We start from the raw sequence: 72,089 nt of genomic DNA on the forward strand, positions 1-72,089 counted from the left end.
TTTCTCTTCATTTATCTGAGTGATCAGACATATATCAGGAAAAGCCAGGAGTAGATTTGCCACACAGCAGCTCGTGACTACACTATCAAATCAGCCCTCTACACATCCACATTAAGACACAAAACACAGGCATAGGACGGCTACCTAAAAGTCATTTATTAATATCCAGACAGTCTGAATGGCTAAGACAGGTAATGATTGATAACTTAGGCCACAAAGGGTCTTCGGAGACAGAATTTAGAGTATATTCTTATTTTGTTTGAATGTCTAACGAAAAGACCAAAGTTGCCTTGTCAACCCTCTCATGACAGCCAGGAGCTACTTCAGGCAGGCCTTCTGACTCAGCCGGGGACCTTAGCTGCCATTTTGCTTGCTTAACTTTTCCTAAATCCCAGGCAACTGCACAGTTCACCAAGATTGTTTCCCACAAGTGAGACCCCTCTGAGGAGGTCATGAAGAAAGAATTCTCCCCGGGCCGGGCCTGTCAAACATTTCACTATTTCACTGCAGATAGGGGAAGGAAGAAGAGCGAGTGTTTGGGACACAGAACTGTCACCACAGTCATGTCAGCATGTACTTGAGCCCAGCTGCTAATGCTGCCAGTAGCATGTGAGAGGCACGAGGTGATGGAATTTGCCTTTAGCCGGTGCTCTTTTATCTTTGTTGGCATGGAAATAAATTGGTTTCACTTTTTTATTTCCTTCTTTGAAAGCTCTTTAAATTCTAACAAGCTAATGGAGTCAACCTCTTTTGCCACCCCAATCCAAGTTCATTAACACCCACTCTACATTTTCTCATAACCTCATGCCCCTTTTTAAGCTATGCAATCGTCTAGGTTTAGTTTGTTCTATAGGAGAACCTACCCAAAGGTGTCTGGTAATTCCCAGTGGAGAGAAAGATTCAGTGAGTGATGTCAGCGAGTTCAGAGCCCTCCAGAGTTGGTCCGCTTGTTAACCTCGGCCTTGCTGCTCTCTGGGCCGACAACCAGGAAGACAGGCCTTCAGTAGAAAGACTCCTTTGGCCATCACTACTAGTGGGAGCTGCAGAAGTGGTGGAGTGGCAGGAGAGCTGGTAAACCCCATCCTTACAAACAAATGCTGAAGCTCCTTCACAGAGAAAAACAAACAGCTGAAGCTTTCAGCTTTGATCTCACTCAAGGGTCAGGCATTATATAAGAAAAGACTTGAAGGACCTGGAAGCTTTCTCTCAGTGTTGTATTTTCCCCACATTTTCTCATGATATTAATAGGAAAGCTCAATATAGCAGGTGTCTGTGGCCCTGAATGAAGGAAATGGAGGAAGGCAGAGCAGAAGGGCTGAGTCTTGTCCACTACCAGTTTCAGAAGCAACAGAAACCAAGGAATCGTGTCAGTGGTGGCAGCTATAAGGAGAGAGCAAGTTAAACTGAAACTCTGGGGGTGCTTGTGGGAAGAAAAGTCAAATGCAGGAAGATGTTCTTGGACTCGGAAGGTCTATGGAAGTAAGACCAAAGCTGTAACTCTAGGAGGCATTGTGTGCCAAGGAGCTGCATTAGTTTTTAACTCTAGACCTGAGCAGTCTAATATGGTACCCATTCACCGCATGTGGCTGTTGAGCACTTGCAATGTGGCTTATTAGAACTGTAATACATACCACATTTTAAAGACTTCATACCAAAAAAAGGATATTAGATGCTCATGAGTTATTTTTATATTACATGTTGAAATAATAATTTCAATATATTGGGTTAAATAAAATATGTTATTAAAATTAATCTCACCTGTTTCTTTCTACCAATTTTTAAGGTGGCTCACATTACCTATCTATGGACACCATGAGTCCAGACAAAGAGATGCAGAATTTCAAAACTCTGGGTTTTGATAGGTTTGCCGTACTGAAATTGTGTCCTCCTCCGGACCCCTGAGCTTCATGCTTCCTTGAGAATCACTGAAATGGGCCTCAGCAGAGCAGTGAGGTAGGAGAATTTTGTGACAATAAGCCTAGAAAACAAACATGGCTTTCAATTAATGTGTTAACTCTTCCTCTTGCTTTCAAAAAGAGCCAACTTTGGGAGATGCTGAGGCACAGGAAATAGGAAGCTGGAAAGAGGCGTCAGTTCCCTCCTCTGCCCCAAGTAGTTTTGCTCTGTTTTAGCTCCACTTTGTCATGAAAATTTGCATCTTCTGCCTGCTGACCCTGACACAGACCAGCAGCCTATTTAAATAATCATGCCACAGGATGGTGCCCTGTATCCTCCCTTCTGCATCGAGGCACCAAGCACAGAATCATTTTATTACTCACTGTCAGGAGGCAATTTAGACATTCTGGAAACAAACTTTGTTCTATTTGCTCAAGTACTGAAGCTTTCCCTTGTCTTATTGACTTATTACTGGAATTTGCAGAACATTTTGTGAATTCTAGTTGAATAGTAGGTTTCGGTTTTTAAAAGCCCGTTTATTTTTTTTTATTTTTAAAAGTTCTGTATTTTTCTTTTTTGAGAAAACCCATTCATCTAGTTAACAAAAATTAATGATTCATGCAATGTACAGGGACATTATCAGATACCTTGTTCTCAATGAATTCCCAGACTAATTGAGTGAGACAAATTTGTTTTTAAGAAAGATTTACTGATACCATGACAGAAATCTGTACAGAATACAGAGGCAGGTAAAAGAAGGAGTGATCAATTTTCCTGCAGACCGGTCAGGAAAGACTCCAAGGGCTTTGAATTCAGATTCCCTAACCCCCACCACATGCGCACTTCTGCCCTAAGTCTGAGCTCCAAACCAGCGTATCTAGATGCCCCCGGATGTCTCCACTTGGGTGCCCCAGACACATCTCAAACTTGACACATACAAAATGTTTCTCATTTTTTAAAAAATCACTCTTCGTATATCTCAAAGTGCCTTCAGTTCCACATCTCAGTAAATGGCACCATTACCTACTCAGTTCTAAACTATAAGCTGAAGATTACCCTTCATTCCCTCCTTTTCCCCCACCTCAATGCAGCCAACCCATCTGTGAACCCTGTCAATCCTGAGCCATCATCTCATCATCTCTCACTTGGGCTGATGCAATTGACCCCTGCACGGAATTCCTTTATTCTCATATCTAAGTAGCAGCATACATGAACTTTTACAAACATAAGGTGATCATGTCACTTTCCTGCTGTGCCTTCCTCATTGGGCGTGAAATAAAATTCCACTTCTCTTGGAATCTGAAAAGCTTTTTTACACAGGGCACAGAAAGTACTAACCAAGAAGGGGAAAACAATAAATTGAATTATTTTGAAGTTAATAACTTCTGTTCAACAAAGAGATGTGAAAAAGCAACCCATAGAGTGAGAGAAGGTATTTGCAAAACATATATCTGATAGAGGAGTCATATCTAGAATACAAAAGAATTCAAGCAAATCACTAAGAAAAACACGGACTACTCAATTGAAAATGAGCTAAATACTTGAACAAATGCTTGACCAAAAGAATATCCAAATGACCAACATACATACAAAAAGTCACTCAGCCTCATTAGTTGTCAGGAATTAATTAAAGCCACACTGTAATAGTGCTGCCCCCTTCAGGAAGGCTAGGATGAAAAAGGCAGATGGACTAATACCAAGGGTGGAGCAATTAGAATGCTCGCACACTGCTAACAAGAGTGTAAATTGGAACAAACTGGCTGGAAAACTATTTGGCAGTATCTATTAAAGCTGAACATATACATATCCTATGTCCCAGCCATCTTAGCCTTAGGTATATACATTCCCTTGCCCCAAAACACATATATATACATACACCAAAAGACAGGTACAATATTATTCTTAACAGCACCATTCATAAATATGCCCAAGTTGGAAATTAACCAAATGCCCATCAATGTAGATGAATAAATAAATTTTGGTATAGTCACACAATGACATATCCAACAGCAGTAAAAATAAGTTGAATCACAGAAAAAAAATGATTGAATCAATATCATACTGTTTAGCAGAAGACAGAAGAATGCCTACTGTATGATTTGTTAACTTACATTCAAAAACAGGCAAAACTAACCAATGCTGAGGCCAGGAGCTGGAGAGTGAGACTCCGTTTCTACAAAAAATTAAAAATTTTTAAATTTTGTAATTAAAAGCATGGTGGTGGGGCACACCTGTAGTCCCATCTACTCAGGAGGCTGAGGCGGAAGGATTACTTGAGCCCAGGAGGTCTAGGCTATGGTGGACCATGATCATGCCACTGTTCTCCAGCTCAATAGCAACTCTTTGGCAAACAAAGTCATCTCTGACCAGTATTGATCATCTACTCTGTGTCAAGTCCCGAGCACATAGAGATGAATACAACACAGCCTCTCAGCCTGGAAGAGCTTATATTTTGGGCAGGACACAGATAAAACATCATTTTATCATAACACAATAAGTGATAAGTTTATAAAATGCACTGTACTATGGTGAGAGGTGATAATCCCATTGTCCAGGAGAGACCATTTTCAAGGTTACAAGACCATGCTTGAGAAGACGGAGAGCCCACCAATGAAGCAGCAATGCAGGCAGGAAACCATTATCTGGCATTGAATGGGTACATCTATGACAAGTGTAGTGCCATGATATAAGATATCCAGCCCCTTCAGTCCTGAACAGTTGCTAAATGGCATTTCAGGCAATTGCTACAATAGAAAGTGATTGTCTCCTGACACTGGGAATCCACTTTCCTTCAGTTTGAAGGCAAAAGAAGAGATGGTTTATAGGGCCAACTTGTACAATTTCAAACGGAAAAAACCTATGGCTTCTGTCTGGCATAATTCTCTTGCTTTCTCAACATATATATTTGAGGTACACTTTATTTACCATACATTTCAGCTGTTTTAAGTGTACAATTTAATGATATTTGGTAATGATTTTAATGATTTTACAGTTATGCAACCATCACCTGAATTCAGTATCGGAACATTTTCATCATGCCAATAAAGATTTCTTCTATCCATTTGCAGTCATGCCTTGTTCTCATCCCCAGCCATAGGCAATCATTAATCTACTTTCTCTCTATAAATTGCCCTTTTTTGATATTTCATGTAAATAGAATCATATAATATGTCGTCTTTTGTATCTGGCTTCTTCCACTTCCATGTCTCTGAGGGTCATCCATATTGTAGCATTTATCAATCCATTTTGTTTTTGAAGAAAATTATTTTTCCTTACCAGCTCCATTTCTGCCCAATAAAAATAACAGTAACAAACAATTACTCATAATTCATAGCTTTAGCTTCTCAAGCAGCCAGGCTTAAGGAGGCTTGTGCCTATAAGAAATGGAGATAATATTGATTAGAGTAAGAACAGGGTTTATTTTCCATCTCTCATATCCTCTTTACTACACTGGCCAGCAAAGAAACCCCTAAGTCCTTGGCTATCACAGACAGCATCACAGATCATCATTATTCCTTAGAAAAAAAAAGTGTCTCCTACATATTTCCCTGACCATGCCATGGACAAAGTGTTTCTTAGACTACTTTGATCTTGATTCTATCTCTCTCTCTGTCTCTCTCTCTTTGTTGTGTGTGTATGTCCTATTGAATCTCCAACTTGTTTATTAAGAACTCTTGAACTTTTACAACAGTACAGAATCAGAACATTGCAGGCCAAGACCAGAGAAATTATCTAACTCTATCAAAGACAAAGACTATAAAATTCTTCCACTCATGTCACAGCATCTAAATAGATACCAATAGAAAAGGCGCCATTAATCTCAATATGTTGTTGTTGTTGTTTGGGAAAGACTTTAAGCATTTCAGTTGAGCCATTCAGGAAAGAGAACAATGTTTTTATACAGTTCCTTATTATTTCCATCAGTGAAACTGTATCACCAAATCAGTTCACAATTTAAGGGAATTTCAATGCATCTCCTTTTGTAAAATCACGGAAAAAAACAACTTAAGCACTACCTAGAATAGAACTTTGAGTACATAATTAGCCATGAGAATTGTCCAACCTAACTGGGAATCATGAACAATGATTAGACCATCTGTGCTCCCAAGCTAGGACCTGTATTCAATACTACCATCTCTAGCCTCATACCCAACATACACATTCGGATTTGCATGGCTGTTTCAGATTCCATGTTAAGAACACTATCCATCTTGCAGTAGCACATTGAGACCACCTATGACAGCTGAGAAACAATACCATACTCAACACCTCTACACAAAGTGACTGTGATGGTGCGAAGCCTAATTTTGTAAGCCATGCCAAGGCGAGGTGATCTGCCAGTGCATTGATATCAAGTTTGAATCCGAAACAATCTGGAGAAAGAGAAAGCAAGGTTTAAATTAAACAAAATCAAATTGAACAAAGAGAAGGGGAAGATAGAACCTTGTAACTATAATAAATCTTGCCAATTCAAAGCTGAGAAATAGTGGATGGGAGAAAAGAATGTGAACATAAAACCTCCAAATCTATCAGAATCAACCATGCTCATCTGGTAGAAAACAGGGTTGCAAGCAACACAAAGAAGATTCAACTTAAGGGTCACTTATCTGTCTACTCCCATAGTGTGAGGCTTTTAGGAAAAGCAAGGGCCACAAGAATTGGCCTACATCTTTTTCAATGTGCATGTGTCATGGGAAGGATTGAGTTAATCATATTCCTTGGTCCATGGGACATTATCAATTTACACAAGGCCCTGCCCTACTTTTATTTCCTCATTTACTTATTCTTTTTTAAAAGATGAATTGTGGTTAAAAACATACAAACCATAAAATTACCATCTTAACCATTTACAAATACAGTTCAGTAGTGTTAAATATAGTCACATAATTGTGCAATCAATCCCCAGAACTCTTTATCTTGAAAACTTGCAATTCCCATCAACCCACCCTGACCCCTCAACCCCTGGCAGCCACCCTTCTACTTTTTCTGTCTATGAATTTGACTACTCTGGGTACATCATATAGTTGAAATTATATGGTATTTGTTTTTTTGCGACTCTCTTATTTCACTTAGCATGATGTCTTCAAGTTTTATCCATGTGGTAGTATGTGTTAGAATTTCCTTCTTTTTAAAAATAATTTCAACATTTATTTTAGATTCGGGGGATACATGTACAAGTTTGTTACATGGATATACTGGATGATGCTGAGGTTTGGGATGGGAATGATCCCATCACCCATGTAATGAGCATAATACCTAACAATTAGTTCTTCAAGTCTTGTCCTCTCCCTCCCCATTCTATTTCTCCCGAGTGTCTGTTGTTGCCATCTTCATGTCTATGAGTATCCAATATTTAATTCCTACTTATAAATGAGAACATGTAGCATTTTGTTTTCTGTTTCTGCGTTAATTCACTTAGGACAATGGCCTCTAGCTGCATCCATGTTGCTGCAAGGGACATGATTTTGTTCTTTTTTATGGCTGCACAGTAGTCCACGGTGTATATGTACCACGTTTTACCACCGTTGATAGGCACCTAGGCTGAGTCCACGTCTGCTACTGTGAATAGTGCTGCAATGAACAAATGAATACATGTCTTTTTTTAGAAAGATTTATTTTCTTTTGCATATATACCCCGTAATTGGATTGTTGGGTTGAGTGGCACTTCCATTTTAAGTTCTTTGAGGAATCGCCAAAGCAATCGCCACTGGTTTCCACAGTGCCTGAAATAATGTATATTCCCACCAACAGTGTATAAGCATTCCCTTTCTTCCACAGTCTAATAGCATCTACTGTTTTCTTGACTTTTTAATAAAGCCATTTGACTGGTATAAGATGGTATCTCCTGATAGTTTCGATTTGCATTTCTCCAATGATTAGTGATGTTGACCATTTTTCCATATGTTTGTTGATTGCTTGTATGTCTTATTTTGAGAAGTGCCTTTTGCTCACTTGTGAATGGGGTTAGTTGTTTTTTGCTTGTGGAGTTGTTTATGTTCCTTATAGATTCTGGTTATTATACCTTTGTCAGATGCATAGTTTGTGAATATTTTCTCCCGTTCTGTAGGTTGTCTGTTTACTCTGTGAATAGTTTCTTCTGCTGTGCAGAAGCTCTTTAATTAGGTCCCACTTGTCAATATTTGTTTTTGTTGCAATTGCTTTTGAGGACTTAGTCATAATTTTTTTCCTAAGGCTGATGTCCAGACCGGTATTTCCTAGGTTTTATTCTATAATTCTTATAGTTTGAAGTCTCACATTTGAATCTTTAATCCATCTTGAGTTAATTTTTATATATGGTGAAAGGTAGGGGTCCAGTTTCATTCTTCTGCATATAGTTAGCCAACTATCCCAGCTCCACTTATTGAAGAGGGAATCCTTTCCTCTTTGCTTATTTTTGTTGACTTTGTCAAGGATGAGATGTCTGTAGGTGTGCAGCTTTATTTCTGGGTTCTGTATTCTGTTTTATTAGCCTATGTGCCTGTTTTGTGCCAGTATCATGCTGTTTTGATTACTGCAGCCTTATAGTATAGTTTGAAGTTGGGTAATGTGACACCTCCAGCTTTGTTCATTTGGCTTAGGATTGCTTTGGCTGTTCAGGCTCTTTTTTGGTTCCACATGAAATTTACAATAGTTTTTTCTAAGTCTTTGAGAAATGACATTAGTGGCTTGATAGGAAGAGTGTTAAATCCATAAATTGCTTTGGGCAGTATGGCTATTTTTTTTTCTTCTTACAAACAGAGGTTTTATTGTGTTTGGTCCATGGTCGTATTTCACATTATCTCGTGTAGTAGGGCCCCTGGGTGGGGATCCCTGTGCAGTACTTGGCAGAGTGTGTGCCCGGGGGAGATGGAGCAGTACAGCTGGTCAGGCCCAGAATGGGAGAAGAAGGGCTGGGGGCTCCTTAAAACCTACTGAGGGGCTGGGCATGGTGGCTCACACCTACAATCCCAGCACTTGGGGAGGCCAAGGCGGGAGGATTACCTGAAGCCAGGAGTTCCAGACCAACCTGGCCAACATGGTGAAACCCAGTATCTACTAAAAATACAAAAATTAGCCAGGCATGGTGGACCACCTCCAGTCCCAGCTACTTGGGAGGCTGAGGCAGAAGAATCCTTTGAGCCCAGGAGGTGGAGGTACAGTGAGCCAAGATCGCACCACTGCACTCCAGCCTGGGCGACAACAACAACAAAACCCTACTGAGGCCACAGTGTGGGGGTTAGCATGGAGAGGGGGTCAGGTTTAGCCCCAACAACTCAGAATTCCACTTCCTTGTATGGGCCTCACTTTCCCCACAGGGCCACGGTGCAGGTCTGAAGGTCTGAGGTCTGTTGGTCTGAGGGTCCTAGGGAAAGCCAGCCACTTGGGAACCTGAGATATTTAGCATGGTGGCCGGGCCCCCTTTCCCAGAGACTAATTTCCCAGCACCCTCACCACTGTCCCTGCCCCATTCCTTGGGGGGAAAAAAAATGTATTTTTCTTTTGTTAATACTTCCTGAAACTTTTGAGGGTACAGAAACCAGAAACTGATCGGCTGACAAAAGGGGCAAGAGGTGAGGCAACTGGAAACCTTCGGGAACAAGTTCCCTCCAAGCCCAGGTCTCTTCTCCCAGGCACAGCTCAGCCCACAGCTTGGATGTGCCAGGAAGGACCCTCACCCTGCACATATCGGAATACAGCCTTGACCCTTCCCCCTACAGCCCAGTGCTCAGTCCTGTGAAGGACCAAGGCAAGGGGGAAAAAGCCCTGCTGCCTGATCCTACGCCGCCACTCACAGACCCTCGGTTGATTGGCAGCACTGAACAGGTTAAGGAAAAAAAAAAGACGAAAATACAGAAAAACCCCAAAACCCAGACGGGGAGACAAGCTGGGGAGAGAGTGTGCTGGGAGCCCCAGTAGCCGGCCTCCTCCTGGTAGTAAGGGGGATGTTCAGGGGCCTTCCCCAAGCCGGGACAGTCCCCGGCGCCCGAGGGAGCCCCGTCAGCCACTGTGCCTTGCGGGCAGTGCTTGGGGTCGTATATCTGCCGGCCCAGGCCGAAGACCTGGCTGCTCTGGTTGGCGCCCTGAGTGTAGCCCGTCTGCAGGGACATGGAGGAGTTGTCACACTTGTTGGTTCCCAGTTTGGTGTCATAGATGTGCCGCCAGGTCCCGGGAACCATCATGCCCACCTGGCTGGCACACTTCTTTGTACCCATCTGGAGGCTGATGCTCGAGTGGTCCATAGTGGGGCAGGATGTGGTTCTTGGGGTCATAGAGATGCCTCCTCGTGCGGACGTGGTCATGCCCGACTGCTTGGCACATTTGTTGGCGCCCATCTGCAGCCCGATGATGCACTGGCCAGCCTTCATGGGGGCATCGTCAAAGTTCCACTCCTGCTTCTCCCAGTACTTGATGCCGATGTCCACCCCATTCTGCAGCCCCTTAGTCTTGGTCTTCCCCGCCAGGGTGAGAAGAGACACCTGCACCTGCATCATGTTCCCACTCTCAAACAGGTTGTTGGCCTCGAACAGGTCCACGGGGTTCATGCCATAGCTGACCACGGCCTTGATGAAGTTGGAGAGGTTTTCTAGCTGGTGCCAGTTCTCATGGAGCGGTTGATCTTGGGGACTGAGCCCGGCTGCAGCTTGTTCATGAGTGTGCATAAGATAATTCCGTCCTTCAGGCCCTTCTGGAAGTTGGGGCCGATGGAGAAGCTGATGAGTCCCTCGATCCAGCTGTGGAGCCCTGCCTCCCTCTGGGGGTCATATTTGGACAGGAGCAGGTTCTTGACCTCGGCTGACAGCCCATAGGAGAGCAAGACCCACTGCTGGTACAAGAATCAGAGCTGAAGTCCAGGTGACCCCTGGTTTCAGCAGAGAGAACAAGGCAAAAAATTGCTGTCAAGTGTTTTGACAAATTTCACACAAATCTCATATCCATTCATTTGCCAACTTTTATGGCTCTCTGAAATCTTTATATGGTATCGACACACCCTGATTCTCTTTTTCTGAGAGCTGCCAGGAAATCAGTGTGATTTTGAAGCCCTGCCTCTACTGACCTGACCCAACTTTCCAGCCATTATTAACTGGAGAGTTGGACCTGTCAATCCCTATCCCAGGATCTTGGAATTGGGATGCATAGTTGCCAGTGACTCTTCTGAACTGAGGACTTGGAAACTCAGGAGATGTGGGACAACTCTGTAGCTATATGCATGGGAAAGTGAAGAAAGCAAGTCTGGAGAGATGGGTGAGGCAGATGCAAAGAAAAATGGAAATGAGAGAAAATGAGAGTGAGAACAGAAATATTTAAATTTATAAATTAAAATTTTAAAATAGGGACTAAAAGAAGATATTGGAAAGTTAGGTGTTACCTATTTAGACACTTGTATTAATAAATAACAGCACACATATCAAACTAACATTAGCAAAAGGCAAGCAGGTAGCATTTATTATGACTCTCTATGACTCTCTTTCTTGCTTGCTGTTGCTCTCATTTTCTCCCACATAATAGTTGCAATCCTCACAGTGACCCTATGAGGAGTTTTTATCATCCCAATTTTTAATTGAGGGGCCTGAGAGGTAAATGATCAAGTAATTTGCCTAGAGTTTGAAAGTAATGGGCATAGAGCTCAGATCCAAATATATCTCATGTCCAACATTTGTTTGTCATCACAAGACAATGTTTTATCCTTACATATATGTGTGTGTGCATATTCATGCTTTTTATTCACTGGCCCACTGCTGTTATTATCCATTTTGGAATATGACAGCTCAAAAGGTGGTAACTACTTTCTATTTGCTTTACGTTGTGTCTCACATCTCAGTTTAGATGTATTCCTATAAAAGAATGGTAAATCTAGTAGGTATATAATTCCCAAGAGCATATAATGCCTAATTTGAACACTAAAGAAAATCCTTTAGACACAAATCCAACACATGAGGAGGTTTAAATAAAATGGGAAAATGTGAAAGGACAGAATTCTCGATGAACCTATTCAGATAGAAGAGGCTTTTAGAGTCTATGTGCCTACAGCCTCTTCTGAAAAAAAAAAAGTACAGAACAAGAGGAGAATCCCACGCTCCAGGAATAAAGGCCCAGTGGCTGTGGCTATTGCAAACAGTCACTTGATTCCTGATTGTAGGGACTTCTCCCAGATTGGCTGTGGGAGTTATTGCAGCAGTGTAGGAAAGGGACAGGTTCTGAATCCAGAAAGCCCTGTGATGGACCCCTGCTTTTGCTGAGCATTTGCTATTTGGCCTTGGAAAATTTACCTCCCAGTGCTTCCATTTCCCATCTGCAAAATAATCTTTCCCTTGGAGTGCTGTTGCAAGTACTAGAAAGGATGAGAAATCCTTATGGATGGCACAAGGGAGGCATTCGATAGATACCATCATTGTTATCACCATTATTGTGCAAGGGGGAGAGAGAATATTAGGAACTTTACTGTACCCAAGTAATAATATTCTGGGGCTATGCACACATGGCTGGGGCTTCTGGGTTCTTAGGAGTTGGCTGAAGCCTACAAATGGCCAATAAATCTCTGTCTCCACTCAAAGAGAAAGAAAGGATCTGCCAATCCCATGACTCTGGAAATCCTTCAGATAAAAGTTCCCTTCTTACTGACAAAGGGAACTTTGTTGGCTCACTTAACTGGACAGACCACAAAAGTGCTGATTTCAGGACCAGCTGTATTTGAAGCTTAACCTCAAACTTCAGGGGTCTCTCTCCTTCCCTTAATTCTGCTTCCCACCTTCCAGGTTGGCTCTACAGTGTGGCAAAACTTTAAAGGTAAAAAGGGCTGCCAGTAGCTGTATCTTCACACACTCTGCTTTCAGCAACTCCATGAAAATATTCCTTTCTAGTTGCTCCTGGAAAAGCCAGAGAGTCACACTGCTTGGACCAATTTAGCTCATACGTGCATCATTGAACCAATTCCTGGGACCAAGGCAAGGAAATTATACTGGTGGGTTTAGACCTGGTTCCCACTCACAGTCCTGGGGCTAGTACTGAATTCAGCCCCGCCTAAACCATATAAACTGAGAGTGAGGTAAAGGAAGTTCTCCAAGAAAAACAGAGGCGCTATTAGCAGCAACAGAAGAAAATGGATGTTGGCAAGCTAAAACAACAAATATGCAGCATAGGCTCTAAATAACATCAGTGGAAACTATAATCACCAATATTTACTAAATGTTTATTGTGCTCTGGGATAAGCACTTTTCATTAATTTCCTCACTTAATCCTCACACAAATGATCAATGCATATATTATTATAATTATCCCCACTTAAGGGATAATGAAACTGAGACACAGAAAGGCTAAGTATTAATCATTTGTCTGAGGTCATGTTGCTAGTGAACGGCAGGGTTGGGATGTGAACTTGAGCCATGGGACTTAAGAGTCCACATGTACTTTTGTGAGCTGAATAATTCCCCCACCTCCACACCCCACCCCTACCCCCACTAAGATATCCAGGTCCAAATCCCTGGAACCTGTAAATGTTAACTCGCAGGGACTTTGCAGGTGTGATTAAGTTAAGGATCTTAAGGTGGGGGTGCTATCCTGAATTAGCCCAATGGGCCCCAAATATAATCACAAGTACATTTGTAAGAGGGAGCCAGAGGGAAATTTGTCAACATAGGAGAAAAGGAAGTGTGATGACAGAAGCAAAGACTGGAGTGACATACTTTGAAGATGAAGGAAGAGGCCAAGACTGGAGGAATTTAGATGGCTTGTAAAAGCTGAAAAAGGCAAGGAAGGAAACATTCTCATTTGGAGCCTCCATAAGGAAATTTCTCTTCTGTTATCTCCTCCTCTACCCTCCCCTCCTCCTTTCTCTCCACTTCTCTCCTCTCCTCTTCCTCTCTTCTCCCCTCCAGATCTCCCAGCACTGCTTGCATATGGCTCCCCAAATGGCAACCCCATCTGTGTTAGGCAGAATTCTAAAGTGACACCCAAAACTCCCAGCTCCTGGTGCACGGGCCTTGCATAATCCCCAGGACTATGAATACCATGGATTTCCCTGCCATGATTCAGTTATATTGTATGGTACTTTCTCCTTAAGAAAAGGGGTTTAGGCAGATGGTTCACCTAATCTGGTGAACCTTAAAAGAGTCTGGGCTCTCCCTGAGAAAAAAGGCGAAAAGCATGAAAAGAATTCAACGGAGGAAGATTCTCCATTACTGTCTTCAGAGAGGAAGGACAAGGATTGCAAGTGGCCTCTAGGAACTAAGAACAGCACCAGTCAACAACCAGCAAGAAAATGAGAATGTCAGCCCTACAACTACAAACACACAAAATTGAATTCGGCTAACAACCTGAGAGAGCTTAAAAAAGAATTCTTCCCCAGAGCCCTGATAAAGGCACACAGATCAGCCAATGCCCTCATTTCAGCTTTCTGAGACGCTGGGCAGAGAATCCAGCCACACAGGGCCAGATATTAGCTAATACGTGGGTACTGTTTTAATCTGCCAAATTTGTGGTAATTTGTTACACAATAATAGAAGACTAGTATATTATTCCTGGTCTATGCAATCTCTCAATTCAAACACCCACCAACTATAGTCTTTATGTCCTTAAAGAATAGAGAGAGCTGGTGTGGTGGGGCATTTCTGCAGTCTCAGCTACTTATGAGGCTGAGATGGAAGGATCACTTGAGCCCAGGAGTTGAGGTCCAGACTGGGCAACAGAGTGAGACTCTGTCTCAATAAATAAATAAATAAGTAATAAATAATTTAAAAAAATTTAAGCAAAATAAAGAGAATCATCTTGTCTCTAGTTGGGTCAAGGGTCCACCACTAATCTAGACAGCACTGGCTGTCAAGGGTCCACCACTGATCTAGACAGCACAGGTTTTCCACCACCTACACAGTAGTGGTTGTGGATATACAACCTCAGGGAAGGGGAATAGGCAAAGCAGCCAAGCTGGCTGGTGTGTTCTGCTACTCCCCTTCCAACTTGCATGTGACAGCTTCCTATTAGTGTATCTCCTGCCTTGAATTATGCACATTTTCTCTCACCTAACTAGCTCGTGAGTTCATCAAAGGCAAAAAGGTGGTATAGTGCAGTAAGACAAACATTATCTTAGGGGACACAAAGAGCTGGGTGCAAATCGACCTATTTCCTGTGTGAGCTTAGACAAGTCACTTAACATCTCAGGATTCCTTTCCCTATTTGTGAAACAAGAGTAATATGCCTACCTCACAGGGCTGCTGTGAGAATTAAATGAGATTAAATAGGTTGTGTCCTTTGTGAGTCTTTGATAAATATCAATCCCCTTCTACCATTTTTAATCCATTTTCTATGTCCACCATAGCAGCTGGCACAACAGTATAAGCTTATTCCTGCATCAAATCAAACAAATAAAAGCAATCCACATGCTGATGGAAAGAAGTAGGGCAACAAAAAGCATGGAAGTAGCCCAATTATTACATGAGCAAGGTGTCAACAGAGGATAGGAGTCCCCTGGATTCGAGTTGGCCAAGAAAGTAATAATGAATAACAAAATGATAGCATCAGGCATTAATTGGAAGCATTCTGTAATGTATGTCAGGCACTGTGCTGAGGGCTCCCTTGACGTAACTCATTTAATGGGGCAACAAGGGCCACTCATCAGTATTATCATTACTCCACTTTACACATGAGGGATAGAGATCCAGAGAGGTGAAATGATTTACCCGGGCTAGGAAAAGGCAGGGTCAAAATTCACCCCTGAGTCTATATGACTCCAAAGTCCAAAGCTTTTAACTACTACTCTTCTTTAAATCTCCATGAACATGACATTCCTTTTTTGGAACTAAGCTTCAAGTTGTTGCAAACACCTGTACCCATGGAGACTAAAACTGAATGATAACATATAGTTCCTTTAATTGACTTCTAAACTCTTTTCAAATATTTAAATTTCCAGGAATTTTTTTTTTAATTACAGGGAGAGAAGAATATCCAAGAAAAGGATAATGGGCTTATGTCTGCCAAGTCAAAAGTAGCTATTCAAAAAACTCCAGAGCAACTCCATTTCCTTGCCTAGAGGAACACTCCATTGAGGAAGTCTTCCAAACAATTTCTGCTCGATTTTTAGTTGTTTCGAAAATTAAGACAAAATGAGAAGACTGTTTTCTGTCTGCAGAAGCCAATAGTCTCTGATTTTTTTTTTTTTTTTTTTTTTTTTTGGTCAGGACTGAAATCTCTCCAGGGGCTAAAAATTCTGTACACTGCTTGAGGTATCAGAGAAATTCTGTGTCACCCTTGAAAAACAGCATTTCCCCCAGGAACCTGGCATCCTTATTTTTATTCCTCACCCAGACCTGGCATGGGGTCCTCACCTCTCCACTACATAGTTTCACAGCTCGCTCTGGCTGCTACAAATGCCCCAAGGTGCACTCTGATAGTTTTAATAACCTTGTCCATTCCCCATTTAAGAGTCAGCCATTATTGCTCAAGCTTTTTCAAGCCAGCTGGAAATTCACCTTGGCAAGAATTCTATCCTTGTTGGACACTTCCCCCTGGCTTTTCAAACTTAGTAAAAGGAATTGAGACCTAGTGGGAAAAGCCCGCCTGTCGTTGCTTTCCTTCTAGATTATGTATGAAATCTCCCACAGGGCTGCCCTGGCTCTAGGCTAATTAGACTGTTTTATTATACAACAGTATCAGGAAAAACTAAGGGCAGTTCTTTACGCCAGCCTCCAGGCCCTTGTCTCTGAGAGTCTGGAGGATCTGTAGAAATCAGAGAGCAACACATGGAGGCCTGCAATACGATTTGCTTACATGGATGTCCAGTGTGTGGTTTTGGAGCCTGGGCCCCGTTTAAATAAAATGTTAAATAAAACCAAAACATTGGATTATTAGAGTTTGTTAAGTGGTCAGCGATCCCCAGTGACTATGTCTGTGAGCCAGGGTTGGAGCAGAAAAGCCCTGTTATCTAGGAAAGTGCTATTCAAGGTGTGGTCCACCAATTATCAGAGATCAGCCCACCAGGAGGGAGGTGCAGACATGAAGATCAGCATTTAGAAATCTCTGTAGTTATTTGACAGTACTGGGACATTTTACAAAAGCACCAGTCCACAACAGACTAGAAATATAAAAATTAAAAATGAGGTTTTTATTGGTTTAATGCTTGTTTTTTAATCAGAGTTTGAGAAGCACTGATATAAAAGACAAACTGAAAAGAAGAAAGGAAGAGGGGTAGAAGAAAGGAGGGAGAGAAGAAAGATAATGAAGGTAAGAGAAGTAAAAATAATAATCTTTGAATTATATAATTATTTACAACATGCAAAGTATTTATGCATATATTATGCCACTGGGTCTGTCATCCAAGATCTTCCTTCTGTTTTTCAAGCACTCCAAGCATCTGTCCATCTTTTTCCTTTGTTCTCTTCTTTCCTTGGGATGTGTTCCTCTCCCCTGGCTTCCTCTGTAATTATGATCCCAGTTCACATGTTACCCCTCAGGAAGCCTTTTCTAGCCACCCAACCTAGAGTGGTCTCCCTCATCCATGCCACCCATCTTCATCATAGGGCCATGTTTATTTTGTTTTCTTCTGTGAAACTTAAAGCAATCCCAAACTGTTGTGTTAATGTATTTTCTTATTGTTTCCAATGAATCTCCCCACTAGAATATGAGTTTCTTCAGAATAGGCATGCTGTTTATTTTGTTCACTTTGTAACTCTCATGACTAGATAGTGCCTGGCATGGGGACAAGTACATGAATGAATGAATGAATGATGAATGGCTGAATATCATAGGTATCAGTGTTTCCATTTAAAATGTAAGGAAAATAAGAGTTTTAAGATTTTACCCAAAAGAATTTAGAGTCTTTCCCAAGGATGCATAGCTCCTCAGTAGAACCAGGGCTCCAAGTGAGCCTCCTGACTCCGAAAATACTGCTACTTCTACCTTATGACATTATCTGAGGTAGAAGTTTCTGGAAAAAGATCTATAGAGCCTTGTAATACGCAATAAGAAAAGTCACATAGGTTGCATGTAGCTACAGTCAGCTTCTACTGTTGTAAATAAAAATCACTCTGAAATTAAGGTGAAAACAGCAAAGGCCCAGGAGATTGAGTAGGGGATCTGTTTCCTACTGAGGTGACATCTAACCCTCGCCTACCCTCCTCTCTGCCAGCCCCCGCAAAATCCCTTAAGTGCTCTCTATAATTGTAAGACTGGTAAAAGCTAGAACTCTGGGGCCAGACAAACTGGAGTCCAAATCCTTAATTTTTTTCTTACTTGGGCAATAAGTAAATTCCTACATGTCTCTCCTACTTTGCAGGGTATGTGTACAATTAAATGGGGTGACATAGGCAGGTGCCTCCAGGGATATTCAACCAAGATGAATTCCCTTTTCTTCTTCCAATTGACATCTCTTTAACATCAGCTAATTATACTGGTGCCAAGTGGATGGAAGAATGAGTACAAAATGAATAAGGATTTACAACCCACACAGCATTTCAAGGTAGTTAAGGGCTTACCAGTTAGCTTTACCTTGTAAATGTGCTATTTACATTTACCCCCCACCCCCCAACTAAAAAAAAATTAGCCAGTCTATAACCTTACATGCAGTCTCACTGCTAGGAAAATGACCTGCTAAGAAATTGATCCTTATTTATACAAAGGAGTAAATGGCTGCTTCCAGTGCCAAAATACAATTATGTGAGGAAATACCGTTCTTGAAAACTCAGTCTCCACTTTATTTCTGCTTTTCTTCTCTGGCAGCTTAACAAGTAGAAAGATTACGAGCTTTGAAAACAGATAGGCAAGGGTTCAGATCCCAGTCCTGCTATTTGTCTTCATATGTCTAATCTCAGTTTCTGGATCTATAAAATGGGCATAATACTTCTTACCTTGATGTATTCTTGGTGGGCCTGGAGATCACATAGCACAGGCTATAAAAGGTGCTCAGTAAACAAGAGCTTTAATCCCTCCTCCAAATATTTGGTCCTAATCACGGGAGAAAATGTCTGACCACAGAAGCCTAAAGTGAGGGCACCATTACAATAGACCATGCCTAGAACATAGTAGGTATTCAATAAATATTTGGTGAATGAATAAAATGGAAGTGTGATTTGTTTGCAACTGTCAGAGGAAAAACTTTCATCTGAAAACTGGCATGGTGTCCCAGAATTTTAATTGATGACATTAGCACTTATTCACAAGGATCTACCAAGAACTAGAGCAGTTTTGTCTAAAATCTTTCTTTCGTTCGTCTTTCAGCTCCTCCCCAACTTGGTTGAAGACCCCATGATCTAAGGTCAATTGTGAGTGATGACATGGTCTATTAGGAGTTAGGTTGAAAGTACCAAAAGTAATATGTCCATGTTCACCAAAGTGACTCTGTTCTCCGTGGGGGAGGAGCAGATCCCCATGGAAGGAAGATTCCAGGCTGCCAGCCTCAAAGCCATCCGGCCTTGATTTAGAAACACACAGTTCCTTCCAAGCAAGACCCCTTACTGCATTTGAATTTTCAACTGGGTTCAACCCTTCCTGTCAAGAAAATGATGCCTGAAATGCCATCGTGAAATTTGATAAGAGAGGGAAGAGAGTCGGGCAAAAATTGAAGGTCCTGCGAGGAACCTCCATGGTGGGGTTTGCAAAGCTATGCAGAAATTCAGATCCAGCACTTAGCAGCACAGATGTAGTTGTCTGTCAGACATCAAGCCTGGTTTGTGAAGCTGTCAGTCACTGCTGTGAACTACAAAGTCACAGCGTGAACTGGCCAGGACCCAGGAGGATTTCCACAAAATGAAAATCCAGATAAAGCAATGCCAGCGAGCCCAGGGAACACGGGAATTCTCAATAATCCTGGTGTTCCAGGCCTCCAAAGCCATGTCAGGGCTCCTCTCTCTTTGTCTCTCCCCAGTCCCATGTCCTCTTTCCCCCATCCTCTGGCTCTCCCCCACCCCCCACCCACCCCACTCCCCTCTTTTATTTACCAAATTTTGCATGATTCAATACATTCTTCCTAAGTGTCAAACACAGACTGTGCCTTTCTCTCCTCCTTTCTGCCCTAGATTAGCTTCATTACAAAGTTGTGGCCTTCAGCCTCCACTGGGCCTTACATGCTCCTTGGAGTCTTTCTGCATTTCTCTGGTCAGCACTCTCCCCTCCTCCACACAGGCAACTTCATGCTCAGCAAAGCTTCTACCTGGGCATCACCCTCTTTACTGACAAAAGCTCCTCACCTCCTCCTTCACAGTGAAAATAGAAGCCATAAGGCAAGACCTCCCTTACCCATCTACTGCCCGGTTCCCCAATGTGGGATCCCCACTATTGTGATCGCTATGGTGAGAACATTAGTGCATGCTCAGGACCCCATTCCATCCTGTGCTACCTCCTCAGGAAACCTATCCTGTGGGTCAGTCCTTCCTTCTCTCTCCAGATCTTTTCTACCAGTTCTTCTCCATCAATATTTAATATACTTCAGGTTATCCCATCTTGAAAACAAACAAGCAGACAGACAAAACCCCTCTTCTTCCTGGGCTAGACCCTCTGGTTCTCTCTTGCCTTCCCTCAAACCTCAGACCCTCACTGTTGAAAGCAGGTGGACACTCATTGTCCCTCTCTTCTCTCTAATAAAATTAGGAATTATGGATTAAAGTAGACTTGAGTCAGAGTCATTCTTCCCCCATCTGATTTGTGTGATTGGGGGCCATAGTATTTAATTTCTCTACATCTCAGTTTTCTCAAGTAAAGTGAAATGAATATTAGTTCTACTTATTGGATTGCTGTGAATATAAAATATGACAATATTGATAAAGAGCTTAGCACAGTGTCTGGCCCAAAATAAGCTCTCAAAAATGTAGCTATTGTTATTATTATTTGATTTTTTTAAACTTTGCAATCTGCCTTCTTCCCTTGCCATTCCACCACCATTGCTCTCCTCAAAAATGTCATTATTGCTAAATTTAATCAAAGATGATTTTTCAGGCTTGGCATGGTGGCTCATGCCTATAATCCTAGCACTCTGGGAGGCCAAGGTGGGAGGATCACCTGAGCTCAGGAGTTCGAGACCAGCCTGAGCAATATGGTGAAACCCCATCTCTACTAAAAATACAAAAAAAATTAGCCAGGCATGGTGGCACACCATGCTACTTGGAAGTTGAGGCATGAGAATTGTTTGAATCTGGGAGGTGGAGGTTGCAGTGAGCCAAGATGGGGCTACTCCAGCCTAGGCTGGAGACTCAGTCTCAAAAAAAGAAAAAAAAAAGATTTTTCAGAATTATCTCACTTGACCTTTTTGCCACAATTGGAGACATTTTTCCTTGTAAAACAAGTTCTTCATCCACTTGTTAGTCTCCTTCTTCTAACATCCTGATACCTATATATGTCTCTCAGAGTTTCATGCCTCAAACTTCCTATTTTTACTCTTTTATATTCTCTCAGTAATCTCACCTATTCCTATGGCTTCTACAAACTGACAAGGCCTAAATCTAAATCTGCACTCCCAAACTTTCTCCCAAGCTCTAGATTAAAACATCTAACTCCCTGTAGGGCACCTCTACTAGGATGACTCTCAGGCACTTCCAACTGTCCCAAGCAGACATAATCATCTTCCCCGTGTGTCCCTGTGTGGACCATTATCACTCTCCCAGTTGACCTTCCAGAAACCCAATGACACTCACTTCCTTCGCTCCCCTTCATGTCCAGTTCCAGCTCTACCTCCGACATGTGCCTCAATCCATTTGTGTATTTCCATTCCTACTGAGGCACTGCCTTGATTAACACATAATTGTCCCCTGTCTAAATTACTGTCACAAATTTCCAGCTGACGTATGTGTCACATCTCTTCTAATCTGTTCTCAACTCTGTAGCCAAGAAGAGCTGTATTTGTTTAGTTCCATTTGAGTCAGACTTTTGAAAATGCAGAAAGGTACAAAGAATGGCAAAATGAACACTCATATTCCCACTACCCAGAATTAACAGTAATGTTTCTGAAACTAAAATCTTACCATATGGCTAGTCTGTAAAATGCTCATTGGCACCTCCTTGTCCTTAGGATCAAGTTCAAATTCAGTTGCAAAGTTGACATGACTCTCCACGATTTCCAATCTCTTCTCACTCATACCTCTCAACTCAACAATGTGAAATCCAGATCACAGCCAATTATTGTGTTCCTCCCAAAATGACATGCTCCGTCTCCCCTCCAGGCCTTTCCACTTTTGAGGAGGAGGGCATAAAAGGGATGAGAAACTGCCTGAGTAAGGAACAGTGCAGAAATAAACATAAGAATGTAGTTGGCAGTCAGCCCATAGAAGTGATGTTCAGAGCAATAACTTAGATCATGCAAGTGACATCACAGAATCTTAGAATTGCTCAGAAATATATTTAAATCCAGCCCTCCTGCATCCACCGCTGAACCTACCCATCATGCCTTCAAAGAACCTATATATGAAAAGTAGTAAAGAACATGCAATGTATGTTTTGCATGTTATGGCTTTTTAACGTACTCAAAGGAGAGTATATTATACATGGAGACGGATGATCATAATTCTCTAAGGCTCCTGGAAGGCAGAAATCTTTCCCCTGACATCTCTCCAAGGGGGTAGAGGTGATCTTTGGATGCAAAAGGAAAGAAGGTCGGTAACTTCAATTAAGTAGTCCTTTTCGTGAAGACAGAGGAAGCATCCAAAGGTTTCTGGCAATTCCTTTGTTTTATAGAGATAGTTAAAAGGAAACCAAGAAGGAAGAGAAATCTTTTCACTTCTTGTGACAGGCCTTGCCAATTGTCTTATTTTAAGGAAACACTGGTTTTTTGTTTTGCTACCCAGTTCCAGTAAATGATGCCTAGAAAATGGCACAGCCATTGTAATCCAGAATTCTCTTATTTTAGTCTGTACTGAAGTCAGTTTCCAAAAATGCCTACATCATTCAATGCCTGATGCTATTTGGATTAACAGAAAAATTGGTGAAATATCAGTATATTGCACAACCACACAGACAGAATTATTTATGAAATGAGTAGACAACATGAAGGAAAATGGATTGTACAAATAAGCTGCCTAATCCACAAGGTTGTAATGGAAATTGCTTCCATTTCTGTGGATGCTTTAAGATGGAAGCTTTGTTGTTTTTTTCAGAAGTCAACAGTTGTTAACTGATCACACCTCTGCTTCTACAATGATTTTTGTAAAATATGAGAAGAAAACCAAAGGAACTTATTGCTGATTTTTAAAAGTATTAATGAAAGAGAAAGAAAAGGAAATCCGTGGGTGAGTTCTTTATACGTGATGCGGGGTTTTTGTTTGGTGATTGATGGTCTTCATTACGTATGAGAACTACCCACCCCGCCCGCCATGGAAAACATTTATTCTGGAACATAACTGACTTTCCAGTAAAGTGTAATATTTTCAAAGTGTTGCCATTTCCATTATGTAAAAAGTACATTGACTTTTAGAACAGGTGTTTTGGAAAAATTAAACTTGTGTCAAAATGGATATTCTAATTTGTAATGGGAAGTTAACACAGATGGCTATAATGAGGGCTCTAAACTATCTTTTAATTTATTATTTAGAACCTTATATCATTATGCACACACCCTCAAAATGTGCAACCCCTCCAAGCACAGTTCTCAGCAGATGTGCTCAAAGGTGTCAGTAATAGCTAAGTGATGATCTGAACTGCATGGCAAAGTCAATAGAAGGTTGATGGAAATGTAGATTATAATGGAACAGGCTTTTGGAAAACAATCTCCGTGTGATGTATAGGCCATGCTATTCGGTGAGGGCGTGGGTGTGAGCACATAAACACACACACAGAGGAATCATTCAGAAGCACAGTAAGGAAGTCAGAGCATTGTGGGCTCATGCTTATTTCTAGAAGCATCACCCATTGGAAGGGGCTGAGTCAGTCCTTTAGATTAATATAGTGGTCACGATTTAGTACCAACTATACAGCAGGTACCATCAGTAGTCCTTTAAAAGAATGATCTCATTTTATTCTCTCAACAGCCATATTTGGTAAATTGTAATATACCTATTTTACAGATAATAAAAGAGAGGTGTGCTTCATCACCAAACTACCACATGACCTTGGAAAAGGCAGCAAGGTCATTTATTTATCCAAGTCATATTTGTTTCAGAAACACATTTTCCAAGTTCAATAGGAAGCAAATTTGGTTTTGTGTCAGATTTATTCATTTATTTCAAGAAATTTGTAATTGAGATACAGAGAATAGCTTGTTTATATTTAGTTATATTCTTTCTTTGACAACAGTAGGCTTTATTTGAAAAGCTGAGGATAAACATTGGGAAGAATGACATGGTACCAGGTATTAGAGACGGATAAGGATGGCAAGAAAATAAGGCTGGAAACATTATCAGGGCCAAATCATGAAAATTCCATACACGATCTTAAGAAGGTTGGGCTTTATCCAGAGGATGATGAAGAACATTTGAAGGACTTTCATCAGTGGCTACTTGATTTAACTCCACTTCTGTCTCCAGGATTGAGTATAGCTCCATCTCAATCTCTTGTAGCTAAAACCTTCCAGAATTTTCAACCTCATGGCATGTTAAAATTCCTAAAGCTTTTCTTCTGCAGTGAACTTCACCATAGGAAAGGAAATTCCCAATGTCTGTAGACTTTCCCAACCAGCCAGCATGCTCAGCCCTTCCCACCTGTTCTTTGATAGGGTAATAATTCCTATCACCCAACTCAATGAGTAGAATCCTCCTAATCCATTCAGAGCAAGAAGAAAAGATAACAATGGCTCAGCACTTGTAGCATGAACCTGCATAACTGCCTCTGTAATATGTTTCTCCCTTTAGCCACCCCATTTACCTTTAGCTGTTTTTTCCTTGAAGCTGGAGCATTTATTTCACTCAAAGCTATTAAATGGAAGTATTCCTTGGTGACATCACTAACACTAGGCTAAATTCAAAACTGTTCCCTCTTTAAAAGCTTAAAATTACAAATCTGTTATGCCATAATACAACCTTTAAAGTATAAACAGGCCATTTTGTAAAAAAAAACTTAGTGTGTTCTCTACAAGTTTTTTTTTCTTTTTCTCCTTTTGGACAAAGAGAAAGTTCCTAATAAGAAAATGGAAAATGCTTTTGGTATGAAATAATCCAAAACAAAAACACACACACACACACACACACACACACACACACACACACACACACTTTGGCTTTCAAAGATTGAATGGAGAAAGAGTTGTTTAAAAGGAGTAGTAGAATGTCTAACCAGATAATATCCCAAATATTTCAAGCACCACCCAAGAGGGAGTTTCCACTAGCACATGCCGTAATTTGCCACAGGCAGATGAGAGCGTCTAATTCAGAACATAAGCTGAGCCTCTATCTATAAAAAATTCTGCAAGCAACAGCATGACCTGGCTAGAACAATGATGTATGACTTGTGGCTGAGAACATTCCACAGCTCAACAGATGGCTCTCCTCTGGGGTTTGAGACAGGCAGGCATCAGGCAATATCCTGACAAGAGTGAAATACTGACCCGAGGAGAAGAAAATCAGAGCCCAGGGAGATGGCATATCTTTTGTGAAGCACACCATTTTCTAGGTGTGCCCTGCAGGAAGCGCCCCCTGAAAACAGCAACAAAGCAATTGCTTTCTTACAGAAGCATGTCAAGGAATTTGTAAAACAAAACCATTGGTGCAAGTGAAATTCTGTGATTTTTTTTTTTTTACACTGAGATATTTCGATTTGTGTTTGTTTGTCTCTGCATTCAGAAGCTAAATCTTGTTACCACACGTCTTGATTCTAACTCAAGGTTTACTTCTCTGGCATATTCCAGCCCAAATTCCTTGCATCCTCAGTCCAGATCCTCTTCTATTACCAGGGAGAAAAATAAGCCACGGCTGTTAACTGATAACGAGCCTGTGCTTGGTGCTATAAACAGCCTCTCCCACCCACCCAGACAAGCACTGGATTAGTGCAAAAGCAGGGCATCCCCCTGCCACCCCCAACCCTCAGACATATCCAAAATTGAGTTCATTGTCCTCCCTCCACAACCCAATTCTCCTCTTAGTTCCACAAACAGACAAATAACTATACCATCCGCCTCGTTATCCAATCCAGAAACGTAGAACTCGTTTTGGCTTCCTCCATCTTCCTCAAGTCTCTGGCCAATAATCAAGCCCCGTCATTTTGACAACCAAATCTCTCTCCCATCTGTTTTTCAACAGCCACCTTTCAGGCCAGTTCATTCTGGTCTCAGCCCTAAATCATGCAACCTGTAGCCTGAGTGAGCTTTCCCAGCACAGCTCAAATTGAGTTTCTCTTGCTAAAAGCCCTTCTAGTAGCTCTCCATGGCTATTAGAATAAAGTCCAAAGTCCTTACCATGACTTACGAGGCCCATCAAGTTATGGCCCTTGCTTTTATTGAAACCTTCATGCCTTGCCATGCCCCACCTATCACTGTATGTCCCAACCAGTCTGATGCCATATGGCTTCCCCAAAGTACTGTTGGCATGCTTGCCACCTGGCCTTTGCCCCAAATGAGCGTCCTCTACTTAACTGCTACTTGTCCCTAAACCTCAACTCAGCTTTCTCTGCCAATAGGAAGGCTTCTCTTTTCTCCTTTGGTGCCCTTCCCATACGTTCTCATAATGCTCTTTCAAGTCATAGAACTACCACACCATGTTGGTGTCTGGGTCCTGGTAGTATTGCATACCAATATTTAGGCTCAGAACTTAGAACATTTTAGAAACTTGAATATTTGTTGAATGAATGAAAGAAGACTCCTTGAAAAACTGAATGATATATTGAATAAATAAATTCCTGATTATTTTGGCAATTGATAGCATATCTCTCTGCCTCCCCACACCATCATACTACTCACTTCCTTCCTTGTCTCTTACTGACTTTGGCACTGATCTGGTTCCTAATCTAGTCATTTCTCAGGCCCTCTTCACTTGGTGTACTTGTGTGATATCCCTGCTGTCAGACCCTTGGCATTCCTATGGTGTCTCTGATTTGGCCTGCCTTCTTGTTTCGCTATTCTTTTTTGGGTAGGGCTAGTCTCATAGAATCAATTGTTGGTCCCAGTCATTCACTTGTCCTATGCCTGGGCCAGTCACCACTCCTGCCCCACCCTATTCGTGAAATGAGGAGTCAAGCATATTAATAAACACCCATAGTTCCCAGAGTCCCTCCTCAAGACTCAGACAAAATTATGCCATTTTTGTTCCCTTAAATTGTGATGTTGAAGCAGGACACACACAACTTTGTGAGCAGAAGTTTCCTCTGCTCTGCCAAGGAATAAAGGTCAAAGCAGAGATATGCACATGCCCTTTGACCACAGAGGCCTCCAGTGACCACCACCGTGGCATCATCGGCCAATTTCTCGTCTTTCTGTAGAAGAGTCATATGGCTTTATGTCAGAGCTGTAGGTATTCATGCATACCCAGGACTTAAAATCTTGGGGAATTTTTTCTTACAAACCAACTGCTGTGGGGCAGTGTGAGGAAAAGTCATCTTATCCTTGCATGGAAGACCCCTATCAATGTCTTGGCTACTCTGCAGGGCATTCTCAACAGCTGCATCCGCCATCCTGTTTGCTGCCAGGAGTCAGAGGCCCACATGGCTAGGACACTGCAGCTGAGCACCGCTCATCTATAATGTTCTCTCACAACACTTACACTTGGAGTCCTCTCCTATTCTACCTCTTCAGGCACCATCCTCTGCCACTTCCACATATTTTTTCCACTTACTTTAGTCTTGATTTCTGCCACTCTAACCTTGGTGCTAAGATCCTGGTCTTGACCTTGCCTCTGACACTCTCAACTTGATGTCTACACATGGACTTCCAAGTGTGTGACATATGGCTTCCCTTTATGACTTTGACTGGCTCATCCTCCAGCTTAAGATTCCAACTCCATAGCATCAGCCTATCCGAAGGCCCCTTGGAAGAAGAAGGAGAGCATGGTATAGTCAAACAAATAACCACCTTGCTTTGCCAAGTGGGCAGCATGCTTCCTATGGATGCTCTTTACAGAGACCACTTTATCCTAGACTTGTGTACACTGAAACCTAAGGCTAGTGTTGGAAGATAACTATATTGCAATTGACTGACAGAATAAATCAGGTGGATTTTGAAGAGCATTCATCTCTATTTACGCCACCTCCAGATGCCCTGCTGTCCTTCCTTAAGGCATTTTTAATTTTAAAAGTGCAATTCTTAAAACACAAAAGGTGGAACTGAAAACATCACCAGACAACACAGAAGTGTGGACTAGCCTTTAAGGAGGAAGATGGAATCTTGATATCAAAAGCTATTAAAAGCCCTTTTTTTCGTATCTCTTCACCTGCGCACCTGATTGCTTTTAAGTGAAGATGTAAGATCACAAGGAGAAGAGGGGGCAAAAAATAGAATGCCATTTTTTCTTCTCCATTCTCTCACAGATAACGACATGGGAGCGTTGGCCAGTATAGACAACCAGCGTAAATTAAGAGCTTAACTGGAAGCCTATTAAAGGCCAACTCCACTCACTCTTGCCTATTCCTATTCTTACACAGTACACAACACAACTTGAGGGAAGGCCAAAAAAAAAAAAAAAACCTCTAGAAAACTCAATTGCTATAACCAATCGTTCAGTGAAATGTCCTTTATTAAGCCTCTTTAAATTAAAGAGACTCCTCCTTCTCCCACTTAAAACTGACCTGCATAAAATACTGTCTTTGCTTATCATGGTGCTACAAAGTGTTTACAGGCCAAAAGGGGTATTAAAATTCTGAGACAAAACATTTTAAACATGATCTTAGAGACAATACTTTCACCCCAATACTGTCCATGGTATAATTAACTTCATGGGAAATTTAAACCACAAAACCCATAATACAAGGTCAAATGTTCTGAAGGATTTACTCAATGAATTTAGAACTTGAGAAAGAATGCAAAAGTTCATAAAAATCAGGACACAAATCATCCTCTTATTCTAGTTAGGAGCAATTAAAGGAAAATATGTCACTTGATTTAGCTGCTCTGTCTAATTATCTGCCCAAATCCATGCCCAGAGTCCTGTTAAAGACATCGGGAGCCATGGGACCCTTCCCCCATCCTACTGATGAACACCTGATGAACGGTAGGCACTCAAGGGTCTCCTTCACAGGAAGTTGAATTCAGACACCAACACTGTAGTTATTTAGCCACAGGCGCAAGACTTGGAAAGCCATGTAAACTAAGGTGCTTACTACATTTTGGAATAGGTGAAGATTATACCCAATACTATGGGAGATTGGTGAGGGAGAGAGACAGAGAGAGGCAGAGAGAGAGAGAGAGGCAGAGACAGAGAGAGAGAGAGATAAGTATCTCAAAGCTTTCCAGTTCCAGGAGTTATACCTTCTTCAAAATACCATCAGAGTCCCCTGAAATAAATTGCTTTCCACTCGCGCTTTCTTAAGGGATTTCTGTTGCTTGCCACCAAGTGATGCCTGCCCATGCCTGTATCTTCCATGTGACCTTTTATTATGGTTTGTGTTTTCCTGGGTTGAGCCATACCTTTGTGCAATCATGTATTTTAACGACAGCCCAATCGTTACAAATGTCCCAGATTCCCAGTGGTTTTTATGACTGACATTTTATTACACAAATTACAAGGCTAGAAATCATATCCCCAGTTTTCAAGAGTCTATAACAAGATAGAGTTTGAGTGAAGTATCTTTGTAGTAAAGGAAGCAGAAAAGAAACACTTTAAGCCCACTGAGAGAATAAAATTGATGTCAAAGGGCCCTTACAACTATACTTTAATCACTACCTTCCACACCTTTCCCAATCTTCTGGAATCTTTGATGATGTTATTTTATTTTGTTTATGCTTTCGAAAGCAGTTGGGGAGGTAAGTAGGGTTTGCCAGATTTTGGAGATAGAAAGGGATAATCAACTGGAATCTTTGACACCAAAATAATAAAATTGTGAAGAAGACACTTTTCTTGTCTTTCCTCTGTAAATAAACACAGAACACAATCAAGTACATCAATTGCAGAGGATGAATGACATTTAGGAACAATGACTAGAATAAGCAAATGCATTGCAAAATACAATATGCCCAGTCAAATTAAATTTCACATAAACAGTGAATGTTGCACAGTATGTATTTATACTATAAGAAATTTTTCTTGCAATTTTAGAAACCTTAACTTACCTTCTTGTCTCAAAAGTTCGATTGAAGCTCCAAAGCTGAAAACACTGGGGAAAAAGAAGCCAAACAAATCAATGTCCCTAAAATGAGCTGCTAGACACACTTTGCCTTCAGTTTGGATTCTGCCTCAACTTTTGTGCTTAGGGTTTCTTAACTTTCCATCTCTTCTATATACTCTGTCAAACTAGTCTTTTTAAGAGTCCACTTTCCCACTTATCATTGGCTATAACCTGCAAACTCCTTCAGGGCAGGGCCGTATCCAACTCATCTCTGTTTCTTCAGAATCCTGGGAACACATAGAAAGTGTTCAATAAACGTTCACTGAGATTTGCCAATGGCCTTTTGCCTCAATTCCAGACTTCCCTTCCTGGCTTTGTGAAAGCTTTCTTTCTCTCTCTAATCAAGCCTCAGCTGGATAACTTTATTTTTTATTTCTTCTCAACAAAAGTATCCATGTTTATTAAGATTTAGTTTCTCCTATTTCTTAAACAAGCTCTGCCTCTCTGCTTGTACTAAAGTAGATGCCCTTTCTGTAACACCTTACCTCTGCTCCCGGAAAGTTACATAAACATACTGAAGATCCAGTTTGGCTGGGCACAGCGGCACATTCCCTGTAGTCCCAATGACTTGGGAAGCTAAGATGGGAGGATAGCTTGATCCCAGGGAGGTTGAGGTTGTATTGAGCTGTGATCATGTCACTGCAATCCAGGCTGGGCAACAGAGTGAGACTGTCTCAAAAAAAAAAAAAAAAAAAAACAGTTCAAGTATCACATTCTTTAATTATTCCATCCAATGCTATCTCTGTTTCATGAAACATCCATATTAGAAGTTAAAGGAAAGTTTCACCTTCAATGGTTTTTCCTGCTCTAAGATCCTTAAAATAGAGGACTCATAAATCTCTCCTGTCTGCCCCTTTAGCACAATGCTTTTCCAGTGGACATGGCCCACAAACAGGAATTGGATGTTATTTCCATTGCTTCCAGCACAATTCATGGATTAAAACCTCCCACAGCAACTAAGGAACAAGATATTGGAGGCTTTTCTTGTTTGCCTTGTCAAGTCTTACCCACCCAATATCCAGATGCTCTGATTTACAGCAGGCTACTGGGGGCTGGAATTTGAATTGCCTTAGTTAATAGCTTTCCAGAGGCCAAACCGTATGTGCTAAAGATAATTTTTTAAAACTTCACTGTAGGGACCAGCCATGGTGGCTCACGCCTGTAATCCCTGCATTTTGGGAGGCTGAAGTGGGAGGATAACTTGAGCCCAGGAGTTTAATAACGGCCCGGACAACACAGCGAGACCCCTAGCTCTACAAAAAAATAAAATAAATGAGAAATATTAGCTGGGAGTGGTGGTGCACACCTGTAGTCCCAGCTACATCAGGAGGCTGAGGTGGAAGGATCACTTGAACCTAGGAATTCAAGGTTACAGCAAGCTATGATCACGCCACTGCACTCCAGCCCGGGTGACAGAGCAAGACCCTTCCAACAATAAATAAAATAAATAAATAAATAAACCTCTACATAAAAAGCAAAGCTCAGAAAATTGTTTAGGGAAGAGGTTAATAGCATGCGGGTTTAATCTTGGCCCTTCTACAAATTTTAATCAATCCAACAAATGTTTTTACATCACATCTCATTTTGATGTACATTTTTCAGACCATGAGAAATTGGCATCTTCACGTTTATCAGACGTTTCATTTCTTCTTTCAATGATAGTTATTTGGGTTCAGTTTGAAATCTGAGCTTGAGATGTAGTTTGGGGAGTAAATCGGGGTAGTCATTCAGATATTGGTGTTGGAAAAGACAGACCAGGGAATGTGGTAGGTGTGACTACCCAACTGAGTTTGTCAAAAAAAAAAATGGATTTTCATAGTTGGTTATTCAGAAGTATTCATTTAGCAATAGCCAAGTAAACCAGAAATGAGCAATTTAAAGCCTAATCTTAAGCCCTCTGCTCACATTTGATGTTATGGGATTTTTGTTGGGATAAACTAAATCATGTTTCCAAGAATCAAACATATTGGTAAGTGGGAAATTTCCAGAAGGCAATATCAATAAAGCTGTGTCTGCCACTCCAATTTGACACTGTGAGATAGAGACAAATCTGGCAAGGGGTAGCGGCTGCACTGGGTTCTGTGTAGAACTGATAGTGGTCCAAAATGATGAAATCATAGCATCTGCTCTGACTGGGTATAAATTGTTTACAGCAATTTCTATGGCTACTGGGCCAAAGTCAGCACAATCAACTGCAGATTGGAGAGTCAGAAATGTTGACATAGAGTTCAACATTAAGCAAACAAGGCATGTTGCTATAAGTCAAACCGCTATCATATTAGCTTTACAAGGAAATAATTTTCAAAGATGCCAAAGAGTCAGTATATCCCATACACCACTTTACTATGGCAGAATATACTAAGGACACAAGGGGTTATAATACTGTAACCAAGAACTGCTAAATATATAGGACTCTGCAAGGAGGAGTCATAATGTTTTATTGGCCCCTGATTTAGAGATTATGAAAGTTATGCTCATTCCTCCACATATCAAGAGAGAAGCTCAAGGGGTAAAACTCCACCATTGTGAGGTCTCATTTTAGTTCTGACATCCTAGAACAAGAATAACGGGGGTCAATGAGGTTATCTAATGATGGTTTTCTCACTCTTAAATTTTAATCATTGAAATAGTAATAATGATAAAACAGTAGCAAGAGTTAACAATTAACAAGTACTTCTCTATACCAAGGACTGTACTTTATTTAATATTTAACCCAGCCAGGCATGGTGGCTCATGCTTGTAATCCCAGCACTTTGGGAGGCCAAGGCGGACAGATCACTTGAGGACAGGAGTTCAAGACCAACCTGGCCAACATGGTGAAACCCGCTCTCTACTAAAAATACAAAACAATTAGCCAGGCATGGTGGTGGGTGCCTGTAATCCCAGCTACTCAGGAGGCTGAGGCAGGAGAATCACTCGGACCCAGGAGGCGCAGGTTGCAGTGAGCCAAGATCATGCCATTGCAATCTAGCCTGGGCAACAAGAGCAAAACTCTGTCTCAAAAAGAAAAACTTAATCCAACCCCATAAGATAGGGTGGATCATTTAGGAAGTAACTCATGGCTTGGCATAATCTTTCTGGAGATCTTTCCTATCTATAGAACTTCCTGAAGATGCTGGTTAGAGGCAATATCCACGTTATTATGGAAGTGGCACCCAACACTAACCTCACATGCAATATACAGGGTGAGTCCATCTTTGGCTTCCTTTTTTCTTCATCATTTCTTCTTCTTTGGTCTCGGTTAGATAGCTATGTAGCCACATAAGGAATTAGATTAGCCTATGAGTGAATCCCATTAAATGTTGAATAGGAACACATCCAAACTCAGTCAAACTCAGTGCTCATACAGGATGTAAAGAAGAAAGGATACGACAAAAGAAACTGATTGTTACTTTGGATGCCTAGTTTAAAAAATAAAAATAAAAATCTGGCCCACTACTTAGGAACTACTCAGATCTTGGAAGGACTCTGAAGAATTCTTGTTTTAGAGTTGTGCTATTCTCAAATAGCTATTTTTATGAATAACTTCTATTCTGAGTGATAAATGAAAAAAGAAATTCTTGAACTTTTCAGCAAAACAATTGCCAAGATGTGTTTTATTATAGTGACTCAGAGAATTACATTTATATTGTCCTGACCTCAGAAGTCTTCATTCTGTTTTGGAAAGTAAATAAACTAAAACAAGATATTTTTCTTTTTCACTAAAGAGATGTTCAGTGTTCTGTTCTGGGACAAGATTGATCCATTTTATATGGTAATTGAATTCTTCACCATTGTTCTTGCCTGCATATATCTGTCAACTTTGATTATGGGGTCTTAGACAATTAGCTGAAAGTTAAGAATTCAGCTGTTCATTCATTGGCAAGTTGCGTTGCCTTTTCTCCCGGTATTAGTCCTTTCTTACAATGCTATAAAGAACTGCCCGAGACTGGGTAATTTATAAAGGAAAGAGGTTTAATTGACTCACTGTTCTGCAGGGCTGGGGAGGCCTCAAGAAACTTATGATCATAGCAGAAGGGAAAGCAAGCACATCTTTCTTCACATGGCAGCAGGAAGGAGAAGTGCTGAGCAAAGAGAGAAAAGTGCCTTATAAAACCATCAGATCTCACTCACTATCATGAGACCCACATGAGGGTAACCACCCCCATGATTAAATTACCTCCCACCGGGTCCCTCCCATGACACATGGGGATTATGGGAACTATAATTCAAGATGAGATTTGGGTGGGGACACAGCCAAACCATATCACTCCGCCTTTGTGATCTGGCTTTGTCACTTACTCATGTAAAACTGTTAGAATAATAGTGAAAAATAGTAGCAGTGAAAAACAATTTTAACAAAGTATACCCAGCTAATGGAGAGACTTCTGTAGAAAGTGGACATCAGAAAAAGATCTCATTCATTTGCGAAGCTTTTAGTGACCACCATGTGCCAGATACTATGATTTCCAGGCCTTAGGATGGAGGAAGTGAAGGACAGCTCATGGCAGATTCACCTGGGGAGAGCGTGGGCCGTAGAGGCAGGTAGAACTGGCTTTGGTCTACCCTGGGGAATAGGTGACATTTGGCTTTACACCAGCTTCTGGTGAATCACAAAGATTACTCATTTGATTTTTTTAAAATTTTTTATTTTGAATAATTGTAGATACATAGGTATTTGTAAGAAATAATAAGGAGATATCCTGTGCACCCTTAACCCAGTTTTCCCCAGTGATAACTTCTTATATAACTATAGTACAATATTACAACCAGGACATTTACATTGATTTAATTCACCAGACTTACTTAGATTTCACCAGTTGTATATGTACTCATTGTGTGTGTATGTGTGTGTATTTAGTTCTATGCAATGTTATCACATCTGTAGATTTGTGTGCCCACCACAGTCAAGATACAAAGCAGTTCTATGGCAACCATGAATCTGGTTCTCCAGCTCTACAATTGTTGTCATTATAAGAAGGTTATATAAAGGAAATCACATAGTATAACCTTTGAGATTAGCTTTCTCAACTCCACATAATTCATTTGCGATCTATGCAAGTTGTTGCATGTATCAGCACTTTGGTCCTTTTTATTGCTTAGCAATATTCCATGGTATAGATGTGCTATAATTTGTTCAACCAATTACCCACTGACACATGTTTGGATTGTTTCCAGCCTTGAGCTGTATCAAATAAAGCTGCTATGAACATTAATGTAGATTTGTGTATGACTAAAACTTTGCATTTGTCTGGGATAAATGTCCAAAAGTGTAATTTCTGGGTTGTATGTTAAGTCTATATTAGTTTCATAAGAAGATGCCAAATAATTTTCTAGAGTGACTATACTATTTTACATTATCACAGCAATACATGAGTTTCTCTACACCTTTCCCTAATAAATGTGTAGCTATATCTTATTGTGAATTTAATTTGCATTGCATTTCCTGGATGGGTAACAATGCTGAACGTCTTTTTCACATGCTTATTTCCCATCTGTATATTCTTGTTAGTGAAATATATGTTCATGCATTTTGCCCATTATCAAATTGGATTGTTTGTTCAATTTTTATTGTTGAGTTTTAAAAGTTCTTTATATGTTCTAGGTATGTCTTTTGTCAACTATGTGGTTTGCAAATATTTTCTCCCAGTCTATAGCTTGTTTTTTCATCCCCCTAACAGAGTCTTTGCAGAGCAAAAGTTTTTAGTTTGGGTGAAGCTCTTTTTATCACTTTTTTCTTTAATGAATCATGTTTTTGCTATCAGATCTAAGAATGCTTTGCTAGCCTTAGGTTTTCAAGAGTTTCTTCTTTTCTTTTTCTAGAAGTTTTATAGTTTTACATGTTACATGTAAACCTATGGCCCACTTTGAGTTAATTTTTGTATAAGGTATGAGGTTTAGATTGAGGTTCTTTTTTTCCTATTGTTAGCCCATGAATGTCCAATTGCTCCAACACCTCTTGTTGAAAACACCATTTTTCCCCCACTGAATTGTTATTGCACCTTTGTTGATGCTATGGTTTGGCTGTGTCCCCACCCAAATCTCATCTTGAATTGTTGTTCCCGTAATACCCACATGTCACTGGAGGGACCCGGTGGGAGGCAGTTGAATCATGGGGCAGGTTTTTCCCACACTGTTCTCGTGATAGTGAATAAGTCTCACAAGACCTGATGGTTTTATAAAGGGCAGTTCCCTTGCATATGCTCCCTTGCCTGCCACCATGTAAGACATGCCTTTGCTCCTCCTTTGCCTTCTGCCATGACTGTGAGGCCTCCCCAGCCATGTGGAACTGTGAGTTCATTAAACCTCTTTTTCTTTATAAATTACCCAGTCTTGGGTATGTCTGTATTAGCAGTGTGAGAATAGACTAATATAGTCAAAAAATCAGTCATCTATAAGGGTCTATATCTGTGTTCTCTATTCTGTTCCCTTGATCTACCTGTCTGTCCCTCCACAAACACTACATTTGTCTTGATTACTATAGCTACATAGTAAGCATTACTATGAGGTAATTTTCTCCCATTAGTTATTCTTTTAAAAAATATTTTAGCTTTCTAGGTGCTGTGCATTTCCATGTAAATTTTAAAATAAACTTGCCTATGTTTATTAAAAACTATGCTGAGCTAGAGATCCACAAGCAAAAGAATGAAGTTCCAACCTTTCCTAACAGTATATACAAAAATTAATTCAAAATGAATCGAATACCTTAGGTAGGACCTAAATCTATAAAACCTTTAGAAGAAAGCATAGAGCAAAGTTTTATGACATTTGATTTAGCAATGACTTCTTGGATATGACATCCAAGAGACAGGAAACAAAAGAAAAAATAAACAAATTGGAGTCCATTAAACATATTTTTTTATTGTGCATTGAAAGACACTATCAACAAGGTAAAAAAAAAAGGCAACTCACAGAATGAGAAAAAATGCTTACAAATCATATATCCGATAAGGGATTAATATTCAAAACATATACAGAACTCCCCAAATCAGCCACAACCATAAAAAACCCTCAATTTTTAAAATGGGAAAAAGACATCAGTGGATATTTCTCCAAAGACTATTATACAAATAACCAATAAATATTTAAAAGATGCTCAACGTCACTAATCATTAGAGAAATGCAAATATAATAAAATCTCACCTCACATCCATTAGGATGGCTACTCTCAAAAAAACAGAAAATAATAAGTGTTGTCAGAGTGGAGAAATTGGAACCCTTATGCACTGGCGGTGGGACTATAAAATGATACAGTCCCTATGGAAAAGATTACAGCAGTTCCTCAAAAACAAAAACAAAAACAAAAAAATAGTGTTACCATATGGCCCAGCAATTCCACTTTTGGGTATGTACCCAAAAGAATTTAAAGCAGAGTCTCCAGTAGATATTTGAACATCCATGTCCATGCAGCTAAATGTGGAAGCAATCCAGTTTTCACCAACCAATGAATGAATAAGCAAAATGTGGTGTATACATGTAATGGAATATTATTCAACCTTAAAAAGGATGAACCTACAACATGGATGAACCGTAAGGATATTACGCTAAGTGAAGTAAGCCAATCACAAAAAGACAGATACTATATGCTCCCATTTATATGAGGTACTTAGAGTTGTCAAACTCATAGAAACAGAAAGTAGAATGATGATTGCCAGGAACTGGGGAAGAGCAAGAATAGGAAGTTTTGTTTTTGTTTTTATACTTTAAGTTCTGTGTTACATGGGCAGAACATGCAGTTTTGTTACATAGGTATACATGTGCCCTGGTGGTTTGCTGCACCCATCAACCGGTCACCTACACTAAGTGGTTCTCCTAATGTTATCCCTCCCCTAGCCCCCCATTCCCCAACAGGCCCCAGTGAGGAAGTTATTTTTAATAGGTATAGAGTTTCAGTTCTACAAAATGAAAGGAGCTATGGAGATGGATGGTGGTGACGGTTGCACATTATGAGTGTATTTAATACCATTTAAGTGTATATATAAAATATTAGGATGGTAAATTTTATGCTATGTGTATCTTACCATAATTTTAAAAATTGAAAAAGGAAAAATCATACTGGGATTTTGATAAGATTTGCATTAAACTTACAGATGGATTCAGGGAGAATTTACATATTTGCTGTGTCGTATTTGGCAGTACATAAAACACCACCTTGATTTTAATTTTCCCTTGCAGGTTGCTTTGCCTCAGCCCCTGGATTACAACGCCCCCTGGCTCATACCTGAGTTCACCACATCCTTTGGACCCCAGAACTGCCCTTGCTGGTTCTGGTCTCTGACTAAATCTTCTATGATTGCAGCTTTGGCTACTACCTATAGCCTTAGGGAAAAACCCAGAACTTGTGTTTGAATTCTACTACCACCAGATGTTAGCTGAGTCATCTCCAGCCTCAATTTCCCAATCTGTGGGATTTGTTGCACTGTAGACCTTAAATGGGAGTTATTGCTATTATTGCAGTTAACATAAGCTTCTACCACTTAACCTAACTCAGCGCGTGCAGTTAGATTTTAGCATCTAAAATGCCAATCTGCAATCATCTTTATTAGTCATATTTTGCCTGTTTTTATCCATCATTCCGATTTGTTGTAATCATTCCAGTCCCTGATATAATCCACATTTTAATCTCAGATATTGAAAAATAACAGCAGACAAGACAGAGAGTCATGGAGAGTATTTGACGTACCACTAGAGAAATCTGTTCTCATTTAGGTCCTTTGGTTACAGTTAACAAAAACACATTCTAGGAAATCAAAAGACAGCCAAGGAACCATGCCTGGGAACAACAGAACCAGATAGAACCAAAATCAGGTACATCAGACAGTCTAGCCTAAGAGGCTGGCTCTGGAATAATAAGCTCTAATCATCATCTGTTTGTCTGTGTCACTCTATTCAAGATTTGCAGAGCCCAGAGAAAGGTCTTCTTTGCTGAGCTCAGGTCTCATGACTGACTCCTGGCTGTACCAGGGCAGTAAGAAGAAGGATCTGGCCAATGAGATGCCTTAGCAGCTGTAATAGAAGGATTCCACCTGCACTTCCTGCCCCAGATGAATTCAGGGCACTGTCAGGAGAGGTCATGAGTACTCGGATGCCACAAACTGCCAAAAATCCATTCTAACTTTTTCTCATTTGATAGGAATTCACTAATAAGCACTTTCTGGTGATGGCCGTTCAGCCAGAAGCAGATCCACCCAATTGTCCAGAAACATAGGTCCACTAGTTCCACCAAAGATGTGTTGACAAATTGATACAAAGTCTTGTTGAAATACAAGTATATGAAACCTATGGCATTCCTTGAATCTACTGGAACCTGACGTAACTTTCACATTGGCATTTATCCTGCCATACTAGTTACGTAGTGATCCCAAGTTCTTCACTTAACTTCAGTACTCAAGTCTTCTCATTGACAGCAGTGAGATAATGGTTCTAATCTCACATTTTGGTGGGGGCTTTTATAAAGTACTATATAGCTTATTTGCTATCTATGTGCGAGTTATTATATAATGCCTACTGCCTCCTTATAAGCATAGAGACTAAATGGAAGTCCCTCAATTCTGTTTAGGTTTTTTGAGGACTAAGGAGTTAAAACTAGGGAGAATAAATCTGGAGGGAGAGCTGAGTTGCTCTGCAAAAGAGAAGAAATAGAAATGGAAGACCTTTAGCCATCTAGAGAAACCTGGAAGAGACAGGTGAGAAACAGGACTGTGGGAGAGGGCGAGACCCTCTGCAAAATGGCAGTTTCCTACTAGAATGGACAAATTACAGAACAAAGGCACACTCGAGGTAGCTGAACCCAAGTGGTATAGAAAGCCAACAGGACACACTCACTCATCTACTGGCATTCCCATTCTAGAAAGTAGCAGAAATCTTGGAGGTAAAGCTCTGTGGACCATGGAATTTGAGAGTTAAAGGCAAATTTACATAGATCTCAAGGGGCAGGAAAAAACCCCACCTGAATTTTGGCCTATATACATTTGCATTCATATACAAGAAGCAATAGAATAGTGAACTTTTCAGACCTTGGGTGATTTTTGCTCAAGCAGGAAAGGGGAAAAAAAAGTCTCTGTGTTCTGTTATTCCAACTTTGATCTTTTATTCATTCTCTGAGGGCATAAATGATTGTTTATCTATGTTTTCATTAGTAAAACCACTCTTGAGGATTTTTTGTTTGTAGTTGTTGTTGTTTCCTGCTGTGGATTTTAACACAGAGGCCTTTCGTTTTGAACCAAATGTATCAACAACGAGCATCCTACAATTGCCATTTGCTAGATCCCTTTGTTTGTGGCCTCTTTTGCCTTATGTTCATGTAGGGTACAAAATTAATTACAAGCATGAATAGTTTGTGTCTGCTGTGTTGAAGAACCTGAGGTGATAATGGCTGCCACCTACCATACACCAGAATGTGCCTACCCACAGCCTCTGCAGAACATGTAGCCCCAGGAGGATATGTTTTATACCATGCAGCCTGGCCATTCTGGTCTCAGTCAGGGGTGCAAATCTAAAGCAAGAGCAGCCAAACCATAGCCTCTCCATGACCTCGGGAGTGGCCACAGGTAAAAAGACAAGTTATGGCTGGGTGCGGTGGCTCATGCCTGTAATCCCAGCACTTTGGGAGGCCTAGGCGGGCGGATCATGAGGTCAGGAGATGAGATCATCCTGGCCAACACGGTGAAACCCCGTCTCTACTGAAAATATAAAAATGACCTGGGTGTGGTGGCATGTGCCTGTAATCCCAACTACTTGGAAAGCTGAGGCACGAGAATCGCTTGAACCCAAGAGGCGGAGGTTGGAGTGAGCTAAGATCTTGCCACTGCAATCCAGCCTGGTGACAGAGCAAGACTTTGTCAAAAAAAAAAAAAGAAAAAAAGTTATGCCAGTCAGATTCTCTTCCTCAGATATTTGAAACAGGAAATGAGTAAGAGAAGACGATGACAGTGTACATCAAAGAAGGCCATGAAATACCTTTAGAAGCCATGAGGAATCACGAGCAAGCCAGAATTAGGAGAAAGCAAAGTCAATAGCAAGAGCAGAAGGAAGGTAACATAAGAAACTCGATAGCACTGTATTAACCTCAACCTGTTCCTGCCTCAGGTATTAGCACATCCAAGCCATTCCCTTTGCCTACCTTTTACATTATCTCTTTTTCCTCTTCCCATCTCCTCCCTTCTTTGCTTAAAGACAAGGCAGAAGAATTAGAGTGTTGCCATCAGAAGTCATGGAAATGCACCATTGCAATTCCCTTGTTTTTCCCTATTTAAGCTGAGCTTTATGAAGGATACATTAACCACGTTATCAGATGGAGACATAATGACAACAAGCCCGCTCTTCATCTTTTCAAAATGCCCAGATAGAAATAATGTCTGAGAATGTAAAGTTTTCCCATCACAGCACTCTTCTCTCTTGTTGAATCTAATTGTAGCACTAGAAAAAGAGAGACTGACTCTTGCAAACCTCCCAGTGAAATGCCAACTGTAACACATCATTAGCTAAATAAGAAACAACAAGGTCAGCATGGTGTGTGAGAAATGGCAATGTTGTACTTGCTGTTGACTCAGAACTGGCGGGTTTGTGAGGAAGGGAAAAATAAATGTGTATAGAAGTAATGTTGGCCAGGTGCAGTGACTCATGCCTGTAAACCCAGCACTTTGGGAGGCCGAGGCAGGTGGATCACCTGAGGTCAGGAGTTCAAGACCAGCCTGGCCAACATGGCAAAACCCCATCTCTACCAAAAATACAAAAATAATAGACAGGCGTGGTGGCACACCTGTAATCCCAACTACTCAGGAGGCTGAGGCAGGAGAATAGCTTGAACCTGAGAGGCTGAGGTTGCAGTGAGCCGAGATCATGCCACTGCACTCCAGCATGGGTGACAAGAGCGAAACTCCATCTCAAAAAAAAAAAAAAAAAAAAAAAGCAATGTCACTACAGGCTGCCACAATATATAGGTGTGCATGGGAAAATATAGTTGAGTGTATTTTCAGGATGTGGCAAGCGGATGTGGCTCAACCAGAGGAATTTATAGCAGCAAGTAACAGCCATACCACCATAAAACTGCACAGAAGCTACTTTTAGACTTTGAGGATCAAACAGCTAGATTCAAAACACAGATAATAGAATAACAACTGCTGCTTAACAGGGAGTAGGAGATAAAAATAATTTGCTACACTTTGCTAGATTCCACCCCATTCCTCTAACATAGCAATCCTGGGCAGTTAATTTATTAGAGTATGTGTGGTCGCTGCAGATGAAGGGAAACTCTATCAGCGATGGAAGAAACAGTAGACAGGAAATCCTGAGCCAGCCATTAAAATAGGAGTAAGATTTCAGAAGCCAGAGATGAGATACAATAGGAGGTGAACTGAGTCAGAGGAAACAACTCCTAGTGAAAGAAGGTCTCTTTGCCCTAAATCAGTAAAAGGGATCTACATTAAAAATTCGTATTTAATTGTTAACGTTTATTTTAAAATAAACTAATGGTTGTTATTTCTTATTTAATTAAGAAATTAAAAGAATTTCCTGAAATTAACCTATTTTCTAAGTTCGATGTCAGCCATAATTATTATAGACCAAGAGGCACACACAAACACACTCCCTCCCCTAACCCATCTCTTAAGCAAAAGATCACCCTCCAGTGACCCTTAAAAAGAGTTTGAGAACTATAAAGTCACAAGAATAAAACCTTAACACTGACAGGATATAAGCTGGCTACAGATGACATTTCCAACCCCCTCTCCTTGTCAGTACAAAAGATGCATTGGATGTGGGGGACAGATTTGTTGAGACACTCATAGACTTGTATGTGTGGCACTTTATGAAAAAATAAAAAGGAACCAGACTTCCCATTTAAATTCTCTCACCTCTACCCCTTCCTTACATTTTTTCCTTGCCCCCCAACTCTCACAGGAACAGAGTAACATGGGATAAAGAGGATGAGAGTACAGAAAGCAAATGATAAAAATATGTGCTCTTGAGTCATTGGAAGATTCTGATCCAAAGTAATGGGTGATTATTACTCCTTGAAGCCACAGTCAAAAGCAAATTTAAAATATTCCCTCCCTTTCTCCTGAAGTCTTTTTCTCCAATCTGGCAACTGGCAATGCACTAAAGGAATGTTTTCATCAATGTGTCCAAATATGTTATTCAAAGTAAGATTTTATATGAGATAGCCTCAGGGAACTTTCTGGAAGAAAAAGGCAGCCCCAAAATTGGATGCACAAATTGCTTTAAGGTTTTAAGATTTGATGAAATATATTGTGCCTTCATTGTACCCCAAGCCAGAAACGGAAAAAAGAAAAAAGAATCAATACAAAGAATGACTTTCCAGGCAGTGCAAAGGGATTCAGTGTTTCCACAGGTTTGCAAGAATGCAACAAGCAAGAAAGGCAGTGTCCCCAAAACAAAGTGACCAGTCCTCTGAGCTTCTAGCTGGCAAGTTGCCCAGCAGAGATAATAGGATGTTATTGAATTTTCAGGCATCTCGGTCAGTGATGGAGGTGGAGGGGTGTTGCAAAAGGATAATGGAAGGAGCAGGGATTGGGAAAGCAAGGATGGAGGGGCAGGTAAATTCTGGAAGTGGAAAATTATTTTTCAAGCATAGAAAAACTTAAAAAAATACTACTGCACTACTGTGGAAGTCATGTACTAAAAGTGTCCTTATAAGAGGAGATGTGAAGGGTGGTACATGGGTCATAAAATAAACTTTGTGGCCAGGACCCTCTGACCACTAAAACCATAGATGCTTAAACAGAAAAATCCAATCAAGCAGAAGGATGGTATTCTCCAAGTAATAAGCCACTTCAGTGAGTATTCATGCTCTAATCCCAGGCCCGGATTCATAATAAGGGCAAAAATGTAAACACACACACACGCACACACACACGTGCATGCACACCCCCACACACATACACATGGCTAGGGGCAGAGCATCCCAAGGCCCAAGTGTAGGAGGAGGCAATGGGAAAACACATTCACTCATTCAGTAGGAAAACTCATCCTTTTTTAATTGCTTTGCATTTGTTTTTCATCTTCTCTCGCATTTCTTCTGATGGTGATTATGATTGTATTTTGAAATCATGATCCACCGCTGCAGCACTGTAATTACATAAATATGGCATTATAAATGAAGGTTAGCACCAGAAATAGCAAAGCAGAGAGGGGTGCAATTTGTCTTTGTGGATGTAAGTGTATGTGTATATGTTTATAAATACCTCTCATTTATATGGCATTTGGAAATAATCTGCTAGTGCAAGCAAGGGGGTCTTAGGAAATAGAACAAAATCCTCAATCCCATTTTCAGCCAAAGAATACAACGGTGAGAAAAGGCACGTTCTTCCAGTCATGATAAATGGAGATTGTTAAGTAAGAGTTAGGCTTAAACTGAGCTCAGATTTCTCAACTGGCCTGGGCACCACTGGTTCTTCTTGTGGACAGGAATCAGTCTGTGTCAGTACAGCTTATCAACAGTGCTCTTCAGCAACCCTAGGACCTCAGAGAGTATCTCTTAACCTCCTATATTTCCTTCCGAACAGGAGAACATCTCTCTCTCTCTCTCTCAATTTCACTCACTTTTGCCTGCAGCACACCACCCAGTATCTCCAACCAATCAATAACTCAGTTCCTTTCACTCTCAGGGAAAAGGAAAATTCTGAAGTGTGTACCACACAGGGTGTGTGGTAGTTCTAAAACATGTTAACAAATTATTCGAACCTTCTCTCTTCAAGAGATAGAGACTGAGTTTTCTTCCCTTGAATGTGGGCTATACTAAGTGACTCACTTTGAATGACCAGAAGATGACAGTGACGCTATGTCATCATAGCATCACTTATGACCAAACCTAAGTCATAAGAAGGTGACTTCTCTTTGGTATCACTTCTACTGGGAAAAGCCAGCTTCCATGTCGTGGGAACACTCTAGCAACTTGTGGAGAAGTTGATGCAGATAGGAACGTAGGTCTCCTGCCAACAACCATCACCAGTTCACAAGCTACATGGCTGAGCCACCTTGGAAATAGATGATCCAACCCCACTCATCCCTTTAGATTATTGCAGCTTTGACTAATGCCTTGGCTATATATAATTTCATGTGAGATCAATCCTGAGCCAATACCGCCTGGACAAGCCACTCCCAATTCCAGATGTAAAAAAATATGAATGCAGTAAATACTTGTTATTTTAAACCACGAAATTTTGGGTCAACTTGTTACATAGCGGTAGATAACAATACAGCATCCTCATGGTATTGACCCCCAGTTACCCATAGCTCTCACTTGCTCATCAATTACCTCACTATGCTTCCTTGGATCACATCCAAAATAAAGAAACTTCACTCAAAATTCTTGTCTCAGGGTTTGCATTAAGAGTCTAAAACATGCCAAATAAGCTAGATATTATTCTCACTTTAGGGATTTAAAAAATTAATATGCATAGGTTACAGCTATATAGCAAATAATAGCAAAACCAGATTTTCTGAATCCTAATCCACTGCTTCCTGATTCATTATAGCTGCATTTCCCTGCCACTCATACCCCCATTCTTTGCCATTTTAAGCAACCTCTTTTCTCTCTCCAAGAACTAATCAGTTAATTTGCTCACTCACTGCAGGCCTAGACACTCATCTTAATCTCAAAATTTAAAAACCAGTCTCAGTGAATTCAATAACCAAAGCAGGAACTTTTAGTCACTGAAGCCTAAATGTATGTTTTTCCTAATGATACCTGTACACAACAAGGAGGAACAATTCGCAGATCAATGGATTATTCTTTTGTTGATATTAATGCAAAGACTATATGTGGCTCTACCTTGTTTTATGTCTAGACTACAGGTGGTGGCCTGAAACTGCTGACCAAAGAAATGACCATGCTGTGTGGGCAAGAAATGATGAAGATAAAGCCCATATGTGCTGTACTTTCTGTTTGGATCAAATAAAATGTACTGCCAACTCATCTGTCAGATATTTAATCATAATCATTATTGTGTTATGTGGTAATTAGGCATAAATGGGACATAAATGACTCTTGCTAGAAGTATTTATATATCAAACAATTTTTGTGTTTCCAAATATCCAATATCCATCTCTTCGATAATTTTCAAGTACTGTCACTGTGGTTGGTTTCCCCTAAGTCAGACTGGTAAAGAAGAACACATATGGGCTTTGGAATCAAACAAATCACTCACACTGTGTGATCTTGATCAAACCACATGACATCTCTAGGCCTCTTGTGTAAAATTAAAATGAGTGCCTCTCCAGCAGGGTCACTATAAGAATCAAGTGAGAAACTGAAATGCAGTAGCTAACACAGCGTTAGTATGTAGTAGGTGCTCAGTAAAGATCTTCTTCCTGTCTTTTATATCAACATTACTTTCACATGCCTTAATGAGAGGTTCTTGATCCTCTCTCCATGAGTTTTTTTTTGTATGCCCTGTATCCCTCCCCCAAGAGCAACTGCTTTCATTCTCCAAATCACTGTCTCATGCTAAAATCTTAAATTTATCCATGCTTTCAAAAATGTACCTCTTATCAGCTGAAGAAAAATTTATACAAAACTTTTTTGTATATAACATGACAGATGGCTTTGGGTCCACAAGTAGATATAAACAGATTTCAAATGCATCTGGGAATAGGCATGTCAACACTTTGGCATGAATGAGTTCTAGTTACGGGCAATTTCTCTTTCCATTTGATTTGGTTATGGCTGGTGAATAAGCTGGAAGAGACTGGTCATCTGAAAAAGCTAAAGAAGAAAATGGGGCTATGACTTGCAGTTGTGTTCATCCAATAGGAGGCTGGTCATATTTTGGAATAATTTGGCAAACATGTACAGATAGGAAATGTACTCAAAAATATTTCATGTCCTTGTGGCTGTGTGCTCTTTGGGGCCTTGCAGGCACTATGAAGATGAAGAGTTTGCCTCTTTCATCTAGAAGAGATTTGTAAAAGCAGTGTTCACTGATAGACACAACAGCTCATAACAACAGCAACAACAGGGTCAACTTCCACTTATTAAGGGCATAACATTTATTTGCATACCAAGGTTAACAAATCACTTTTACTTCTTTTCCATTTGGTGTCCTGCAGCCCATGTGAGTACTATTTTTAATTCCATTTTACAGACAAACAAGCTGAGACCAAGAGAGGTTAGACATAATGCCCCACAAGCCCTCAAATAGCAGGCAAAAGAATCAGGTCTGGATTCTCAATTCATTCTTTTCTCTTACCACACTCGTCTATTAATAAATAGCTTGTTTGTCTGAAGGATAAATGGAAGCTAATTTATAAATTCTCCAGCTAGCTTTTCTTGCCCCATATTGGTGTTTAGAGCCACAAAACCACACATCCACATTACATAGAGTGGTGTAGAAATAATTTTTAAATAATCACATTATTAGTCTTTGAGAAGAAAAACCTGCCATGAATAAAGAGATGATTTCACAGGGTCCAGGGTAATTGCAAGCAGCTGTGGACTTAACCACGGCAGATAATCCAGTGATAAAAGGTGCATTCTTTTGAGCAGTTGAGGCAGCCAACTTCTTTCATCAGTGCCTGTAACTTCTGCAGAAGGAAACATCCAGATCTCACCACAAAAGAGCAGACCTTCACTGGGTCATCTGTGATGCAAACTGACAGTCAGGTTTTTATCAACTTCTCACCACAACATGGAGACTTTTGACCACAGATGTCCGATTCACGTATAAAGCTCTCAACCCCACCAGACAAGAACCACTTTCAAATGTAATAAATAAAAGAATCACTTTCAAAATAAGAAAGTGAGGCATGGAGTACAACAAATACAAATTGAGCCAGGCACTATGCCAGGAGGGGGTCCCTGCCCTGAAGGGGAAGATAGGGCAATGGTTCTTAAGCCTGGATGTTTAATAGTGTCCCCTCAGGGTTTATTAATATCCCAACACCTAGGTCTCAATTTATTGACAATTGATTTTTCTCAAATAATTCAGAAACTCTGGGAGTAGGACCAGACATTAATATTTTTTACGTATTTCCATTGCGCAGCCCTGCAGTTGAGAAACACAATTATAGTGGAATCCAAAGTGTTGCAAATGTATTTGATAGGATCACTTGAGACCCTGGTTGAAAATGCAGATGGATGGGCCCTGAACTATAGCTCCTGAATCAGAATTTCTAGGAAAATGAGTTGGGAATACACTATATTTTGAAGAAGAGCCCAAAGATTGTTATGACTAGAGAAGTTAGGCAAAACCTGACATTGTCTTCAAAAAATAATAATCAACAAAGTGAGAAGACAAACTATGGAATGAGTGAAAATATTTGCAAATCATCTATCTGACAAGGGGTTAATATCCAAAATATATAAAGAACTCCTACAATTCAACAACAACAACAACAAAGGACAAAGGACTCGAACAGACATGTCTCCAAAGATGATATACGAATGGGCAACAAACATATGAAAAGATGCTCAACATTCTTAATCATTAGAGAAATCAAAACCACAGAGGTAGGAGATATCACTTCACACCTATTAGCATGGCTGCTGTCCAAAATCAAAAAAAGAAAGAAAAAGTAAAAAATAACAGGAAATGACAAGTGTTGGTGAGGAGATGGAGAAATTAGAAACTTGTACACTGTTGGTAGGAATGTAAAATGGTGTGTCCACCATGGAAAACAGTATGGAGATTCCTCAAAATATTCAACATAGAATTACCATAAAACTCAGCAGTTGCACTTCTGGGTATATATCCAAAAGAATTCAAAGCAGGAACTTGGAGAGATATTTGCACCTATGTTCATCACAGCATAATTCACAGTAGCCAAGAGATGGAAGCAACCCAATTTCCACTGATAAATGAGTAGATAAGAAAATGTGGAATATACATGCAATGGAATATTATTCAACCTTTAAAAAGAAGAAAACCCTGTCACATGCCACAGCATGCATGAAGCTTGAGGACTTTATGCTAGACAAAATAAGCCTGTCACGAAAAGACAAATACCATATGATTCCACTCATATGAGGTATCTAAGTTAGCAAAACTCATAGAAACAGAAAGTAGAAAGGTGGTTACAAGAGGCTAGGAAAAGGGAGATGGCAGAATGGTTGTTCAATGGGTATGGAGTTTTGCTTTTGCAAGATGAAAAATTCTAAGGATCTGTTGCACAATATATAATTAACACTACTGAACTATACGATTAACAATGGTTACAAAGGCCGGGCGCGGTGGCTCATATCTGTAATCCCAGCACTTTGGGAGGCTGAGGCAGGTGGATCACAAGGTCAGGAGTTCAAGACCAGCCTGACCAACATGGTGAAACCCCATCTCTACTAAAAATACTAAAAAAAAAAAAATAGACAGACATGGTGGTGTGCGCCTGTAATCCCAGCTACTCGGGAGGCTGAGACAGGAGAATTGCTTTAACCCGGGAGGCGGAGGTTGCAGTGAACCAAGAACACGCCACTGCACTCCAGCCTGGGGACAGAGCAAGATTCCATCTCAAAAAAAAAAATGGTTACAAGGATAAATTTATGTTTTGTGTTTATTACCACAATTAAACATTGAAAGAAAATCTCTTTATTTTAAAAATCTGATACTGTCTAACACTTCAACAGTTTCCCTTGTCCTGTCTGTCTTTTTTGCAGCCCAAAGAGCAAAGAACTTGGGGTTTCCCAGTTTTCTATTCTGCAATAATAAAACAAAACAAAAGACGGATAAGCCAAAATAAAAACCAATTTTCCAACTGCTTTCTAAGGAAGAACTTTCTCAATTACAGAAAGTTCAGACATGACTATAAATCTAGACAAGCCGATACATAGATTGCTCTGATTAAGAGAGGAGAGCTTTAAAAGTGTGTGGGATGGGAAGTCCTTGGATACTAAGGAAAAGAGGTGCCAGGATCCTGGGCCTCATGTGGGGTCAGGAGTGAGAAGGGTGCCCCAGGCCATTTGTGGGGACCAGGACACTTGGGGGATGACATACTCATTGGGAAGAAGTAACACTGCACTGGATGTCATGGAATGTGGGATGAAGGCCTCCTGCACTGCTCCTATACTGTCTTTAATAAAATTTACTTGCTCACTCATCTTTCAGCATGTCAGAACCTTTCTGTGAAAAGTGAAGAACTGCACCACACACTGGAAGGCACGGGGCTCAGGCAGATGCCCAGCCTAGCCCAGCAAACAGCACTGCTGCTATTCCCATCCGCCACCGTATTCTCCAGAGCCCGCCCCTGACCCAGGTCCGTCCTCTGCCTTTCTCCCCTCTGCTCTGTAACCCATATGGCCACAAAAGTCTCCTTGCTCTCTGGCTTATGACAGGGGCCAACTAATGTGAACTACTAGAAGGAAATGTGAGGACAGGAGAAGGGAGTGAGGCCAGGATATTCTTCAATGCAACCCTCCCTCCTTCTGCACCACATTTCTGAAGGTGGCTGTATCTTCCTGTGAAAGATGGGCAGCCCCTCTTCTATGGCTCCATTTCTCATGGGGCTCCCATAACACTGCCTGCTGCCCTTGTCCCTTCAGGTCTAGGGACAGTCTAGGCTCCTCCAATGCTAGTCTCTGGGGGTCTCAGCATCCCTTGGGTCCCCTGAACCCTATGCACACCTCTTACAGTATCATTTTAAAATTATCTGCTGTTTCAGTGGAATTCAACTTCCTTCTGGGACCCTGAAACCTTCTTGTTTGTGGGGGACAAAAAGGAAAGAATTCAATTAAGAAGAATGTAAACTAGCCAAGCTTACCATGAGTTCTTAAGAGACGGTTGCACCCAAGCGTGGTCATGATCAGCACCCGTCACTAACACAAGTGCAATAATAGGAACACTTGAATTACATAATCCCCTGCCCAGAAAGAGTCCAAGATACTGCTTGTGTTGGGATTTCCTATGCTTAAAACACAGAGACAAAAGCAAAAACATCCACACTGCTTGATTGAGATACCAGTGTCCCCAAAGTCTTATAAGACCTTTCAGAGAAGCTCCTGGCAGGGCCACATGTCAGCAATGCTTTATTTCAGTGGTCCCCAAACTTTCTGGTACCAGGGACTGGTTTCATGGAAGACAATTTTTCCACAGATTGGGTAGTGGACGGGGATGGTTTCAGGATGATTGAAGTGCTTTACATTTATTGTGCGTTTTGTTTCTATTATTATTACGTTGTAATATTTAATGAAATAATTATACAACTCACTGTAAAGTAGAATCAGTGAGAGCCCTGAGCTTGTTTTCCTGCAGTTAGACAGTCCCATCTGGGGGTGATGGGAGACAGTGACAGATCATCAGGTATTAGATTCTCATAAAGAGTGTGCAACCTAGATCCCTCACATGCACAGTGCACAACAGGGTTTGAGCTCCGATGAGAATCTAATGCCGCCCTTGATCTGACAGGAGGTGAAGCTCAGGCGGTTACGGGAGCAATTGGGTGTGGCTGTAAATATAGATGAAGCTTCACTAGCTGGCTGCTCACCTCCTGCTGTGTAGCCCCAGTTCCTAATAATTCGTGGCCCAGGAGTTGGGGCCCCCTGCTCTATTTGACTCTTGGGGGGTGGGGAGGAGAAGTCCCCTGGAGATACTAGAAGGACAGAAGGAGAGGGTAAATTAGCAAATAGTGAGAGGAAGGCAGCTAAGTTCTAGGCAATCACAGTGGGAAAGTTGAACACTTTTAATCACAGACTTCTTGCCAGAAACTGTTATTTAAACTTCTGAGCTTTCAGGCTCAACTTGGAAATGACCATGTTATCAGGGATAAGTTCTCAGCAATGTCATGGAGAAATCTGTTCAAAAGGTCTTTTCAGGGCCCTGCAGGGTTGCAAGTGTCTCTGAACAACTAGCAGGGGGAAAACAATAACCAATTCCCGTTTCCCCACTCCCAGCCCATCGCTCAGACAGAGACCTCTGTTTTCTCAAGCCCTATCAAGGATTAGAGAGGTCCAGAGAAGGACAATAAAATATCCAGGGGTTTCCGGTAGGAGAAAAGGCGATTTCAGAACATTCAGGGAAGGAGATTGTTTGAGCTAAAGAAAAAAAAATAAAATTTTTTAAAAAATAAATAAATAAATAAATAAAATTGAGAAATGTAACCAAAGGGTGGGATAAAATCCAAATTGGTAGCCAGAAAGTAGATGAGCTGTGGAAATGAACAGAATCATGATGCGTAAGTATTAAAATGGACCCAAAGTGGCATAGTCACTTTGTCTCTGAAAGCCACTTCACTACGTCCCATTTTAGGCAGAGAGGTTAAAAAGAAAGTCTGGGGAGTGGCTCTGTGCTTTGGAATTAAAACAGCATCTGCGATATTATTAGCTGGGCCAAGATGTGCAGAAGCTATCAATCTTTCTGCTTGGGGGAATAATTGATTACCAAAGCGGCCCAAACAAGCTGCTTCTCCCTCCCTGAGGTCTGGCCCTGAGTTCAGCACAATTAACTAAGTGCTTCTGTGCTGGAGAAGGCTGGGAGAACAGTTGGCTCCCTCTTAAGCATGAGGTGCTTAAGGAAGGAGAACTCTGCTTTATACCTGTCCCCAACTGGGACCAACACCATCCACTGATATTTCTTGTGAGTGGAAACACTGAGGGGTGGGACTGGGCTCTTCTTTAGGATTTGGGAGACTGGTGAAGCTTATAAGCACCTTCCCTGAACAATGTTTTTATGAATATAAAATAAATACTAAGGATAACAAAAGAATACAGCTACCAAGATATTTAAAAAAAATTGGTGATGTACTGATAGTTGTGTGTCTTTATTAAACATTAATAAGATATAGTGGTGGGTGCAGTAACTTAGACTTATGGAAGTAATGAATATTTCAAAATATCTACAATAGCTGTGTGGTATGAAAATATCTGTATAATACGTGCTGAAACTGCTAATTCTTTTTATTTTTTTTTTTTTTCGAGACAGAGTCTCGCTCTGCTGCCCAGGCTAGAGTACAGTGGTGCAATCTCCGCTCACTACAACCTCCGCCTCCCAGGCTCAAGTGATTCTCCTGCCGCAACCTCTCAAGTAGCTGGAATTACAGGCACGCATCTACCACACTCGGCTAACTTTTTGTATTTTTAGTAGAGATGGGGTTTTGCCAGGTTGGCCAAGCTGGTCTGGAACGCCTGACCTTAGGTGATCCACCCACCTCGGCCTAAAAAAGTGCTGGGATTACAGGTGTGAGCCACTGTGCCTGGCCTGGAACTGTTCTATGGTGGGTTTCTCACCTACATTTATCACAGAAAGAAGTGCTAAGTTTCATTCAGATGTTAGTGAAAATAAATAATGTTTTAATCCAAGTTTATAGATCCCTGAATTCTCTCCATGTGCCTTAGGTTAAGCTTTAAAGGTGTGTGGGATGGGAACTCCTTGCATACTAAGGAAAGAAGTGCCAGGAGCCTGGGCCTTGTGTGGGGTCAGGAGTGAGAAGGGTGCTCCAGGCCATTCTTGGGGCCCAGGATGCTTGGAGGGTAACACACTCATTGGAAAGAAGTAACACTGCACTGGAAGTAAATTGTAATTTAAAATGACAATGACCCTCTCCCATCAGAGCGAGCTCTACATGAAAATACACATTCACCTTTTTAATTTAACTGGGCTAGCAGCAAATCCCTCAAACTGCTGGCCTTGAAAGTCCTGAAATCTGGAATGAAGGGAAAGAATTATAGACAGATAGTAACTCCTTTCAGCTCCAAATCCATCCAAATTAATTGTTGTTCATCCCTCTTCCCTGCTGCCACACAGAAACAGACTGCACCACTTCCCCCTCTTTTCCTTGGTTCTTCCTCATCCCATTAGCGTTCTCATATGGGGGTTTGGAATAGATGGCTACTGAGTCCATAGAGCTCACTAACTACGTTGTGAACAATCTAGGACTTTGGGATGGTTTTACTCAGTGACATGATCAGGTTTGTATTTCAGGACAATCACTCTGGCTTTAAGATAGAGAATATGACTCCAAGCCAACCACCATGTACCATCTCAGGGCCAACATCCTTGTCCAAGTCACCACCCACTCTTGCCTGGGTTGTTGGAGTAGCTGGTTAACTGGTTCATCTTGTCCTTTCCTGCTGGCCAATTCTAGCCTGCACCTGCTTTTGTATGGTCTGTGAGCTAAAATAACTTGTGGAAATTTGTTTTCCCTCTTGTTATATAAATACCTTCATAATAAGTACCTCGATTTTGCTTCCTGGCCCACAAAGCCTAAAATATTTACTATCTGACCCTTTATAGAAAAAGTTCGCTAACCTCTGCCATGGCATATCAGTCCGATCCAGCCAGGAAACCAGGAACAGTTTGCTCCACTCACATGGGGGGAAGTTTACTGGAGAATTGTTTAGCCAAGGGTTATAAGAACTGAGGAGACAAACAGAACACAGTGAGGCAGCACAGAGATTAACAACTGCAGGAAGCTGCTACCATCCTGCAGTTGGAGGAATATGGGAGGATGTGGTGTAACTAATCAGGGCCAGGAAGCTACAGGTGGCCAACAGAACTGAATGACATGCTGCTACGCAAGAGGTGCCACCCAGTGAAGTGGTGGGGGTGGGGGGGGGCCTTAGGGGCGAAAATCCTGGGTCCTCACTTCCTCTGACCCCCAATTTCATAGCAATACTTCCTATCGGCTGAAGCTACCTGGAGGGTTATTGTCAAGGGGGCCTAGAAAATGTAGTTCTCTGAAATACGGAACACAGCAAGAGAAGGAGCAGGCAGGAAATTGATATTAGAACAAGCAGGCAAATGGGCAGCTCACTTAAAAACTGAGGATAACACTTGGCTTTCAAATGTTCTCTAAGAGCTGGAGATGATTTAAGTAAGGGCTCTGTGTTTCATTCCTGGAGCAGAGCAGTTAATGTTATTATCCTCATTATTACTATTATTAGTTAACTTCTACCCTGCACTTGGGTTCCCTGTATTGAGTTGTCCAAGCTAAGCATGATGTTGTGGCAGAAGATGGAACTGTAATTGACCTGATTTACCCAGAAATTGTGAGGAATGGAATGAAACTGGACCACATTTATAACTTCCACACATATGGGGCTGGGCCCAGGAACGTGCACCAACCTCCATCTCCCATCCAATGAAATCATTTCACATCACTTATTACAGTCCAGAAGGATAGTGAGATTAGGAGTTTGCTGTTGCAAAATGCACTCAGAGATGCTTTGTGCTAGTGGGGACTTTTTTTTTCTAGAAGTATGTTTGTATGTTGTTAGGAGAGACACACTTCTGTCCACCCATGCATGCTTCTTCCTTTTTTATAATTGTTTGCTGTGCCAACCTGTAAAACCACAAGCATAACAGCTTAGTTTAACAAGCTTCCTCTTTTAAATGCCAGCCAATGAAATCAATGATGGGTGTAATAAGATGAAGAATGTAGCCAGTAGGGAAAGTTTCTGCCATCTTAAATGTCATACACAGAGATGAAAAGATACACAGAGATGAAAAGATGCACAGACTGAACGTGCATCACCAGCTCAGGATGGCCACCCAAGAAGAACCTTGGGAACTGGTTTTTTGGTAAATTAACCCCTCTGATTACTCCTGGTTTAACTCCTTGCCATTTGAGCACTAAAACCCCAAGCCTAAAAGACTTTAGGAGTTTTAGGTTTACAGAGAAATATGTGTCTTCTTCAGCTGCCCCTAGAGGTTTATTTCACCTCACTCTGCCTCACTCTACTTATCTGTTAGGGTTCAGGCATGGTGTGGATGGCAGCAACAAATAAATGCATGATTAGGTCTTACAGTCAGCCGCCCTCTGATTCTGCTTCTAATATACCCATTTCTGGGTTAAACTTGTAAGTATCATAATCAAAGCTATTTAAATTGAACCAAAGATTTCAACTGAGAATAACATTAATTCTTCCTACTCAGTTCTTATATTAATTTCCAGAACAGCCTTCTCCTGAATTCCTCAGGTGCTAGTTGGGCTTGGGATAGGCTTCTGGGGAGCTGAGGGTAGAAGGAAAAATGGTTCTTATCCTAAGCTAGTGTTACCCAAACTTCAATTATTCTCAAAAGTCTTCAAGATCTTTGTTATATCCAAATGTCACTTCTACACTTATTTACTTCACATTTTACTTTTAATTAACCCATATTTTTTATTTAAATTCATTGTTGTTGTTGTTGTTGTTGACAGAGCCTCACTCTGTTGCCTGGCTGGAGTGCAGTGGTGCTATCTCGGCTCAGTGCAAGCTCCGCCTCCCGGATTCACGCCATTCTCCTGCCTCAGCCTCCCGAGTAGCTGGGACTGCAGGCACCCGCCACCACACCGGGCTAATTTTTGTATTTTTAGTACAGACAGGGTTTCACCATGTTGGCCAGGATGGTCTCGAGCTCTAGACCTTGTGATCTGCCCACATCAGCCTCCCAAAGTGTTGGAATTACAGGTGTGAGCCATCGTACCTGGCCTTAAATTCGTTTTTAATGAAAACTTTCTATTAGTTCCGTAAATGAAAAAGTGGTATCACTTGCCATAATAAAAGAGAACCATGAAAGAAAATGTGTTCTTATGTGGCCCTGGGATGTTATTAGTAGGCCCAAAATCTAAGGCCCACTCTCTACATTAGAAAGGAGAGAATTAGCAAGTGTCAAGAGAGCTGTTAAACACATGCTGGCACAAAAATGAAATCTCTTTTCTTGAAATATTCAGAAGGGTCTATGGCCATACCACCCTGAACGTACCCAATCTCGTCTGCTCTCAGAAGCTAAGCAGGGTTGGGCCTAGTTAGTACTTGGATGGGAAATAATCAGAAGGATCGAAAGATAAATGAAAAGGAGGCCATTTCCTTCTTTGTGTGATTCAGTGTCATTCATTGTTGTGCCCAAACACTACCTAAATCATAGTATGGGACACATGAACAGCTCTATCATTTGAAGGGCCCATTGCAAAATGAAAATGTGGGTCCTTGTTTAAAAAATTATTAATATACTCAAAAGAAGACACACAAATGGCAAACAGGCATATGAAAAGGTGTTAACATCACTGATCATCAGAAAAATGCAAATCAAAACTACCGTGAGATATCCTCTTACCCCAGTTTAAATGGCTTCTATCTAAAAGTCAGGCAATAACAAATGCTGGTGAGGATGTGGAAAGAGAACCCTCATCCACGGTTTGTGGGAATATAAACTAGTACAATCACTATGGAGAACAGTTTGGAGGTTCCTCAAAAAACTAAAAATAGAGCTGCCATATGATCCAGCAATCACACTGCTGGGCATATACCCAAAAGAAAAGAAATCAGTATATCAAAGAGATATCTGCACTCCTATGTTTGTTGCAGCACTGTTTACAATGGCTAAGATTTGGAAGCAACCTAAGTGTCCATCAACAGATGAATGAATAAAGAATATGTGATACCTATACACAGTGGAGTACTATTTGGCCATAAAAAAAGAATCAGTTCGGGCGCAGTGGCTCACGCCTGTAATCCCAGCACTATGGGAAGCCAAGGTCACAAGGTCAGGAAATCAAGACCGTCCTGGCCAACATGGTGAAACCCCATCTCTACTAAAAATACAAAAATTAGCCAGGCGTGGAGGTGCGTGCCTGTAATCCCAGCTACTCAGGATGCTGAGGCAGAAGAATCGCTTGAACCTGGGAGGCAGAGGTTGCAGCAAGCTGAGGTCACGCCACTGCACTCCAGCCTGGCAACAGAGCTAGATTCTGTCTCAAGAAAAAAAAGAAAAAGAAAAAGAAAGAAAGAAAGAAAAAAGAATCAGATTCAGGCATGTGCAATAACATGGATGGAACTGAAGGTCATTATGTTAAGTGAAATAAGCCAGGTGCAAAAAGACAAACATCACATGTTCTCACTTATTTGTAGGATCTAAAAATCAAAACAATTGAACTCATAGACATAGATAGTAGAAGTATGTTTACCAGAAGCTAGAAAGAGTACTGGGGGCATGGCGGGGGACGTGCAGATGGTTAATGAGTACAAAAAAAAAATAGAATGAATAAGACCTAGTATTTAATAGCACAACAGGCTGACTATATTTGACAATAATTTAATTGTACATTTTAAAATAACTAAAATAGTATAATTGGATTGTTATAACACAAAGGATAAATGCTGAGGAGATGGATACCCCAATATCCATGATGTGATTATTAAGCATTGCATGCCTATATCAAAAGAACTCATGTACTCCATAAATACATACACCTGCTATGTACTCACAAAAAATTAAAAATAAATTTAAGAAAATTATTAATAGTTTCAAGACAGTAACAGAAGAGCAAGAACCCAAGCACTGGGCCCTTCTAAGTATAGGACCTCACACCCATGAAGCCAGCTTTGATGGTGCATGCCCCATACTTTGTATATTACAGAGAAGGCAAGCATCCAAGGGAATGAGTACATGTGAACACCCTGTAGGAAACTTGAAGGGAAGTACGGAGGGCCATCAATGCTACCTGAGGCAGGAAACAAAGCCAAAGTATGGGACTAATAATTCTACGTCATACTGATGAGAAGAACCACAAGACAGTCAGGTCAGATACAATAATGAGGCATGTGGCTGGAACTATTGCCTGGAACTGTTTGTGATTTCGTTTTAGAAAACCGGTTTCCTGTTTTTTAAATAGTCAAAGTTAGAGTTGAAGAAGATGAAGGAGATAGTAATGGCATGACCTGATATATCTGGCAGCATCCTAGCAAGAAACATCCAGGATGCTTAAAGATATAGCTGCAGAAAGTTTACTAAAGGGACAATACACAGAAAAGTGTAGGCAGGGTTACAAGCACCAAAAGGGACAATCACACAGAAGCACTAACAACAGCAGGAAGCTGTTACCAGCCCTAGACCTGAAGGGGCAAGGGGAGGCAGTGATTATTGGAACTTAGAAAGGATTGAACTCCTGGGAGAGGGCAGGCTCACAGGAGCCAAGACCTTAGGGGAAGAAATGCAGTCACTGCCAAACCACAGCCCAGTAGGGAAGGGGCAGGAATAATAAATGCATCAACTTATTTATCTTCCCAGGACCTCCCATTGACAGAACCCAACCAAGAACAGAAGGGCAATAGATCCTGGATGATGCAGCCCAGAAGTCAGCCTCCTGGGGCACAGAGCAGGGAGGACAAGGAGGGAGATGGGCCTGGAGGGCACCTGGAAATTAATCAGCACATCTGGTGACATGTATCTGTGGAGGTGCTGGGGAGTGTGTGAGACTATTGGGGGTGAGGGTCAGGGGGCAGCGGTGGGGTCAGTGGGGGGTGGGGGGGAGGCGGGGCGGTATTTAAAAGAGTAGCTGATTGCACCCAGATTTTGGACTAGGCAAACTGGGTGAAAAATGACTCCATTCACTGAGCTAGGGAATTCAGAAGAGGAACATTTGGGGGAGGAGTTTTGGCCGTGCCATGTTTGGAGGCATAAAGGACATCCAGGGAACAGAGTAATCAGGACTGGCACTATAGAACTGGAGGTCATGGATCTGTAAGAGGCAGTTGAAGTCAGTGGGAAGACCAAGGACAAAGATCTAGCAACACCAGCATGCAAAAGGAAATCGGGGGGGAACTAAGGAGTGGCCAGATGGGTAAGAAGAAACTGAAAAGAGTTGTTGAAGGGAGGGGGGGCAGGGTGGAAATATTCAGCCAAGATCATTTCCAGAGGGAGTGAGCCTTAAGTCATTGTACAAGAAGCCATTAAGTGGAATCCTGCATTGCACAGGTGTCTGGATAAGATGACCCCTTAGCCATGTCCCATCCCTGTGTTTCCACTATGATCAGAGATGAAGTAGAGCAGCAGTTCTCAGCTACCCCCTACCAAAGTTCCCAGTCTGCCCCAAAGACAGAAGGCAATGCCTCAAACACCACAATCCCCAACTTGGAGAAACCACCTCCGGCTTCCAACCCTACTTGCCACCAATCTCTCAGTTTCTTCTGAAGCCAGCACAGAGGGATTAGCTGAGAAGGTTTGTGTTGAGGGGAATGGAGGCCCAAGAGAAAATAGGAGGAAATGAATCTCCCTTGGAATCCTTGAGGCAAATCAGGGCTAACACTCCAGCCACAAGCCGCAGTAAGTTTGGCCTGCTGGTCAGCTATGCAGGACAGATAGCAAAGAAGCCAACTCCTCTTATCAGCCCTGAGCAGATGCCGAAGTTCTTCTGCAGACCCAGCTCTCTGCTACCTGTCAGTCCACGCTGCTGTCCCTCTCCACCCTTGTACTATCCTCTTCAGCCACACAACCAAATTCTGTGATTTCCTCTCTCCAGGGCATGTTTGCCCTCATCTGACTTGATGTTGAGGGTGTAGTCACATGAGAAACTAAAGGGAATTAAGGTTAGAGAGAGCTTCTGCTGACCCTCCGCCCTCACCCCACCCCTCACGGCCAGGACAGCCCCATGCCCAGGTGTCACACAGAGGCCTCCCTCCAGCTCCCCTGCATGCCCTCGGTCCCTTTTTCAGGGAAAGCCATGGTTGAGCTGACAATCCTGCCTCTGAAAAGCCTTAGGTGCTTCCTAGAAGATGCATCTGACTTTCACCAACACTAGTGGCTAGCACTTCCCCTTCCACAATTCAACCCTGTTGCCTCTCCAGGAAAAGCCTCTTTAACCAAGACCGCCTTAGGCCGCTAGCCGAATGAGGCCAGTTCCTCTCAGCTACTTCTCATTTGCCTTCTGCCTGCCCTGTCAATGGCATTTGCCAGTGCTCAGTTAATGTCTCTGGAACTCTGGAACTACAGTTTTCTTATTCACTGAGGTAGCCAAACTAGAGTGCTTCCCAAAAGCGCTTCATCTGACTCTCTACTAAAACTGTCTTTAATCGTCTTGCCTGAAAGTCATGGTATAATACCAGATGCTTCAGGGAGAAATGACTCATAACCCCTTCCCTTAAGAAGCTCATAGTCTTGGGGGAGAGACAGGGAAGTGTGCAGTAACTCCATTAGAAGTTATATGAGGAAGTATGAAAAGATTACAGAGGAGGAAGCCATTAAATCCAACTAGAAACTGTTATTTCAATAACAGCTACATTTAATACTGAAATCCCGCTATTATGCACCAGACTATGTATTAGCTAACTCTTACACCCCATGATGTAGCCAGTCTTATTAGCCTCGTTGTATACATAAGGGAGACAAAGCAAGGAAACTTGCCAAAGGCTACAGGACACCAAGTAAATGACCCTGGATGCAGACAAACCCCTCCCACTCCAAAACCTGTGTTTATTACCATAGTAGACAGTAACTGGACCAACACTGGCATTTACTGAACACTAGACACTGCCCCACGCATTTAACACACATAAAATTTGGCCAGGCGCGGTGGCTCACGCCTGTAGTCCCAGCACTTTGGGAGGCCAAGGCGGGCGGATCACGAGGTCAGGAGATTGAGACCATCCTGGCTAACATGGGGAAACCCGTCTCTACTAAAAACACAGAAAATTAGCCGGGCTTGGTGGCGGGTGCCTGTGGTCCCAGCTACTCCGGAGGCTGAGGCAGGAGAATGGCCTGAACCCGAGAGGCGGAGCTTGCAGTGAGCCGAGATCGCGCCACTGCACTCCAGCCTGAGAGACAGAGCGAGACTCCATCTCAAAAACAACAACAACAAAAATACACAGTGAAGAAGGTATTACTTCAATTCTCCTTTTGCAAATAAGACACTGAGGTTCAGAGAAGTTATGTAACTTGTTCAAGATCTCACAGAAGCCAGAACTCAAATGCAGACCATAATTACCACACAATTTGGCCACCCTGTTTAGAAGACATAACGTGTGAATGACACCATAAAGGCTGTTAGAAAAGAAATATGTTTTCTTAGTTTGAGTTCCTCCCAATAGCATGACTTGAGACAAGAATCTAGATGCAGGTAGGTTATTTCTAAGGTGATCCCAAGGAGCAAAGGATGGGGTACAGCAACAGAAAAAAAAAAAGACAAAATAAAGTTTTATTATGGGGGTTGCCACTGTGCTCTCACAAGGAGAGGTGAAAGAGCATTTCCCCAGAGTTCCCCTGACCCCTCTCCAACGATGTATGGGTCTTCTGAGCTCCCTCAGGCATCCCTGGTATCAGGGAATCCCTGGGACAGAAAGCAGAAATATAAGATATGTGCTGGAAGCCAGACACTCTGGGCAGGAAGCACAAAGCTGGACTCTCAACTGCACACCCCAGCCACAGCTAAAGTCAGAGGTGATGTGGCAAGCATAAGAGTCTAGCTCCCAGCTGTACCTGCCTCACAAGGGGGCAATGCAGTGGGAGGGGACACTTCACACGCAGCAGGCAGCAGGACTAGGGCAGGAGCGTGAGAGCCATGCATGTTCTACCACGCACTTATGAAACGTTCCATTGCTCCTCTACTGTATCCCCAGCAACCTCCACCGCGCTGGGTTTACAACTCTCCTCTTGAAATTATAGAAATAAACTCTCGGTCAGTGAAGTAAGCTGAAGTGAAGCAACCCTTGATTCCAGAGGCCAGAGGCAGCTTCCCCTTTCTTCTATCCAACCATGAAAAAGCAGTCCTCTGCCTTGTGCAGTGGTATTGCTGGCTCTCAGTTACTAGTATTTTCTGAGGCTGGCAGTATAGAATTGCAGTTGAATGCTTGAACTCTGTGTGTCCTTGGGCAAATTATTAACCTCTCTGAACCTCAGTTTGTTTCATCTCTAAAGAAAGACACAGATACTTACCTAGTAGAGTTGGGTGAGGATTAGATGATATTCTGGCTGTAATGCATTTAGCACAGTACGTGGGGTATAGTGAGCATTTAATCAAGAATTGTTGTGCATATTTTAACATTTCTGAGTCAATTCACTTCAGCATCAAAGGGGAGAACTAGAGGCAGTTACTTATCATTTAAAGAAAGGATAATATAATGCAGACAGTGCTAGACTTGCTGGGTGAAAGATTTCATTTTCCAGCTTTAGGATCTTAGGGCCAGTAATCTCTCTGAATTTGGGTTTTTCTATCATAAGTGGAGACAACCATTTTTGTCTACCTCAAAACATTGTTGAGGCTCAATGGAGATCACAAATGTAAAATGCTTTGTAAACCCTAATGTGATATAAAAATGTTATTATTGTGATTATCATAATGATAAGAATCAAAGCTTCACTCTCCCCAGCCCAAGCATATACTCGCTCTGTGAGACTGACTGCTCCTCAGTTGCTGGAACAAGAGCAAGGCATTTTCACCCTAAGGTCACTGCCATTGGAGGGAGTGTGTGATTAATATCAGAGACACTCTGTAACAGCTGCTCAGGGTGAGCCACTCATACTATCAGTGTCAAGGGCTGGGCTGCTAATTTATTTATGTTTGAAGATGACAACCAGGGAAAGCAATTAGGACTTGGGCATCTGTTGTGATCCTCGCTCGCTGGACCTGTGGCAGTGGGGCACCACAAAAACCTTAACAACAGTTGCTAACTGCTAAGTACCATCTTTCTGCATTGGCTCAGGATCACTGACTCTTTATTTGCCAAACAAGTCGTGTTTGTGCTCCAGTCCCTTGTCTGTTCCCTTCCTCGCACCAACCCAAATTACAGGACAAGTGGCAGGAGTGCCGAAGGGAAATGGGCTTGGAGGCAAAGATGTGTGTTGGGCGATGGGGGCTGGGAGATTCTAAAGTATTTTCAGAGTTCTTTACTGCTATCAATTAAATGAATCCCTGCAACAGCCCTGGGAAAGTAGGTCAATATTATTATAGCTGCATCATGGATGAGAAAACAGGCTTAAGAAGAATGGCTTGCCCAAGGCTCAGCCACCCATCGGAAGAGCTGAAGCAGAATTAGATGGACGAATTCCTGACACTGAATCCTTGGCCAAGTGTCTGCTTATTTAGCATGCAGCAGGTGATCAATAAATGGTAGACTCCTTACTGACTTGACTCACTGAGTCTTAAAATGATGCATTAATCCCCTCCTGGGCACAGTGGCAGATTCTAGACCCAATTCAGATCCTAAAGCCAGAGGAGCTTTTAAACACAGGTCCTAAAACCCGCATAATTCAAGAAGTATCTTTGGAGGCACCCCAACTGAAAGAAAGATGAAGAGGTAGCTTGGTCTTCATAGAGCACGTTGCTTGGGCTGCCCAAAATCTGAAAACGGTTCTTACCAGAAGGCAGAGAAGTTGGCAGGGGTTCCCTTCCCTTTCCCCCACCTTTATAACCCTATGGAAGCCAAATTTGGTTCCATTTCACATCTCAGAGGAGGTTAGAGATTGTATGTGGTGCAGAGAGGGCAAGATCTGGGGTGGGGTGCACCATGGAGATGCCAGTGGCCACAGGCATTATGCCTGGAGATATGATTCCCATGAGACTGTTCCCAACGCACATCTTTGGCTTTTTTACTTCCCTTGTCTCCCCAAAGTCTGTGCTCCAGTTTTCCAATCGATTCCAATAAACTCTTTCTGCCTTAAATTAACTGGACTCTCTTTCTGTTGTTTGCAACCCCGACTAGTACAGTTTCTGACCTAGAAATGTAAGTGCTTGCCAAGAGGGATTAAAATTGCCAGCTTCAGATTTCTGTACATTGCTGGTAAGAAGGTAAACGGGCACAACACCCATGCAGGGCAATTTGGTAATAGCTATCATGGATCCTTTGACCCAGCTCTCCGCTTTGGGGAATTTATCCTACATATACACTTGCACAATTGCAAAAGGACTTACATGCAAAGTCATTATGCGCTTCTGTGCCTATGCACCGAATCATTCACTATAGCGGTATTCGTAATAGCAAAACACTTGAAAGGCTCCAAAGGTCTATCAAGAGAGGACTGATTAGGTCAATTGTGGCATATATACCTGATGGAAAGTTATCCAGTTGCTTTTTTTTTTTTCATGAGGGTACTTCTTATGTACTGATATGGAAAAATTTCCCAGATATGCCAATAAGTAAAAAAAAAAAAGAAAAGAAAAAAAGAAAAAAAATTAAAGAAAAGGTTCAGAACAGTGTATACGAGATACTATCTTTTATAAAAATAGGAGAAAATGAATCTACATTTGCTCTTTCTTAAATATGCATGAAGCAACTCTAGCAGGTCACAAAGAAACAGAAGTTTTCCTGTTGGAAGAGAAACAATGAGGCACCTAAAAGAACAAGATGAGGGAACAGTTATTACATTTTTCACTGGGTACCTTTTCAAGTTTTTACAGTTTTTGAATCAGGTCAATAGGCATCTATTCAAATTATTAAATTTTACAATTGCCACCTCAAAGACTGAAAACCAGCCCAAATTTAATTCATTTGATCACCCCCCCATCCCCCGACACACACACACACACACACACACACACACACACACACACACACACCAACCCACCCATCACCCTCAGCATGTGGCTAGGGCAAAATGGTTAATGGTGGCCATTGGGTTGTCAGATTCCAGCACATGCAGAAGGCAGGTCAAAGACTTCTCTGTGGAGTATTGCCTTCACACAGCAAGAAGAGACTATTGAAAAGGCAGAATAGGCTGCTGAAAACAAAGTGAGATGGTTTCTATTGCAGGGGAAAAAGAAGGTTCATAGTATCTTTTGATTTGTAAAATATAAAGAGACATTACATTTCAGCACATGTTCTTAAGAACTGCCTCCCCAAGTCATACAATTCACTGGCCCTGCCATGGAGACACCCTCCTCACAAACTGGAAAATAGCCCATTCAGAATGAATTACTGGGAAATAAGGAGTCCTGGCAAATTATTTGCATCAATGGAATATAACTGGAGTGATTATTCTGCAAATACTGCCCAATGAAGAGATTTGAGTTTTCTTGCCTGCAGGTCCACAGAGATCAAACTCAAACAAAGGTCCCCAAGACAAAACTTACTTATCCTCTAAGTCATCTACTTGAAAATCAATAATATTTCAAATTTAATGAGTTGTAAGACAAGTAAATTAGAGTTTGGCATAAGCAATATTGATTAGATGATTCTGTCAACTGGAACCCGTAACTATCCTCTGTAATTAAGTATTCCATGTAGGGTACAATGCACTCAGTGCTGGTTGCCTTTATGAGTATATCAGAGGTCTGCCTATTCCTGTAATGAAAGTCGTTTTCCACACACTGGCTGGCAGTCTGTGCCCTGCCTAGTACGGGTGTCCCTGCCCTTTTTCTTGGCAGCAGCAGGCTTCAGTGATAAGTGGATTTCCCCAAGCACTAATCACCCCTTGCTCTAGTCACAGAGCTTCAGCAAATTTAAACATCAAAATGAAGAACGGCAACTAAAAAAAAAAATCACGTGGAAGAAACTGCCTTCAGTAAAAGAGCTTCTGTGGAATAATATGCAACTGTTGGGAGCTGTTCTTTAAAGTTCCCCTTGCAGTTTGCATTTCATAGAAGCTTGGGGATGGCCAAAGTAAACTTCTCACTAAATTGACTAAAGAAGGAGCAAAAGGGCAGAATCTAAAACATCTACTGTCACCATTCAGCATCAAATGTCCTAGTCCTACCTCTCAACATGAAAGTACCTTGCCTATATCAATCTTTTCTGTCCCTCCCTAGGGAAACCTTATTTTTTAAATCTGAGTAATGGCTGCTTTTTAATTAATTAATTTAATTAATGTTAAATGGAATCTCTGACATTTCAGTAGTCCTGGGATCTCTGGAGCACAGTGCCCGACAGTCCATTTTACTAAGGAAAAGAAACATCAGAGATTGCATATGAAATTTTCCACGTTGCACTTAGCCCCCAGCTGTTTTAAATAGGGAAAACAGAAAGGCAAAGAGCACTAAATCCTCAACATTTTGAGAGTATGGACTGGACTGATTTAGGCACCACTTGGAAGCTTGTTAGAAACGCAAAGCCCTCTGGTCCCATCCCAGACCTGCAGAATCAGAATCTGCATTTTAATCAGGCCCCCAGGTGATTCCCATACACATTAGAATTTGAGTAGTACACCTAGGTTTGAATCAGACTCTGCTCTTACTAGCTGTGTGAACTTGGCCAAGTTACATAGCCTCTCTGTATTTCAGTGTGCCTGGCACATAATAGGCACTCAGTAAATGTTAGCTATTAAAGGAGACCTATTTCTGGAATAAATGAGAGGTTCTTGGACTTTGGACAGAGAGAGATCCTTGGGAGAAAAAACAACATATGCCTGATATAAATTGACAAAGATTTTACTGGAGCCAGAGAAACAGAAATGGGTGAAAAATAAGCAGTGATACCTAAAAGGGGAGATAATTGAAGACAGAGATGTGTCCATATTGCTTCTCCACCTTGAGCAAAGAGGTTCAATAAAATGATTTAAAAAGGAAAAACAAAAACAAGATTTGAAATTTCACAGCCCTGGATTGAAACCCTGCCTCCACTATTTCCTGGCAGTATAAATCTCAGCAATTTTCTGACCTCCCTGAGCCTCCATCTCCAGTATGTATAAATTTGATGTGGACATTGATAGTTACCTGTAGAAGTTGTTATAAAGATTAAATTTAAACTATGTATAATAAGAAATGTGTGTTTCATATAGTAGCAGAGTTTCTGGAAGTCCAAACCAGATGAATCTCTGAAGACATGGGCTAGATTTTGAGTGATTCTCAACCCTGGCTGCATATTTCAAAACACATGAAGCTGAGTTTTTTTTAAAGACCTATATCTGGGTCTCACACCCAACCAATTAAATAAGAAACTTTTGGGATGGTGCCTAGCCCTTAGTATTTTCAAATATTCAGCCCAAGATTGAGTCCTACTATGATAGAAGGAAACAAAAAAGAAATAGCAAAATCAGTCTGAAAAAAAAATTAAACAGTAATCTTGGGTGAGAAACACAGATGGAAAAAAAAGAGGCCTGGAGAGAGTTGAAAAAGGAGCACCTTGGGCCATGGTGGGGTGTCTGTAACTACAGCAGCAAAAATGGTTAAAGGTCCTATTAAAGAATAGAGAAATCCAATATTATTGATACTGGCTACCGCTGTCAAATCTCCAGTGAAAGCAATCACGCAGTTTATGTGTGGCATATTTGGGAGGAAATCAGAAAGACACTCAAGGAGAAATGGCCATTGCCCTTCCTTTGGGTTGACATGAAAGCCGATATAGGACAAGAACACAAGCAGAATGTAAGGATTCAGCAACAGCTAGAAATGGAGTCAGAGATGACCAGGAGACACAGAAAACCATAGGAAGTTATAGAAATACTAGGGAGAGGATTGGACTTTCTATGCCATAAAGAATTAGGGTGTGAGTCCATTTTCTCTGGAGCCCAAGAGGAAAGGGGAACTCAGCTGATTTCTGATTTACACATGGACGCAGTTCACACTAAACAGGTGGTGGTAGTTATAATTAGTCCTGAAAAACTGAAATCTCAACTCCCTCCGCATATTTGATATTCATTCCTCTGTATTAAAGCCATCGTTATAGAAACTCTGCTAACTAATGTGGAAGTTTCAGAGAAGTTATTGTGGCAGTTTGCTACCCATCACGTTTGCAAATAGACCTTTTGACTCTAAGGTTTCCCAAATTTTGTATTAGCAAATATATCTTGGCACATGGATTTTCACAACCATTTGTAGGGAGGAGACATGGCCTGTGTTTAATACACTTCTGTTAAGATCCCCAATTTCCAGAATCCTAATATTTGTCGCCCAAGAGTCATGAGACTGACAGGGATGCAGGCTGAGAGGAGCTGTACTGTGTGAGCAAGAGGCTGACACATTTGCATTCACGAGGCTTGCTTCAGCCTCCTCCAGGGTTCCCATGATGCTGTTATGAGCAGAAACAACTCAACAGAACTCCAATTAAATCAAGTGACTGTGCATCACATAACATTTAGGAGTGCACAGATTTTTTTCTATATAGATGGCCTCTTACAGTCATGATTAAACTTTAACACATAGAGTGAAATCATTTACAAAGAACCAACATCAACCAGTGTGAGGTGAGGAAAATCTTTAAGCTTTCAAGGCTGAAAATGAAGGGAAACGTCTTCATCTAAAGATCATAAAAGTAATTTGTCTCATTAAACATTTGATTCTCTTGGCATGATTGCTTTTATAAATGTTTAAGACTTCTGATTTGTTCTCTTTTCTATGAAATAAGAAGGAATTACTAAAGAGTAGAAACTTAGTTTTTCTGGCTGACTCATATTCTTCCTTCTAGACTCAGCTCAGATATCTTATCCTCCAAGAAGCCTCCCCTGACCTCCAGGCCAGGGGAAGCTTTCCTCTCTCTGAGTGTCCTTAGCAGCCTCTTTGTGTCTCTACTTCACAATTTCTTATTTTATGTTGAGGTTATCTTTATGTGTCTGTCTCCCCTATAAGACTGTATACTGCTCACTATTATACCCCTAGCACCTGACACCGTGCCTGGCACAAGAGAGAAAATCAATGTTTGTGGGACCGTTGAAATCAGCTGAAAAATGAATGGAAGAGAATTCAATATATCCCAGAATCTGTGTTACTATAAACAGGGGCACCCGTTGCTTTCTTCCTCTCCTGAATAATAACTGAGGGCATTAGCCTGTTATCCCAATTCCATGGTGAGGCAGTCTACCTAAAGAAGATTGTTCCTTTGAAATAATGAGACAACTGAAAATTCTCAAAACCAGCTTAGGCTGTTAGCTCCAGGGGATGAGGGAGTTTGTCTTCCCAGTTCAGCACTGCAACCCCAGGACTTAGCTCAAGGTCTGCCCACAATAGCCACCGGCACAGGACATGAAGATGAACCACCCAGATCCCCTTCAAGGAAGGACCTGCTGCCCCTGCAGAGTGTAGCCAGCACACAGCCTTCAGCTGTCAGGGCCTTCAGAGACTGCCTCAGCTATCCCTTACCTCACCTGATGGCATGCCCTTCCTGGGGCAGCCCTCATCCAGTGAATGAGCAAAGTAGAGGTACAAAGCACAGCCATCATGGCTAGATGCAGCCATAGGACAATTCCAACAGGCAACACCCACTCCAGATCTCCCCACCAGCTTCCCATTTGTCCTGTATTGCAGTTTAACTTTCCCTCTGCCCAATCCTGCTTTCTCTCCCTCACCATTACAGGTGTTGGTTCCTAATCAATATTTTGTTCCCCAAACTCTGTCTGAATATCTCCTCCAGAAAAATCCATCCTGTGAAACTACTAATAAATGCTTGTTGAATGAATGAAGGAGTTGTAAAAAAATTGTTTTTTAAATCTGTAAGTAAATTAATGTGCAAAAAAATGAGTAAAAGATGTTAACTAGAAAATATTTTAGCTGTGCTAAATGACTACCACTGTCAACCACAAATAGAGGTGGAACAATTAGGGAATCCCCAGAACAGTTCCATACAGAGACATTAGAATATAACTACCACTTTCAGAACATGTCTTATGTTAAATGCTGTGCTATCTCACATAATCCTTTCAGCTGCCCTGTGGGTGGAAAATCATTGGCCCCATTTTAGAATGTGAAAGGAGGCTCTCAGAGTTGAAGGAGCTTGCTCAAGATCATGTAGCTAGTCAGCTCAAAGAAGGGATGCAAATTCTTTCTGCCAATGAAAACTTCTCCATGGTTCATATCATACTTCACAATCCATCACAAATGTTTTAGTTGGTAACCCCTTCTCAATATGGTCAAACAGACTGGCTGAAAGCAAACATTTGGCCTGAACATTTCCTTCTATCCAGCTGGCTGCTCCAATAAGAAACTATTACCCTTGTTCCAAATGCACAAGCTCATCTCTGTGTGGGCAAATAGATGCTACTTGGACAATTCCAGTTTTATTTTTGCCATTAGTGACATATGCAATGCTGTTTTTTCCATCTCATGAATAATAACAATAATAAATTTAATCATTATGATAAAATAATTATAATAATAATGGTACAAAACTATCTTTATTAGCTTAAAAATCATAGTAAACTTTCCTGTAACATTTGTCTAAAATGAGAATGGAATATTTTCTGCTAATTATGCAATGGTATGGCTTGTTTCAAAAGCAGTTTAAGGGGAACGTAAAGGTGTACTTTTGACTAAACACAGTGAAGGACTTTCAGGTCATAATAGCACCTCCCATCCCATTGAGGTAAAATTGAAATATGACTGGAAACCAGACCTGCTAGTATTTCCCCAAACTTTTGGATGAATTCCTTCTAATCACAATGGAGAGATGGCCCCCCGTTCTTCATTTGTTTATGTAGTCCATGCTTTTTGCCTTATAATTTCATAGTGCCTTTCCACTCTGAGTTCAGGGCTTACCGTGTAACTGACTTTAGCCAATGATATATTAACAAATGTGATGTAAGGAGAAGCTTGAAAAGTGCTTGTCAGATTGGATTTGCTCTCACTCTTGTTCCTGTGCAATTGCCATGAGAACATGCCCAGGTTAGCCTGCTAGAGGATGAGAGACATGTGAAGCAAAGAGGCCCCAGCTACAGTGCCCCATTTGGAATTCAACCTAAACGAGGGAACTATGCTAACTCTCCAATATTTGAGAAAGAAATACCTACTGTCATATGCCACTAAGTTTTCCAGTAGTTTGCCACACAGCAAAATTTAACTGGTGAAACAGTCTTAGGCAAAAGACTATTGATAGTGTTCACTTGCTTTGACTTTTGAAACAAAATAATAAAGACAGGAGAAAGCATGACAGAATACATTTCTACAAGCCTTTCCTGTGTATTCTCATACCAGAGACTCAGGGTCCCTGTTGATCAGAAAATGACTTTCTGAAATGACCATACATTTTTGCCTCATTCTCTATTAGTATTTCTCTATGTCAGCATTGTCTAATAGAAATAGAATACACACCAGATAAACAATTTTAAATTTTCTAGTAGCCACATTTTTGAGAAGCAAAATGAAACTGGTAAAATTAATTATAGTAGAATATTTAATACATCTAAAATATTTTCATTTCCACATTAAATCAATGTTTTTAAATTATTAATGAGATATTTTACATCCCTTTTTTATTCCACATCGTGAAATATGGTGAGTATTTTACATTTACAACACATCTCAATTTGGACTAGACACATTTCAAGTGTTCAATAGCCACAGGTTACTAGTGGCTACTATATCAAAAAGCACAACTCTGAATCCACTGGAGATGGTAGTTCCATTGGCCCAGAATGGAAGTAGACAGGAAATGAAGCATTGTATCCTGGGATTTTAGCAGCCATTGGAAAAGAAAAAAGCCAGAAGAATTGAGAATAGTAGTTATTGCAACTTATGACATAGTAATTACACATTGTTTCGGATTACTCAGAAATAATTTTCTTCATCATATTCAGAAAATTAAGAGCAGA

At 41.2% G+C, this 72,089-nt stretch overlaps 1 pseudogene; it reads right to left on the bottom strand.

The window, feature by feature from the left end:
- Positions 1 to 7,535: 7,535 nt before the first annotated feature.
- LOC101148395 (calponin-2-like) lies at positions 7,536 to 21,926 on the bottom strand (annotated as a pseudogene).
- Between the last annotated feature and the right edge of the window lie 50,163 nt (positions 21,927 to 72,089).

The sequence above is a fragment of the Gorilla gorilla genome, chromosome 2, assembly GCF_029281585.2.
Source record: "Gorilla gorilla gorilla isolate KB3781 chromosome 2, NHGRI_mGorGor1-v2.1_pri, whole genome shotgun sequence".
NCBI lineage: Eukaryota > Metazoa > Chordata > Mammalia > Primates > Hominidae > Gorilla > Gorilla gorilla.